General features: G+C 38.7%; 1 protein-coding gene across 1 annotated transcript; it reads left to right on the top strand.

The window, feature by feature from the left end:
* The first annotated feature begins 26,504 nt into the window (after positions 1 to 26,504).
* On the top strand, positions 26,505 to 27,068 carry LOC149214442 (uncharacterized). Its single transcript, XM_089389395.1, has one exon. The coding sequence runs from the start codon at positions 26,505 to 26,507 to the stop codon at positions 27,066 to 27,068; it is 564 nt and encodes a 187-aa protein (XP_089245521.1).
* The last annotated feature ends 45,021 nt before the right edge of the window (positions 27,069 to 72,089 follow it).

Genomic DNA, 72,089 nt, shown 5'->3' with positions numbered 1-72,089 from the left:
GAGTCATATGTTGTACTATAAATGTATATCTCATGTTAATAAAAAAATGAATTGCATGTTTTATCTTTCATATCTCTCTTGCTGTCCATGTGAGTTTAACATGGTATCAAAGCCATGATGTGTGGCCTGTGTAGTTTTCTTCCTCAGGGTTTATCCTTTAGTTAAAAAAAATGAGATGTTGTTATTCCCTGAGCTGCCTTGAATAGTGTTGACCTAGTCTTCATTACCTGTAACGCTCCATTAATTCTGCCTGCCTGTTCTTCTGAATACAAAAATCGCTCTCTGACTGTCATAAACGTTTAAAAAAAGGAGCGTCATTACACCTGCGCCTCTACTGCCTGACAACTCACCTGATTATTCTCACCTGCGTTACTGAATGTGTTTGAACGCCTCTGTCCTGCGTCTCTGCCACGCCTGTGCTGCCCTAACGCTCTCTCACCTAACGTTCTCTCACCTAACGCTCTCACCGTTCTGAGAGACTCCATACGCAGCTGGATTGTTGAACGCTGCCTGACAAAGAATTGTGGAGGACGCAGCTGGTATCATCGTTCTGAATGTGCAGTGCATTAAAACTGGTAACGGGTTTGTATATGCATTGTTTACACGCTGTTTGTATATGCCTTGGACACTGTCGGTTCAGTTATTGGATATACAATGTATACAACGCTGCTTATATTGAATTCATAATGTATACAATGCTGAGAATTGTTGCGGTGTTTTATGTCTGCCACCCGTTGCCATGAAAACAAAAATTTAATCCATTCTGCTGAGAATTGTTGTGCCACCCGTTGCCATGAAAACAAAAATTTTCTGTTGAGTATTGTTGCGGATTTCTAGTCTCCGGTTGGAACCGTCCGTGTGCTCAGCAAAAGGAATCTCATAATCTAGCAAGTTAAGGTCTGCGGCTACTGCTCTTGCCTGTGTAATTTGAGGGATCTTTTCTATCAAAGGGCCAAGAAAAATGGTGAAAATTGTACTGTTTGAGGTTCGAGCCTGCGGGATTGTGTAGAGGAATATTTTTGCCTCGAGTTTTTCTCGCGGTTTTGAGGTTGATGATAAGCATTGACATTGATTAAGCTAGCATAGAGCCCTACTGCACGCTCATACAGCGCAATCATGGCACCCACTGATCGAGGAGTTACTTCCTGCACTGTCACTGTCAGAGACTCTCGATTGTTTGAGTAAAGTGCAGACCTTGTCCCCTGCAGCATACCAAAAAGGTAGTCCCCACAAGTAACACCAGGTTCAAGTTTCCAGTCATGGCCTGGTGGTCTGTCGCGGAGCACCTCAATAAAGGTTACAAAGAAGTTGTGAACTCCTTCGCTCAGTTGTTGAATATAGGCATGTTGATCTGTGCTTCCTTTGTTCCCATATACAATTAGGCCTTGGTTGACCCGGTTCCCATCTGAATCAAACTCTTTTCCAAGAGATTCCATGACAAGCTGTTGCAGATAGCGGCTAAATAAAAGCAGGCTATCTTTATAAGGAAGAACAACCATATCCTTGAAACCTTTACCATCAGAGGCCCAATATCAGCATAGTGCCAACAAGGCTGTAGGATTGGTTTTAACCACAGGAATCCTTGTCGCTTCATCCATAATAGATGCACCGGTAAGCATTTCCCTGATATCAATACCCTGAAGAGCTGTTGGAAGCAGTCCAACGGCTGACATTTCAGATGTTACTTATGTCGCTTGTAAATACTTCAGCACAAGCTGCAAAGATTCATTCTCTTGAGCCTTGATGGAAGAAATGAGCTCCTTATAACTAGTACGCTCATATTCCAGAAAAACATCCTGAATTCCAAGATCCCTATATACAGCCTTAACGTCTGCATCACAAGAAGGATTTCTCTTCCCATAATTGGCATATAATCATTGAAGTTGGCTCTCGTTGGCCCGTTCAAGGGCTTGCACCACCAATGCCCATGGATTCTGGACCCAATACCGAGAAACTTGTTTCAAACTCATGACTTGAATGAAACCTTTTGGTAGCTAACCATGATTTGAACTATCTCTCCTGGTTATGTTCTTTTATGAATTCACTGGAACAGTATGGATATAACCATGAGTCTGAGTGCATGTTTGGGAGTTGGAAGACTTGGCATAATGCGATGTCGATTTTCTACATTGTGATGGTTCGCTAGAACAGTTTGACTCTAGGGTCTCGGTGGTTCATTATACAGTATTGAAGTTGGAAGTTTATTACAAAATTCTCGTTGGCATTTGATTTTTTGGGCATTCAAACATTGTTACCCTCATCACAACAGCCTGATTGTGGACCATTCATCTGTACTACTTATAGACTTGCTGCAAGGACTTCTCAAGTTTGAGCCTTCGGAACGTTTGAAAGCTTCAGAAGCTTTGAGTCGTCCATTCTTCTTAGAGGGCACCAAATTTCATAAATATGGTGCAAACAAATAATGAGAATTCTGATTCACTGCTCGGGACAATGTTGAATTGTTATCAACTTCGTTGGTATTACAATGGCTATTGAAGAGAATCGACCGCATTAGGGGATCTCGACATTAGATATATGTCATTGAGTGTCTTTATTACTCTTGGTGTCTTCGGGCCCGTGCATTGACAATTTTAGACATTGAGCTTATACATAAACGGGTTCAGGTTTTTGTGTGGAGACTTTGGAGAGGAGGAAGTCACGAGGTAATTTGTTTCTGGCTGAAGTTTTGGTATAGCCGCATATGGAAACATATATTTCTTTTGGATTTTCGTTATGCTGCTGGAAAACACCCTATGCATGAACAAAGTTGAATGTCTCAATTTTTCTTCCACTATTGATCAACACTTCTACAACATTTGCCATTTTATTATTCAAGTCCAAGGGAATGACAAAGTTCATGTTTCTATCTGCAACGGTACTGCGGACAGACTTTCAGATTTGATATTTTGAAAAGCTTCTCTGAGTAGTATAATATCGATGCTCTTCTTCTAAGTTACCACAAGTTCAGTAAGTATTGCAGAGAAAGAAATCAGTTTTGTATATCGCTCATTGATTTATTTGTGTGCTGACCTGGAGCTGTATTGAATGCATCGAAAACTGTGATTAAAGCTGCCTGAATACGTTATGATGCTGCCTGAAATACGTTGAAGCTGCTGTTTTAAATAAGTTTGCAGTTGTTGCTGCCCCAATTGTGGCATTGTATTTAAAACTCATTATAGTGCATTGATTCCTTGATTCCACTGCTGCATAAAGATTTTGACATTGAAGAAAAAATGGCCAGAACCAGTGAAGTATTACAGTTCCTTAAAACTCTGATATTATCTACTGTTGATGACACATTACAAATCAGCAAAGGATCTCTCTCAGAAATTCAGACATGTCTACAAAATGCACAGGAAAAGATCGATTTTTTGCAGCTTGAATCACAGCTACAGCAAGAAGAGCTACATCAAAATAGACACCATTCTGAACCTGTTTTTGTTCAAAACATTGAGACAACCACCCATCAGCAGCATGTTAATAATGGTACAGTTCATTCAAATAAAGCAGCAGTTGTATATGCAGATGCAGAAACTCAGTCTGCACTTCCCAAGCCCATCATCAGACCTTGGGAACAGCTTGTCCACAACAAGCACAAAACTGGTCTTGGATATGACAAGGACTTGTCCTTTCATATTCCAGACTATGCCAAGGCCATTCAGTTTCAGAGTGCTGGATTCATTCATGACAGTTCACTTGCTCCTCATGACAGTTCACCTCGAGCTGTTCCAGATTCTGCCCCTCTTCCACAGCAACAACAACAACAACAACAGATCGTGAAATGCCAACACTGTGACCGAGTTGGCCATCTGAAAGATCACTATTTTGATCTTCATCCATGTAAGCACTGTCATAAAACCAGCCATTCTTCACACAGATGCTTAAAAAAAAAACGTCCTGCAAGAACAAAGATTCATCTTGGATGGATCGCTTCTTGGCAATGGGCATCAACAGCCAAGAAGATATTCCAAACACATGTCAGAACTTGTTCCAGAGTATTGAACAGCCTTGCAGTTGAGTTTTCTCCATCTTCTCACCTTGTATCTGACAGGGGGGAAATTATGGTCATCTACAAGCTTCAAAGCCACATCAAGCAAGCCTGAGCCACAACCTGCCACACCAGTTTCAGAGTTGTAGCCAGAGACAAAGATGCCTGAACATGCCTTCAGTTGGCAATCTGGGACACTTCCTCTAGCAGAAGACTTCAGCTTCTTGCCAGTTTTGGAAGAATTCCAGGAACATAATTGAGAACACTTCCTCTAGAAGAATACTCCAGCTTCTTGCTAGTTTTGGAAGAGTTCCAGGAATTGCATTAAGCATTCCAGAGTTGTTGGTTATCCTTAAACCATCACAGGTTGAGACTTCCCTTTTCAGGTTGAAGTTTTACCTTTTATGCGGGGTGAGACCTCCCTTTTATGGTTGAAGGTTTCCCTCTTTAAAACATTAGGATCACTTCCTCTAGCAGAAAACTTCAGTTTCTTGCCAGTTTTGGAAGAGTTCCGGGAACTGCACTAAGCGTTCCAGTGTTGGTGGTCATCCTTAAACCACCGCCCTTTATACCAACATTTCATAGAGCACATTCAGCCTAGTGCTGCCATGCATTTTTTGCACATTTTGTATTACAGCTCTCTTCTTGGACTCATACATAACCCTTCAGATTAAGGGGGGGAATGTTGGACACCTAATCCTAAATGGGTTAGTGTGGAAGCCGAATAAACCAAAGCAGTCCAAGAGACCTTGGGATCTGAAACCCAAGAGTCATATGTTGTACTATAAATGTATATCTCATGTTAATAAAAAAAATGAATTGCATGTTTTATCTTTCATATCTCTCTTGCTGTCCATGTGAGTTTAACAATTTTCCTTATAGGAAAATTCTAGCAACTGATAATGCTTTTTCCCTGTCTTTAATCTCAACCGGGTCTTTCTCTGAATAGAAATGCATGAGTTATTTATGAGAGAATCTTCAGTTATATGGAGTACACTAGTTTCATGCATGCATGCATTAACTGAGTGAACTCACAATTAGTTCCTCAAACTGTTTGGAACTAATTTAACTGGACATAACTCAGTTAACTAAGCTAACTAATTACAACTCATCCTTATCTCCTTAATTAGGGGATAATCTCCTTAATTTAAGGAATAACTGTTGCATGACTTCATAAAGACTTCTAGCTTGAATTTATCCAACTAATTAATCCAAGATGAATTAATTAATTATTTTTCAAGCAACTGGTGAGACTAAATTCGAATTTTAATTCAAGGACAAGTTAAAATTGGAATATTCTTGTTGCCACATTTCAACACTCCCTCTCAACAAGAAAGGGATTATCTGCTACCCGATCCTGTCTCTATGGAACTCGAATTTACACTTTGACAATGCCTTAGTCAAAATGTCAGCATCTTTCTCCTCGGTCGAAATATACTGCAACAACATGATCCTCCTCGCTACACAGTCTCTAAGATGATGATACCGGATATCGATGTGCTTGAATCGATCGTGAAATACTGGATTCTCAGAGATTTTGATACATCTCTGATTATCACAATAGATCACATTTGGATCCATCCTTTGATCAAACAAACCAACTAAAATTTTCCACATCCAAATGGCCTCACATGCTACTTGGCTTGCAGCCATGTATTCAGCCTCTACCATGATGAGTGCAACCGACCTCTATTTCCTGTTGTACCAAGAAACTGTCGCCGACCAAAGGTTGAAAATTCCCCCTGATGTGCTCTTCCGATCTGATGGACTCCCTGCCAAATCTGCATCGATGAAGCCTTGTAGCTTCACTCCATATGTCCATCTATACCATAATCCATACTGAGATGTGCCTCTGAGGTATCTCAATACATGGTTTGCTGCCTTCCAAAACATCTTGGTAAGCTGAACAATAGCGTGACTCAGCTGGTTCACCGCATAGCACAAATCTGGTTGTGTGTTCACTAACTAAATCAGTAAACCCACAAGCTGTCGGTACATAATAGCCTCTACTACTTCTCCTGAAGTAGCATCCTCCTTCCTCTAGTTACCTACTAGAGTCTGCATGGGCTTGCACTTCTCGATGTGGAATCTCCTGAGTATCTCATTGGCATACTTGCCTTGAGACACAAACAACTCCCCATCCTTCTGCCACACTTCCATGCCAAGGAAGTAATGCATGAGACCCATGTCTTTCATCTTGAATTCTCTTGCAAGGTCCTCCTTGCAAGACATGATCAATTGATCATCACCTGTCAATATGAGATCATCAACATAAAGTAGGATGATGAAAGGCTTACCTTCTACCATGATGTGGTACAGGTTTGCATTCGCTTCACTCTTTGTGAAGCCCAACTCGGTGAAGTAGTTGTATATCCTGATGTACCAAGCATGATGTGCTTGCTTCAACCCGTACAAAGCTCTCTTGAGTCAACACACATGCGACTCATGATCGAAGGTCTCAAAACCTTCCCGCTGCTCTATGTACACCTCTTCCTCAATCTTGCCATTAAGGAATGTAGTCTTCACATCCATCTGATGGATCTTCCAACCCATCTGTGCTGATAATCCCAACATCGATCTGATAGATGAGTACCTTGCAACAAGTGCAGAAGTCTCATCATAGTCAATCCCCTCAATTTGAGAAAAGCCACGGGAAAAAAATCTTTCCTTATGCTTCTCCACACTACCATCAACAGCTTGCTTTACCTTGTAAAGCCAACGGTAACTCACAACTGACTTGTTCTTTGGCCTTGGAACCACATCCTAAACACTGTTTTGAACTGAGTCATACTCCTCCACCATAGCATAAACCCAAATCGGCTACTGCACTGCTTCCTCAAAGGAAGATGGCTCAGTCTCAACACATTCCCCAACAAGGGCCATGTATCCAGTGTACCTATCAAGTGACCTCCTTTGTCTGCGCTTAGTAGATGGTTCTCCCACATTCTCTCTCGCATCCGACAACAATCTGTCAGCTTCTCTTGTGCACTTCCATCCATCTCTAGAATACTCTGCTTGAGTGGATGTCTCCACTCCTGGAACCTCTGCATGTTGCTGCTCCGCATAAGTCTGAGACTCCTCCTCCTTAGGAACCAACAGTTCCTCCACAGCCTGTAGTTGGAGCTCCCTCTTAAGGGAAACTCGCATGGCTTTTTTCTCATCAAACTTAAGATCTATGCGAACCATTGTCCTCCGACTGGTAGGCATGTACATTCAATAATTATGGGGTGTATCAGTGTACCCCACAAGTATCCCCAACTCGGCCGTCAGCTCAAGGTTCTTTCATGCATCCTTGGTCACATGGCAATATACCGACACGCCAAAGATCCTGAAGTGACCCACATCTGGTCTCTTACCGAAGAAAGCTTCCTCTAGTGTTTTCATCCCAAGTATGCGATGCAGGCTTCTATTATGCAAATAGACTGTTGTGTTGCATGCCTTAGCCCACAAATGAAGTGGTAGGACTTGGTCAGGCTTCTATTCTTCCTCTCGGCCACCCCATTCTACTGTGGGTTATGAGGTGTCGTCAATTCTCATTTAATTCCTTCCACTGCACAAAAGTCCTTAAACTCTTGAGAGACGTATTCTCCACCATTGTCGCTTCTCAAGGCCTTGATCTTCTTCCCTAATTCTTTCTCAACCAAAGCTTTAAACTCACAAAACTTTGAGAAGGTTTGATCCTTCTTCTGCATGAAATAAATCCATTATTTACGAGAATAATCATAAATGAAAATCACATAATACCTTTGCTTCGTGGTGGATGCCGTCGAGAATGGTCCACACACATCAGTATGAACTCACTCTAAGATCGCCTCTGCTTGACTGTCTCAATCATGAAAGGAAGACTTGGCATACTTTCCCAAGGTACAACATTTGCATGTGTCAACTTGCTCAAGTTTACCTTTGGGAAGTCTTGTAGATATCTGTTGCATTATCTTCAAGGCCCCGTGATGCAAATGGCCCAATCGCTTGTGCCATAACTCGCCAATGTCTTGGCTTTGCACCAATTCTACTTTCGAACTTAATGCAGCACAATTATCTACCTCTAGTTTATAGAGATTCTTAACTCGGATCCCGATCCTCTTGGTCTGACCCTAACGCCTTTCCTTTACTAAAGACCACATTGTAGCCTTTGTCCTCCAACATCACGACCGATACCAAGTTCTTCTTCAGTCCAGGCACATCCTTCACATCAGTCAAGGTGATAGGAGCTCCATGCTCCCTGTTGGATAGGTAAATCCCCTCTGCGGACAGAGGCAATCCCACTAGCCTAAAACAGAACTAGCCACAATCGATTCACGCTGCCACGCAAGTTCCTAGTTGCACACTAAAAGTGAATTAAGAAGACCAACCTGGGATCCAACGCTATAGTCGAAGCAGAGTTGGAATTCCCGCTCCCTCGCTCCAGCAGGTCACAATCCTTGCGCTCCTTGATTACGAACACCTGCACATGCAAAGGAAGAAACAGATACAAGCATAAAATCCACCAAGGCACAACTATATTTCAATCAGAAAGGAAATAAATCAAACATCACTATAATAGACGATGAGATTGGAACTATAATAGCAGTCGTTCATTAATGAATAATAGACAGGAAAATTTACAACCAAGGTTCTGACGTTGAACCTCTCCTCTGGCTGGGCGAGCAACTATATGTGTCTTGCAATGTACCTCCTCTCTGGCAGCATAACCTCTCTATGCTTCACTATCACTCATGACAAGCATAATCACAACTAGCATTCCTCTAAGAACTCAAAAACTCAACAACTAGCTTGTCTAATGCATGAGGACAGATATTTATAGATGGACAGGGGAGAAAGATTCGATGAACCAGGACACCCATTGTGGATTGGCATTATCCCGGAAAAGCCACTGTGGATAGATGTCAAGGATAGATGATGACTCTCGACCTCTATCCGGTGGATTTTACCCTCAAAAGACTTCGTGATCTGAAGGGAAAAAGCAGAAGGGCGTGCTTTTGTCAAAAATCATTACTAAACTGGGTTGGCACAGGTGTTGTTCTGTGACAAAGCGCCAATGGTCGCGCCCTCTTTTGAGGATCTCAGTGATTGGCGCGGGTAAGATACTATCGACCTGCGCCAATGGAAAAAGAGTACTTTCCAGGGATAATTTGCAGAAGGTGTCTTCAGGGAACATGAAGTACATACTCAGGGGAACATAATGCAAGTGTTTTTGGGTTATGTCACTGCTCACAGGTCCCGGAATGCGTCCTCCAATGTACGGAAACGGGGCGATAGGGACGGTGACCAATGGTGACAGATTACTGTGTAACAGATGCCCCCTAAAGCATGAAGTCCGAGAGGTAGAGAGAGGGGTGAAATGATTTACAAGAACACACATATAGCTGCCGCCGAGGATCTGCATTAAGAGACACGACTGATAGTTCAATTACATGATGTACGTGGTATGGTCGCAGCCATCCATAAGAGAGTACATAAATAATCTAGATCCATAGTATGGACGCAGCCATCTGGTTAGGATCAATGAATTGACTCAGGTATGGTCGCAGCCATCCAGTGAATGAGTCATGTATCAAGAATCACACCTGGATTACAACAGACATAATCCAGGTTCTTGCACTCCATCTCGACCGGAACAAGAGTACAAGTTCAAGCATGCGAATATATGAGCTGAAGTCGAACATGCATGAACATCATCTGATTACCAATCAATAGTGGAAATTGTTAACAGACGCGAGAGGTACCACCAATAATGACAATGGCCCTCAAGGTACTATAGGTACAATCTACGGCGTGCGATTTAATGATCTGAAGTCGAACACCCGTAGAATCATTCGATCGGAGGCCAATGATGAAAACCTCACGTCGAACACGAAGAACCTTCCATTGAGGCATGCAGGCTCCAAGGCACCGGAAGGGAGTCTCTAGATCAACTTCCTGGATAATGAGCTGAAGTCGACAGGAAGTGACCTTGATCGAAGGTGGGCCATAATGTTTCCCACATCATCGACACGAGACAGAGAGATAATGTTGTGAATCAAGATTGTACGAACTATCAAAGGGAGGTTGTTTCTTTGCAGAGGTCAACTTCTCTTGAAAATATCGGCGGCACATTAATAGAATTGGCAGTATTTGACATCAATGTATCAAAGGTCATGATGACAAGGCTATGAGTGGATGAGAGGTCAAATAGGGTACCCATGTCCATGGAAGCAAGTGAAAAATATGGGATGAGATATCCCCACCCTGGACACGAAAGCAGAAAAGTGCCATGTTCAAGAGCGATATACTGCCGACACGATAATAATTATGGTTCAAAAATTTTCTTTTCCCCCCCGCCATTTCTGGCGAGTACCCCAGTTATTTTTAACAAGCTTGACGGGGATAGCATATGCTTGTGGTGTGTCATTTCGACAAAATCCGATGTCATCAGGTTCTAACGAGTCTGACAAAGGAAGAACTCGACGTCTTTTCATGTTTAGAGAGTTTGAAAAGACAACAGAAAAGGAAACTCTAGGGGTGTCCTTTTTCGTAAAGTTGTGTCTCTCGGGCCCGAAAAAGTATAAAATAATGCCCGAAAGAACCGCCCGACCATTACGATTGAGGAGCACTTTTCATAATTAGTGATTTCGACCCGAAAAAGTAAAAAAGCGGTCAAAACCACGTCGTTTCGCAACCATTAACGAGTTTGAAACGACAAAAACCCTGTAATCTTTTTATGTTTTAACGGTCGACAAAAATAACTTAAAACGACCGCCCCTTATTAACGTTTAACGAGTCAAGAGGGAAAACTCGGCAATCTTTTCATTTTTAAATGGTCAGAAAAGAGCTGAAAGCAGACCTCCATTTTTATTCTCTTTAACGAGTCAAAAAGGAAAAATACTCGGCAATCTTTTCATATTTTACGAGTCAGAAAAGAGCGTAAAGGCGACTCGTCCTGAAGGAACGAGTGGTATAAGGGTAGCAACTGGTCCCGGTAATGGTGGAACTACTCGAAACATGTAATGTTGAAGAGGTTGGCTAATAAAACCACTCATCGCTGTGGTTCCTCAGGAAAGGATAAACAACCAAGTGAAAGCGTATGATCGGCCAAAGAGATGGTGGCGATGGAATGAAACAACCAAGGCTCATCTAGCAGAATTTAGCAGATAAAAGGCAATCACGGGATGTAAATCAGGTATGGGTTCATTTTTACACAAGCTTGAACCATGGAGAACTCTGCTTGGATTCGGTTTCATGTTTACACAAGCTTGAAACGAAAAAACTATGCTTGTTATAAATTTGCATGCCCCCAGCATGATAATGCAAATCGAGGTACATGCCCCCCAAGCTTCATGGCATTCACGGAGTGGATGGAATGAAGGTTTACTTGGAAAGACTCGATTTTGAAAAGGAGGATGCATGCCCCCCGGGCTTCAGTCACGCGCCCGGGTCAGCTGCCGTCATCAGAATGACGGACTGGATGTTGAGGCATTTCCTGTGGAAATAAGACCATTTAGGAATGGTAGATGACTATATGTGAAGTGTGAACCGGGGAACGAAAGTTGGTCTACGATCTTGATCGTCCTTCCTTCGTGCGGAAAACACATCACTCTGAAGAGTGAGGACACAATTGCACGTATGCGATAAATATAGTCTCGTCCAAGGAGTAAATTGTAATCTAACGGACCTTGGACTACCATGACGCCCATTTGAACGGTCTTCCCTTCTAATGTGATAGGTACATTGGGAAGAATTCCTAAAGGTTGAGTGGTTTCTCGATGAAAACCTGTAAGGTTTCTCATCTCAAGCAGAAGCAGTGGCGAACCAAGTTCTTCCCAAGTTGTTGAAGAAAGGATGCTCACAGGAGATCCCTCATCAATAATTGTACCGGCCATAACCATTCGGTAGACTTGGACTATAATTCGAAATGGTATTGAAGCTGGTAACCGAGGATTGCCTAGTTGATCCCAATTGAAGGAAACAACTAGGTTGCTTGGAGGTGGGACCGGATAAACGGCCGGATATGATTCTGATGGACTTCCTTCCTGCTGCGAAGGAATGAGAGGGATGCTCACTTGATCATTAGAGTCTATGTTGATGAATAGAATTTGGACGGTGGGGTCTTCATTCTTCACAGTGATAATATCATCTGAGGATGGAACTTCTGAAGGCAAAACCGGGTCAACTGTCATCTGGACCGTTTGAAAGACCGGGTCAACTATCATCTGGACCTTTGGACTTTCGTCTGGTTTAGATTCAGATGTAATATCATCTGAGGATGGAACTTCTGAAGGCAAAACCGGGTCAACTATCATCTGGACCTTTTGAAAGACCAAGTCAACTGTCATCTGGACCTTTGGACTTTCGTCTGGTTTGGATTCAGATGTAATATCATCTGAGGATGGAACTTCTGAAGGCAAAACCGGGTCAACTATCATCTGGACCGTTTGAAAGACCGGGTCAACTGTCATCTGGACCTTTGGACTTTCGTCTGGTTTGGATTCAGATGTAATATCATCTGAGGATGGAACTTCTGAAGGCAAAACCGGGTCAACTGTCATCTGGACCGTTTGAAAGACCGGGTCAACTGTCATCTGGACCTTTGGACTTTCGTCTGGTTTGGATTCAGATGTAATATCATCTGAGGATGGAACTTCTGAAGGCAAAACCGGGTCAACTGTCATCTGGACCTTTTGAAAGACCGCGTCAACTGTCATCTGGACCTTTGGACTTTCGTCTGGTTTGGATTCAGATGGTTCATCCTTGATGATAAAGTGGTGCATAGATGATGAATGTAAATCAACACTCTTTCCGACCAGGGACTGGTCTGGAACAGGCTGAGCACAGCCAGGTTCGGGAAGAGAAGGCTGGACCAAAGAGGAATCATGCTTGATCTCTTGATTAGCAGAGAGATGATCTGCAGTTGCAAAAAGACGTTGATATCCAGCGGGTAGTTGGGGTAAGGGAGCTGACAGACTTTCCAAAAGACGGGAGGCTTCATCCATAAGTGGACAAAGGCGAAGGAGATGATTACCTTCACAAAGTCGACAAGGGAAACGAACCTTCCCTTTTCCCTTACCAGCCGGTAAGGTATCGTTAATTTGCGACGACAAGGGGCGAGTCGGGTCACGGGACCATATATCTAGGACCTTGGGAATACCAGGACAATCAGTAAGAAAATGGTCCTCCTTGCATAATCGACAAGGAAACTTAGCCTTCCGCGGAGGAGCAGAAGGTGGTTCTACTTCAGGTGGATGTGACCTTTCCCTTAGGAGACTTCTTCTTTTTGGTCTTCTTCTTCTTCTTCTTAGCCACTTGGTTACTTAAATCCAGAGTTTCACCAGGCGAAGTAGAAGATGAGGACGCAGCAATAGGCGAAGAAGGGGAGGGGTCCACCTTAGAATCAACATGGTGTTGTTCGGGTGGAGGAGGTGGTGGCGGAACAGGAGTTATCACACTCGAGACCACCGAGTTTGAAAACAACCATACGGGCAAACCGATGGTTAACCCAGGCAAAGACAAAGTTGCGATATACTGAACACCGACATTTCCAACAGAAGGAAATGGATGAGGGTTTCCATCAGGAGGAACACCTTGGCCGGTGGGCTCAGGGAAGGATGCCATTGAACGAGAAATAATCCTACTCAAGCTAACGCAAACAAAATCTAATTGGGTAGATGTTATCGTGGCCAATAAATTTTAAGACACTGAACTTGACCTTTTCATATTTTAAGAGTCGAGAAAAGGACAAAAGATGACTCTAGTCTCCTTCGAATGTTTAATGAGCTCGAAGTGACAAGACGCTCACAGGCACCTTTTCTTTTAGGGAGTCCGAAAAGGATCAAAAGTGACTACTCTGGAGACTCTAGGTAAAAGGTTTACCAAACAATCCGTAAAACTGCTTATACACCTTGGAAATCAGATGAAAACCAAGGACTTCCCATACTGCAGGCAATCTTCCCGAATGTTGTGTTCAGTGCATTACGGCTTGTAAGGCGGCAGACTCGACTTCCTATGGATAAAGGATAATAACCTAGTGGGGTCTCCCGTATATACGCGACGGTACGTGGGAGCTTAGTCCGTATTGGCACCCATCGTTTCACCGTGGAGGAATCACCCAACCACTCAACGGTAAGCTACCAGGTTTAAAGATGCCGGAACACGTCTCTAACCTAGACCTCTAGAGTATTTGCGTTATGTTCCAATGCGTTGTTATGTTCATTGAGTTTATTTTAAAGTTTATCTTCAATTATGTTTCAGTTTTTTGGTCCTACCCTATGTGATATCTCAAAAACTTCTTAAATGCAAACTACATGCCAAAACTATACCATTTCATTTGATGAATTCTATCTACAAGAGGGTTGAGATCTTTACACAAACGAAATGATCACTTAGCAAACAACAAAGATCCTAATGCAGCTAATAACAAGAAATGAAATTTTTCTTTTTCTTTTTAATAGCAACAAATAACAATAAACGCTAACTAATATGATGCAAAAGATATTTTGTTTTTCTTTCCTTTAAGATGGCATGATGCATTTAAACAAATCTTAGGAGATATGCACAAGTATACACAATCCAAGTTCACTCAATGAAATAGAACCAATTCTGAAACACCAAAATGAACTATACAAGCAAGGAAAAACACAAAGACTTTCAATGAACCATGTAATCTAAGTTCAAATGAAGTCGAGCAAAATCCAAAGAGGCTAGAAGTGAATCACTCAGAGCATAGAAGACCAAGCTTTAACAAACCACTGGATAGGTGCGGAACACAACCAACAGGTTGACTGGAAAATCAAAAGACCGAAACTTCCCACAGAAGGCTAGACATGCAAAGCCACTAGATGTTCTAGGGCTGAGACGAAAATCAATAGAAATAAGCAAACAACTGAAGGATAAAGGTAAGACCAGTCAAACAGAGGTTCAACACACTTCCAGAGGCTGTAAGAGATATAAAAAGAGGCTGAAAGAGCTTCCCACCCACACACAGGCAAAATTTACAGGGCTGGCGCGACTGTCAGCCTGCAACTTGCGCTACCAAAGGATTGGCGCGAGTTGCTGTTGGGCAACATGCGCCAACTGGCGCGACTGTCAGAGTAAAAACCGTGCCAACTAAGCTTGTCGGCTAAAAAAATAAATAACATGACCCCAGGTCGGGCCGACAGTGTTCAGATGGATCAAACAGTAAAGAATAATCTCAAAATTGACCCAGAAAGCTCATTCACTCAAGCAAGCAAGAGAAAATTAACATGCAAGACAAACTCCAAATAGCTTCTCCCCAGTGGAGTCGCCAAATTGTTGGATAGGTAAATCCCCTCTGCGGACAGAGGCGATCCCACTAGCCTAAAACAGAACTAGCCACAATCGATTCACGCTGCCACGCAAGTTCCTAGTTGCACACTAAAAGTGAATTAAGAAGACCAACCTGGGATCCAACGCTATAGTCGAAGCTGAGTTGGAATTCCCGCTCCCTCGCTCCAGCAGGTCATAATCCTTGCACTCCCTGATTACGGACACCTGCACATGCAAAGGAAGAAACAGATACAAGCATAAAATCCACCAAGGCACAACTATATTTCAGTCATAAAGGAAATAAATCAAACATCACTATAATAGACGATGAGATTGGAACTATAATAGCAGTCGTTCATTAATGAATAATAGACAGGAAAAGTTACAACCAAGGTTCTGACGTTGAACCTCTCCTCTGGCTGGGCGAGCAACTATATGTGTCTTGCAATGTACCTCCTCTCTGGCAGCATAACCTCTATATGCTTCACTATCACTCACGACAAGCATAATCACAACTAGCATTCCTCTAAGAACTCAAAAACTCAACAACTAGCTTGTCTAATGCATGAGGACAAATATTTATAGATGGACAGGGGAGAAAGATTCGATGAACCAGGACACCCATTGTGGATTGGCATTATCCCGGAAAAGCCACTGTGGATAGATGTCAAGGATAGATGATGACTCTCGACCTCTATCCGGTGGATTTTACCCTCAAAATACTTCGTGATCTGAAGGGAAAAAGCAGAAGGGCGTGCTTTTGTCAAAAATCATTACTAAACTGGGCTGGCGCGGGTGTTGTTCTGTGACAGAGCGCCAATGGTCGCGCCCTCTTTTGAGGATCTCAGTGATTGGCGTGGGTAAGATACTATGGACCTGCGCCAATGGAAAAAGAGTACTTTCCAGGGATAATTTGCAGAAGGTGTCTTCAGGGAACATGAAGTACATACTCAGGGGAACATAATGCAAGTGTTTTTGGGTTATGTCACTGCGCACAGGTCCCGGAATGCGTCCTCCAATGTACGGAAACGGGGCGATAGGGACGGTGACCAACGGTGACAAATTACTGTGTAACACTCCCTCTGAAAAGCAACCATGCCCACTACTGAGACACTGTACTTTCTGTCGTCACCCATCTCTATGCGCATCTTGAGGTCTTTCTCTTCCAAGGTACTGAATAAAATTTTATCGCCGGTCATGTGGAATGAGGCTCCACTATCAAGATGCCAAACACAACCCACCATCGATGAAACCATGCATGTGATGAGGGTGAAATCCATTTCGAACTGAGAGGCTAATGCCTCACCTTTTGATCCTTTTGTGGATCCATTCTTGGACTTCTTTGATGGGCAATTAGTTGCATAATGTCCTATCTCATGACAATTAAAGCATCTCACTTTAGATTTGTCACCCTTCTTCCCTCCATGGGAAGACTTCGATTTGGAATGGGAAGCCCTCCCTTCCCCTTTCATTGCCTTACTTGCTAAGGCCATATTTTCTTCATCATCATTCTTTGATGAAGAACCATCTCGAGTGATCCTCCTGATCTCCTCCCGCATGAGATCTGATCACAGTCGTTCCCTATCCGGTAGTTTCTCTCCTCCATTCACAGAGTCCTGGTAGCTATTCCAGATCTTTGGAAGACCGAGGAGAGAAAGGCTCACCATATCATCATCTGTAGTAGTTATTCCCACACTACCAAGCTCATCTCTGCAGGTGGTGAGCTTGTTCAGATATGTGGAAATAGTATCTCCCTTCTCCATCTTGATTTTCTGAAGCTTATCCTTGAGTGCCAGTTTCCTCTGGTCACTGTTGTTCTGATAGAGGTCCTTCAATGTCTTCCACATTGAAAATGGAGTCTCCTTTCCATGGAGACTCGAGACAATGTGGTTTCGAACTCCCTCCAGAAGAATCTGTCTCGCCTTCGCTACACACTTCTTCCATTCAGCCAATTCTTGTGCATTAGTTGCAGCTGGCCTGGGATTTCTTGATCAATGAAATCCTTCAAACCATTGTCTTTTAATACCACTTCCATTTTATCCTTCCATACTATGTAATTCGAGCTACCTTCTAAGGCATACTCGAGTCTCAAGCCATAGAACGCCATTGACCAACCTGAACTATGAGATGAATTCGATTTGTACTTGAAATCCCGAACATCAAACTTCAATTTCTCCTCTCCGTATGTTGTTTACTACTTTGATAACCTTTGTTCTGATACCATGTAGAAATTCTCACCGTAGATTAATCGGATAATGCAATATAACTAAAGCAAAATACTTTAATCTACTTCTACAATCAAACTTGCGGAAGCTTAATAGATTTGAGCAAGATCAAACAGAACACATATAACTATAAGCATAATCAATGCACATGAAACATAGAAGAATACTTAGGGAAAAGCCTCAGCTAAAAACCCTACTATCTGTATTCTCATACAAGTGGAAATATCTTAGGATTACACACAACTTTAGCTCTCACAGCTATCTAGCTCTCAGTACAATCCCTCATTGTCGCTCATAGACAAAATAGATTGCTCATAAAGCCTTCTCTCTACCCTCCAAGATCCTATTTCCTTGCACAGTTTCCCTGGGTGCTCCAGCTGTAACCTTTTGTGACACTGATCTCACACACTGCTCCAACGCACTGTAAAACTACGCAAATCTCAAGGAATGAATTCCTTCTTCATGCAAGAGTTTTCCTTATAGGAAAATTCTAGCAACTGATAGTACACTATCCTTGTCTTTAATCTCAACTGGGTCTTTCTCTGAATAGACATGCATGTGTTATTTATGAGAGAATCTTCAGTTATCTGGAGTACACTAGTTGCATGCATGCATTAACTAACTAAACTCACAATTAGTTCCTCAAACTGTTTGGAACTAATTTAATTGGACATAACTCAGTTAACTAAGCTAACTAATTACAACTCATCCTTATCTCCTTAATTAAGGGTCAATCTCCTTAATTTAAGGAATAACTGTTGCATGACTTCAAAAAAACTTCTAGCTTGAATTCCTCCAACTAATTAATCCAAGATGAATTAATTAATTATTTTTTAAGCAGCTGGTGAGACTAAATTCGAATTTTAATTCAAGGACAAATTAAAATTGGAATATTCTTGTTGCCACATTTCAACAGAAACCTTATGTGCTAAACAACATTGTGTAGACTTGGCTCAATAGCTCGAGCATACAAGAGTTCAATCATCAAATTAGCGAAAATTCCCAAAATGAGCTCCTCTCTTCCTATTTATCTTTGGGTCCCTCCTCACTCGATGTAGGCCCCATAATTCGACCCCCATTGCTTTTCTCTTCCTCCACAAGTTCAAATTTCTCTAAGGGGTGCATATTTCCCTTTAGAGTGGCACCCACGTTCCACCTACTTTTGATTTGCCTCCCTTTTTTCCCAAGTCAAATCCCCCTTTTTCCACAAAAATCAAGTGGGGTCCTCTCAACACACTTTTTCTAAGTCAAATATGCCAAAATATCAAAAGTTTGCAAAATGTATTACTTAGAAGAATTTTGCTAAATAGGAATATCACAAAATGTGGGTAAGGGTTTTTTACTTTTCAAGTAGTTTGTTTGTTATGAAACTTGAATAATGTTGATTGTCTTAATATTTTAAATTTTCTATGCATCATACAAATTTTTGAACTTATCACAAAAGATACGCTAACATTTGAATTGGAAAAGCTAAAAGAGTCAATGGAAAAATAATTTGATGGTATAATTGATTTTAGGTTAGAAGAAATTAGAAAATGGCTAGTTGGATTTGTTAGTATTAATGACAAGAAGTTTTTCTTACCTACTCAATTATAACAAGGTGCCATCTGATTTTGAATTCCCATGTATTACTACATCGTCACTCCCAGTAAAATTTCTAGCAATAATTTTCATATACCTTTGCATTTCTTACTTTGCTAGTAGATAAAGGTTCATGATTTCCAAGAAATGGAAGGCGATAGTGGAAACTCCTTTCGAATTAGTATTATTATGTTTCCTTGTACAAAGCTTTTATTTCGAGGAGGATGGGTATTTTGCAAGACAACAAGGGTGTATAGGGAAAACTAATCTTAAACTATTTTCCATTTGAAACTTTTATAGATTTACCTATGTGTGACATGTGCGAGAAAATGAAAGTGCAAATGGAACTTTAAAAATTTAATTCATAATCTAATGATATTTCACATTTTCCTATTACATAAAAGTACAATGTTCATTATGAGAGCACAACCCTTAATCAATTAATTAGCAAAGCATTTAGCGCAGTGTGTGGAGGTCTCTTTGTAATTTTGAAATACTATTATTATGTTTCCTTATATGAAGCTTTCTTTTTGTAAAGATTTTACAGTGTGAAATACAGGGATTGGGGTGCACATGGAAAATTAATCTTAAACTATTTTCCATTTAAAAAATTTATAGATTTAGCTACGTGTGATATGTGTGAGAAAATGTAAGGCGTATAAGGAACTTTATAACTTTAATGCATAATATAATGATATTTCACATTTTCCTATTACATAAAAATACTTCTTTCATTATGAAAGAACAACCTTTAATCAATTAATTAGAAAAGCCTTTAGTGTGGAGTGTGGAAACCCGCACAATTAAAGATTGAAGGTTCCTTGACACAATGGACTTCCTCCAAACTCCCACACATATGCCTAATTTTACAAAAATAACCATAAAAAAAGCTTAAATGCTTATGCAAAGAGTTTTGTGCGAAAATATTTCATTGTACATAATTTTGTTCACACATTGCACAACCTTTAGTCAATTGACTATTGATATTTGGATTACAAAGATATGCATTATTTATACTTGAAATATTACCAATAACATTGTAAGGGTCCACCACTTCCCTCGGTGTTATTGTGAATAACGTATATGAATTATTTAATATTAAAATATTAACAATGAAATCCTTTAATGCAAAGTGCAACGATCTGCATAATGAAAGCTTGAAAGCTTCCTTCACACAATGGACATCCTTTGCAATTATGCACATGTGCCTAATTTCACAAAGATAAACATAAACAAAGTTATTGCTCAATGATGTGGGAATTGATACGGTTGCAAATTCTTTGCGGTGGGGGATCTGAACAAATCTCCAATTAATATTATTATGTTTCCTTCTGCAGCTATGTGCGGGAGAATGATCCGGGACTTTTAAAAAAATTCGGATTTGAGAGATAAGAAACCATACCGGCCAATTGACATTTTTCCTATGTTTCTCTAGTTGGAAAAAGAAAATCATGTTCTTGTATTATAATTACTTTAGTATAAAAGCAGATGAGACATGTATCAACATTCTATGAGCATGTAAATGCTTGCCCTTGGGACTTCTATCGTGCTTCGTCAAAGTGCGAAGGTTTAATGTTCCTTGCTCCACTCACCATCCTTCTGCACATATTTGAAAATGTTACAACCCACCTCAGACCCAATTGTAACAACGATTGTTTAATAATGATAAGTCTAATCACTATTATATATAGCATGGTTTTTATTAAAATAATAGATATACAAATATTTTTTTAATTATTATTTAGGAACTTATTTCGCAAGGAATGCTTCCTCCCCATGACATTTGGGACCCACATCAATTAATAACATCTTTGAATGTCAATGACTAACTGAAAGGCATTATTCAATATTGAGGTAGCTACGTAGGGGGAGCATGTGCAGAGGAAATTGTCCAAAAGTGGTGTGCTGAAAACAAATACATATGTGAAGCTCTACAAACGTTTCTCCTCAAAATAAGCATGTGTAGAGAACAAATGCACGCGCAGAGAACTTTCACAATTTTCATTATGCTGAAAAACTTTAGGCGAGAAGAGTCGATTAATTAATAGTAAAAACAAAAACTATATAACATCGCATCTATTAATCTTGTCCATAATGCAATTAAAAAACACCATAAAAATATAAGCCAAGACTACTCGATACTAATTTATTTTACATAAAATTAAATGATTAAAACAACATTATTAATTATTATAATACACATATAAATTGTCATATTTTAAAAGTGCTTATTTATTTTATATAACATTAAATAACTAAACAACTTTATTAACTATGGTAAACAAAATACTAATTTCTCTTGCTCTTCCTTAGTAAAATAAAATAAAGAAAACAAGAACTTTAGAATTCGATGGCGAAGATGGCGATGCGGCGGCTCTGTTGATCCCCTGCGCGCGGCCCTGATCGATCTCGCGCCTCTGTGCCTGGCAGCGTTGCTGCTAGGCCTGCGCCCTCCTTCTTCTGATCCCCCCTCCTTTCGCTCTTGGGCCTCCTGCGCTCCCTCAGCACCGGGGCCTCCCCCGGTTAGCCTGCTCTCCCATCGCCTGAAATGGATCCCCCACCTCAGGACCATGATGACCTAGAAAAATCCTTCGCCTCTCTCATCCCTGAGAACGCTGCCGGAAAAATCCGCCCTTCGGCCTCCAAGTTCATCAAGAAGCTAGATGAAATTCCGGAGGTTTCGCTACCTCCTACCCTTCCGAGAAGAGCAGCAGTCTCCTTAGCTGAAAGAGGCCTGGTCGGTCATTTCACGGGATTGTGGCCCTCCCCTCGATCAGTCCAGAGATGGGTCGAGAGAAACTGGAACTCGATAGTGCAAGGGAAAATAGCGATCAGGTTCTGTGGCAGAGGATTCTACACCTTCCTCTTCGAATCAACAGAGGATAGGAACCTCATCTTCAGGAACGGCCCTTATTTCATGGACTCTCGGGGACTTTATCTAAACAGATGGACTCCAGACTTCGAACCGAAGATGGATGTCCCCAACGCTGTCCCTGTCTGGGTTCGCCTGCCCCATTTGCCGCTTCATTGCTGGGGGGATGAGTTAGTCAAAGACATAGGGAACGTTGTTGGTAAATATATTGACAGATCCGAACCAAAGGAGAACATGCATGCATGCGCGCGGATCTGCGTTGAAGTAGATCTGGGGAAAGGACTGCCGGAGGCGATTAAACTCAAAGTTGATCAGTGGACGCACATCCAGCAAGTGGACTACGAGCAGCTACCCTTCAAGTGCAAGGTATGTCACGAATACGGGCACTTCGCCAATAGATGTAGCAAATCTAAAACAAATGTATCTGAAGGCAATGTTGAAACCCCCGAAGAAGTTTGGGAGCAAGTCAAAAAGAAAAAATCAAACCCCCCCTGGCCCAACCTCAAAGAATCCCCTTGAAAACCCCTCCCTCACCTCCCAACCTTCTGGATCTGCCCCTTCCTTCCCCTCCTCCTCCAATCCTTTTGAAACCTTGTCCGCAGAGGACCCCCCATCCCCTCCCCCCTCCCCCAGAGGTCCCATTGTAACTCCCTCCCCAGCCCTCCCCTCCTCCAACAGTGGAGAGAATCCTAACCAGGAACAAAACAAAGGAAAACAACACCTCCATTGATCCCCCAAGGAAAGTTGGAAGGAAGTCTAACAAAGAGATCAGGGATGAAAACGCTGCAAAAGAAATGGCCACCAAAACGCAACAACCTATGGACACATTCCTTGACAAATCCAAAGGAAGCGGAGAAAAAATGAAAGAGAAGAGCGGGGCACACAACAAACAAGGTAAATGATGATTTTGGTCTCCTGGAACTGTAGGGGGATGGGCTCCTCCCTAAAAGCAAACGCAGTCCGAGATCTTCTCAAATCTGAACATCCAGACCTTCTCCTCCTCCAGGAGACCAAAATCCCGGAACAAGAATTTCAAAACCACATAAAAAAAAAGCAGAAGCTATGCAGGCACAACAATTAGTGCAGCTGGTGCCTCAGGAGGCATAGGGACAATTTGGAACAAAAGCAAATGGGAACTTAAAGACCAAAAGCCTCACAGATGGTGGATAAGGACAGACATGCAGAACATAGCCTCGAAAGAGAACTACTCCATATACAACATATACGCCCCTAATCATTACAGAGACAAAGCTGCTTGTTGGGAATCAATCACTTCAGACCTCTCAACAACACAGGGAAGGAACATTTTCATTGGAGGGGACCTAAACCTCATAAGGAATGCTGATGAGAAACTGGGAGGAAGCTTCTATGCTGACCCCTCAAGAGACTCTTTAGAAGAAATAATTCAAAATCATAATCTAGTGGACATTCCTCCGCAGAATGGGAGATTCACATGGAGCAACAAAAGAACGGGCAGCAACAATATAAAAGAGAGACTAGACCGAATCCTCGTCCAAGAAAGAACAGTGGCAAGATTTGCCAATATCCAAAGCAAAATCATACAAGGATACATCTCAGATCATAAACCAGTGGCTCTGATATTAGATAAAGGGAAGAACATGGGACCTCTTCCCTTTAAATACAACAAGGCTTGGGACAACAATGAAGAATTCAGAAACATGATCAAGGAGTAATGGGCAAAAGAAGTAATTGGCTCACCTCACTATATCTGGGAAGCCAAGCTCAAATCTCTCAGGATTGTCATAAAGCAATGGGCAAAAAAACACGCAGCAGAGGAAAGCAAAAAAAGAATTGATCTCCAAGTTCAGCTGGAACAATGGAGCCAGGAAAAAGAGAAAACACAGTACACAGAGGAAGACCAGACCAAGGAAAATGAAATGTACAAAGAATTGTACAAACAGAACAGAAGGGAAGAAGAAGAGCAGAGACAAAAATCTCGCTGCCTTTGGCTCAAAGCCGGAGATAAAAACACTTCCTTTTTCCACAACAGCCTTAAGCTCAGGCAGGCAGGGAATCAGATTGAGAGAATAGTGATGGAAGGAAGCGAGCTCAGAGACCAAGAGGAAATAAAAGAGGCAGCATCTAGACACTTCGACAAACTCCTAAATGCGGACCCTCAACCCATCGATAATGCAGATTTTCTCAGCCTAATTGAAAGTAAAATAACAACAGCTCAAAACAACGAGCTGGATCAAGAGGTCATGGCAGAGGAAATCGAATGGTCAATCTTCAGTATGGCACAGGATAAGGCTCCGGGCCCAGATGGGTTCACTGTGGCATTTTATAGAAATCACTGGGGAGTCATAAAAAAGGACTTCATTCGAATGGTCAAGAATTTCTTTTCAAAATGCAAAATGGGAAATAGTATTAAATCCTCATACTTAGCCCTCATCCCTAAGGATCCCAACCCCCAATCCTTTGATCGATTTTGCCCAATCTCCTTATGAAACGTCTCCTATAAAATCATCACCAAAATCTTAGCTAACAGGTTGAAAAAGCTCCTCCCTCTCCTCATCTATGAGAATCAAGGAGGCTTCGTGCCCAGAAGGCAAATAACATACAATGTTATTCTCATTCAGGAGGCCATACACAGCAGTATAAATCGAAAGGAAAAGGGCATGATTATCAAGCTAGACATGGCGAACGCCTTCGATAGAGTCAACCATCAATTCCTTAAGGCAGTTCTTGAGAAATTTGGGATATCTGCCTCCTTCATCAGCAGGATCATGGAGTGTATTTCACTCCCCTGGACAGCCCCTCTGATAAATGGCCGACCAAGTAACTTCTTCAAAAGCTCAAGGGGACTGCAACAAGGCTGTCCGCTTTCCCCCTTCCTCTACATCATCATGGCCGAATCTCTCATTATTCACCTGGAAAATCTTCGCAGGCAAAAAGAAATCACAGGCATCAGCATTGTGAGTGGAACCAAGGGGATCAACCACTCTCTCTTTGCTGATGAGACCCTTCTAATCGGAGGAGCTTCCAGTCTCATGGCAAGAAGGTTCAAAAAAACGTTAGAGCTATTTCTTCAAGTGTCTGGAGGCAAGCTCAATAACAACAAGTGCATGATTTACACCTGGAACGTTCCCAGGCAGATTATATATAGAATCTCCACAATCCTGGACATCCCTGCCCAAAGGAACTGGAGCCACTTCATGTATCTGGTACTGCCCTTAGCTAAGGAGTCGGTCAAAACCGAAATTTGGGTCAAACTAATAGAGAAGTTGAGAGGGAAGCTCCAGAGCTGGGGGGTGTCCTGGCTAAACCTGGCTGGAAGAACAATTCTCATCAAAGCCATTCTCTCAGCCCTCCCAATCTATCAGTTTGCAACCACACTTGCCCCGGCCAGCATTCATAAGCATATGGAACTAATCATCAGGAGCATCTTGTGGCAGGGAGGAAGGCAGGAGTCCAAGAAGTTCAGTCTTGTAAAGTGGGATTAGGTCATATTACCCTTTGAAAAAGGAGGGCTTGGAATAAGAATACCAAGATTAGCTAACATGGCTATGGGTTTTAAGTTGACATGGAGGATTCTCAACGGAAAAGGAGCCTGGTGGACAGAAGTAATTAAAAGGAAATATTTAAATGGGGCCAACTCCAATATCCTTCTGGAACCCATTGTTGACAGGCAGTGCACCCCGATCTGGAAACTCATTAAAAGAACTCTCCCTCACTTCAAAACTTGTATCTCTAGAGCCCCGGGCAGCGGCAGAGACATCAACATCTGGACTGATCGTATAATGGGCTCAGAAGCAAGGGAAGCTCTCCCAAATCTCAGGCCCCTGCAACTGTGGATGGAAATGAAAAACATTAAAACTCTTTATGACATTTCCTCTTGGGATCAAAACAGATGGCTAGGCTGGAAGCACCTTCCCCTCCCGGAAAATCTAAGGGACCTGTGGAATGATCTCAAGATATCTCTCTCAGGCTCAGCTCCCCTCAACAGTTTGTCAGAGGACAAGTTTGTTTGGGACCCTAATGGAGGCAGCTAAACGGTCAAAGATGGATACAAAATCCTCCAAAATGCCTCTGCCACAAACAACTGGCACCTCCACAAAGTGGCTTGGAATTCGGAATGCATCCCAAAGGTCAAATTCTTCAATTGGACCCTCCTCAAGGGCAAACTCCTCACAACAGAAAATCTAAGGAAGAAAGGCATCCTCGGCCCCTCAATCTGCTGCCTGTGTAGAGCAGCAGAAGAAAGCAGTAACCATCTCTTCCTCGAATGCCCCTTCGCTCAAAATTGCTGGAAGCTCATCATCAGTCCGCTAATGATTGATGATCTTCCCAATCAGGTCTCTCTTCTTCAAAAAAATTGGGGAAACTCCTATCCTCACCCAAAAAAAACAAGACACTGGCTAAAAGATTGTGGAACAGTATCCCTGCAAACCTCTGTTGGCAAATTTGGAATACCAGAAATAAAAGCATTTTTAACAGCAAGAAGCCCAACATCTCCAGCACTCTTGCAAAAACAATCGCCCTCATCGCAGAGACCATTGGGGCGAATGGAACAACTCAATCAAATCAAGAATCTGGAGACCCAAGGGAAAAGGAATGGATGGGAAAATTCAGCCTTGAAACGAGGAACCACAAAACAACAAGCACAGGAAAGAATAAAACTGATTGGAAGCTGAGGGGTTCTAACGAGGAAGTCAGAGAATGGATCCAAAAACAAAAGAGGCCCTCCCTACAGTTCGATGGGGCATCAAAAAATAACCCGGGCCAGGCAGGTGCAGGAGGTGTCATCAAAGACCCTCAAGGGAATATCATCGTGACCTACGAGTGGGGATTAGGCACAATGTCTAATAACAGGGCTGAGGCGTATAGCCTTCTCCTGGGAACCTCCATAGCAAAAAATCTCGACCTTCAGAACCTGCTTATACTGGGCGACTCAGCTATCATTATAGCTGCCATGGTCTCTGGGAAGGATTACAATCAAACTGCCCTGAATAACATCAAATCCAGGATTACGGGCAATATCAGAGAAATGAACGGGGTCACCTTCAAACACGTTCTAAGGTGCAACAACACAGAAGCAGATGAGCAGGCCAACAAGGCGACCAGCAGACAGGTAGGCCAAGTCAGAGAAAATGATTGTATCTATGTCAAGGCAATTCCCTAAAGAATCCCATCCCATCCTCTCCCCTCATAAATTGAGTCACCTCAGGCATCATTCTTCTTGGAATCTGTCCGCACTCGAATCCCCTCGTCCTCTGTCAAATCTCCTCGACTGCACAAACTGGTCTCTTCCTTACCAAATCCCCCTCCCTGCATCTGATCGTATCACCTCCTTCAGTCACGACATGGCATCTCACACGCATTCAGCCACCATTCTCAGGCTTTATGCTTATGGCTATCACATCCTTATCCTCATCGATCGCTGCAAAATCCCTCCATGGGATCACAGTCGCTCCTGGAATCGATATGCTCAGATCCGGTTCATGAACCCGAGATGCCCCCTTCTCTCTATTTATAGCAGATCGGGCCTCTTCGCATACTCATCCTTCAGTGCTGCTAAGGTCCTGGATAGCGCCCCTCCTCTTCCCAGGAAATTCCAGAAAGCTGTGCTCAGTCATCCGGAGTCCGGACCTCGTATTTCGACTGCGGTAAACTCAGGCCCTCTTATTGCGCATTTAAATTTTTATCTAACCTGTGGTTGTATTGGTCGTGGCAGCACTTCCCCTCGCCCTTATTTGCTCCCCTGTAATTTCGATCCTTTCTCCCCTCCCGGTGCAGCTCCGCGCCCCTCCTCTCTGTCTGTTTCCCTCTATTATTCCGCTATCTCCCTGACATTCGCCTCCCTTCTCCCCTTCAGCAAGTCGACTCTCTCCACCAGCTAAGTGAAATGGCGGACCATCAGGACCAGCAAGGAGCTCAGGAGCACGCCATCAACCCTCTCCAAAACATCATCTCCCCTGAATGCACCCTCTGCAAAACTCATACGTTCATGATCAACAGATTCATTAAACACTTCAATGATCTCAAAGAGGATTACCAGGCAGATAGCAGATCAAAACGGAAGAAGCTTGAGAAACGAAAGGCAGAAATCGAGGCTCTGAAGGACCGGTGCACCCATCTTGAAGAAGCTCTTGAGCATATCAGGACTCTCACTCAAAGCATGCAAGCAGAAGCTTCAACGAGGGCTAGTGCAAAGAAGGAATCCCTCCCTGATGATTCTGTAACCCAGAAACTACCTTAGAAATCATGAATTGCAAATTTTGCTGGCTTGCAGGTTCCTTTATCCGGCAATATAGCCGTTATCTCTTCAATCATTTTCAGTTACCGTTGTAGTAGCAATGAGGAACAAAGGTCTGTGAACCCGGTTTTGATCCTCAAAGCATTGATCTATCACATCTATGTACTAGGACTCAGTCCATGAAGTTTTTATAATATACAAGTAACCGATTTTGTAAAAAAATAAAATAAAATAAATATTAAAAAACTATTATAATAAAAATTAATATTAAACAATTTTATTAAATATTATAAACAACTTTATTACCTATCATAAACAAAACAAAATATTTAGTGCTTTCTACTATCCATTAAAAGCTAAAATAAATCTCACAATAAAATTATATATTTTGCGGTGTTTACGGACGTGTAAGTTTAAATTTCTAGAAATTTAAGATATTTAGATAGTGTTATTTTAAATTAATTTATAATATCCCTGAGGTAAGTTGATAATTTAATATGTTAAAATTTTTGTGTTTTTATTAAGAGAATTTTAATAATGGATTTGTTTGTTAATTATTATTAATTTACTATAGATTAATACAATTTATAATATTTAATTTTGAAAAATAATATTTTTTTAATTAAAAATGTTATTTATTAATTAAATGATTGCATCATAACTTGAAATTTTTATTCCAATTTTGGTTTTTATTTTTTGCATAAAGAAAAATCAGTAATTTTCATTAAAATGTTTGTTTTTTTTGTTTTTTGTTTTGTTTTGTTTTTTTTTTAAGTAAATTGTGAAAAACATGATAGTAGGGCACATAGAGCACTCAAAAAATGATCATCAACCCAACGAATAAACAACCAATAATTACAATGTGGGTCAACAGACCTAACATAAATGTGAAAGGAATTAGGGTGCAAGACCTGTAAACAAAATAACAACTAGAAGATTCTCTGACCAGCTTGGACGTGCCTAGAGATGCTATGACAAGCCTCATGATCAACACTGAAAGATACTCTCACTGACTACAAAAAAGCGCCTGAAGATACTATGGCTAGCAAGAAAAAATAACGTCAAAATATACAATGACCAACTAGAATCCTTGGAAGATGCTCTAATCGACAAGTAACAATTGGGGATGCTCCGACATGCCTCTAGACTAGGCACAAACTGTCTAGGAAGTCCAAAACAACAAGCCCAGATACAGGGCAGTAGAAAATACAAGGCTAAGAGCCCAGAGGAAATGTGGCAAATGTAATGTGATTCTTAAAAAATTTGCACCAAAAACCACCCATGGCAGTGGTGAATGGTGAAAGCCCAAAACTGACCCCTCCATAAGAAATTTAGGGCAGAGAAGCTCCACGAAGTCCATGGAAAAACCCTAGTCGGACACGATGCCCACACCAACAAAGGGAGTCCATCGGGCAACAAATAAACAAGGTCATGGAGCCTCGAATATCCCATGTCTTCCCCAATGCTAATCAGTGTAGACACAACATGAGATCGACAAACAATGACAAAAAGGAATTTGCGGTTATGTATGCCCTGACAACAAGCCTCAGAGTAGATAACTTGTGACCCAAAAGAACTCTGGCAAAGACCATCGAGCACCGAACTCCATAGTAGGGCACCTACGAATAGTTGCGACACCCGAAAAGGGAAAAACATAGCGGAAACACGCAAAGGGAGGCATGAACTAGAGGTTAGGGTGACTTGGGTTTAACCGCCTCACCATGGCGATGCATTGAATAGAAATAAACGTTTATTGTTTAACAATGTCTTTTAGCCTTTGCACAATATAATACCATGTGGATAATTGTCTCACATAATTTATATAATAATTTATGGAAATCAATGCAATTTATAGATATGGTTATAGTATTCATGCATGATATTTAGATGATTGTGTAGTGATTTTTTTTCTTAAGATTCATAGGATAATCATCCAAAAATAAATTCCTTAAAAATAGCTCATACTTAAGTAAATAACACATTTACTATTAGTTATTTCCCACCATAATTTAAGCAAGTCATTGCATAAAAAATGGATAAGAATAAGATGCAAATAAATACACTTACTAAGAGTTACTCCCACCATTATTTATGTTTCAATGCTTAGCACTTATGTAGGAGTAAAACTGACATAGTAGTGATTACTGCCCACCAAAATTGATGCAAGTTCTTGTGCTTAACAAGCAAATAATGTATCTACTAATTTATGCAAATTCTTGTGCTTAACAAGCAAATAATGCATCTACTTCACATCCGGATTATTAGTTTTTGCTAAAAAAATACTATAGAATTCAATTTTCCTATTAATCACTATTAATTTAGCATTAACCAGTGTAAATTATAATTTTCTACAATTTTCCTAAAATACAATTTTTAACTTAAATAATACAAAATAAACTACCATATAACACTTATTCACTTATATCCCTTACACTATCCACAATATAATTAATAAGTAAAATATGATAACCACCGCAATATAATTAATAAGAAAAATTTGATAACCACAATATAATTGATAAATAAAATTTTATAAGATATTTAAACCTACAAAGTTATCTACGAACACACTTTTTTTTAATAAAATCAATTGAACATTACACATTAATAGGACGCACATGGAACTTGTCTTTGTATTATTTTTCAATTTAAATTTGATTAAAGGTTTATGGTGTAGTGTCATTGTTTCTTTAAGTGAATATTTTTTTATTAATAGAAAAAGTATAGGTTTATTATTCATGATAATATAAGTGTACGGATTTATTATTTATTAGTTTTATTATTTTTTAATTTTATATAAAATATTTGAAATAAAAATAATAATTTTACTTTTAATTTTAAAAAATATTTTTTGAAAAATTTATAAAGATGTTTGGAGGAGATGGTTTTAGTGGGAAAAAGTTATCAGTTTTTCACTATTGGACAAGGTTGAAATTTTTATGAGAGTTTTTGTTAAGGCGACAAGGTTATTATCAGGTAGTGATTGAATGTGTGGTTTCACTTATAAAGCTCATGATCCGTGAATGCATAAGCGGATCAAAGCCCACCTCTATGTCCTTAAAATAAATTTGCACGCTTAAGAATTTATGAAACCCTATGGATATGGCTTTGGGCCTATGAGGGTGGGGATGGGGGGGATTATGTCCCTGCCCTCCTCTCTTGAAGATTGATATGTTTTAGTAACTTGTATCCTCCCTAAGTAAACCAATAAAGAGTCCCCCCTCTCATTTGTTAAAATATTGGAAGCAATCTTGGAGGTCTTGGTCCCTCTGTTAAATGCTCAATGTATGTCTTTAAAACTCATGGATCATGTTCTTTCTCATTATTTTTGTAACAAAGGGTTTCATGCTTTCTCCTTTGAAACTAAAGAAGATAGAGATTTAATATTTCCAATTAAGACATATTTTTATGGCACTAAAGGGGTTTACCTAAACATATGGACATTTGATTTCAACCATGAAAATGGCATTCACTCTATTGTCCTAGTATGGATAAGATTGTCGCATCCTCCTCTTCATTGCTAGAATGATGAGGTATTGAGGATTCTAAGTACTTTGGGGACATATATTGACAAAGTTGAGCTAATATATTGAATAATGGCCTATGTGCATATTTATGTTGAAGTGAATCTAGAAAATGGACTACCAAAAGTAATACAACTAACATTGGATGACTACAAGCACATCCAACTTATTGAATATGATAAACTCCCCTTTTAAAGTGTAAATATTGCCATGAATATGAAAATTATACTAAAAATTGTCCAAAGAATGCAGTAACAAAGAAAGGGAACCAAGAAAGGAGGAACAATGGCTACAATTCAAAAAAAGGAGAGATAATAATAAGAAAACAAGTAATGTTTCATAATCTAAGCAAGCTTTGCAATCTGCAATAGTTGCTCAACCCCTTGACACAAAAAGAGTGTCTGGGAAATTATTTAAAGTGGGATGATACAAAGATTATGTGGAAAGCACTAAAGGAACCTCCTCAATGGGTTGAAAGGAACAACATGTAGTCTTAATAAATATAGGTATGAACTAGTTTCCCATGGTGAAAATATTCCCTTGGAAATATTTGAAGTCCCCTTGGTTAATTCTAGCTCTGTCACATTCAAACAAATTATGGGGGAAAACTTTGACGATATTCAATTGTCGATTCTGTAGAGAAATATTTTTTTATCATGAGGAACAATGGTTTCCTTCTCAAAATAAATACCATATTACAATAGACATTTCCCTAGTGACTAGACCTCCCATCGTGAAGAAGAGGAATGGTTTGATGATGAAAGGGAAGAGAAAGCAATAGAAGGAAAAATATTGTAAGAGTGTTGGTAGAAAACCACATAAGGAAAAGGGAAGAAAGGGTGAAAAAATAGATAAAGTTTCCCGCCAACAACATGCTATTATGAATCTAATATGAAAAAGAGTTATAAGGAACCAAGGTGGGTTGAATCCACTTGTTGATGGGAAAAACAAAAAAAAACAAAAAACAAAAAAACAAAAACAAAAATTCAAAAAAAAAAAAAAACTTAGGTAAATTATGATTGTAGTCTCGTATAATTGTAGGGGATTGAGTATCATGAAAAAATTGAATCAATAATTGACTTGGTCCAACAGGAAAAGCAAGCATTTCTCCTACTCCACGAGATTAAACTAGAGGCTACTGAATCCTTAAATAAGTGCAAAAACCTTTGAAAAAATAGTGAAGGATAGGTGGTAAACACCAAAAGGGCCTTTAGACTATTATGGATAGTGTGGAATAGTTCTTCTTGGTAATCAATTTACAATTAACATTGCTTGTACTGGTTACACACTAGTTTTAAGCATTTCCTCACAAGTGAAGTTTTTAATTTAGTTAATGTTTACATGCCAACTTCATACTCTAAAAATGTGGATTTTCGAGACATTTTATCAGCCTTGAGAGGGTTAGATTCCTAGTTTCATAGAATTGTGGTTGGTGATTTCAACACCACCCTTAATCACAAAGATAAAAGCGGGTGAAGCATTGTTAGAGACCCTCTTAGGGATCAAATGCAAGATTTGATATATTTATGGGATCTATATAAATTGAAATAGGGGAAGATACACTTGTTCCAATAAGTAACAAGAACCTAGACATACAAAAGCAAGATTAAGTAGAATCATGGTTCAACTGCTTTCTAGAGAGTGATTATTCAACAACTTCCAAAATTTTCCCTTATGCAACCTTTGATCACGTGCTTATTCTACTTCATCTCAACGATATCCTTGATTATGTCCCTATTCCTTTTCAATTTTAACATTTATGGCTTAAAAACAAGATTCCTTTTGATATCATACTAGCTACATGGAGCATTTGGATTTTTTATTTGCCTTTCTATATTTGGGAGAAAAAAAATTCCATCGAGAAGGTGTTCAATAAATGGGCCAAAATTTATTTCTCCCCTCTTGAGATAGAAGTGCAAGAAAACTAATAGAAATTAGAATGAATTCAAATAAAATGAGAACAAGAGCAGGTTACTCAAGAGCTATTATCAGAAGAGAGGATACCTTTCAACAATATGAAAAATCCTTTCAAGCTAAAAACATGAAATGGAGATCAAAGAAGCTAATGACTTGAGCCAATGAATAAGAACACACCTTATTTTCATAAACACGTTAGGTCTAGACTGAGAAAATTAATGTTAAGGAGATTCTTCCTATAGTGAGAAACTTCTTAATTTCTTTAACAAAATAAAAAATGTTTCCTTCAACCCATTAGAGGAAATTTCGGCCAAGTGGCCTCCTAAGGAAAATTAATTAAAAAATGGTTAAAATAATAAAATAAGAGTTATGGGTTTTTGAGGGAAAAGAAAAACTATTTTTTTAAAATGTATTTTTGGCTTATCACTTTATAGGTTTACTCAAATTTCAAGTGTAGACACTCGAGTACCCATTATGCATACTTTTGAGAAGACCCACATTGATAAAAATTGAAGATACATTAAAAAACATGTTCAACACGTTTTTTAAGGTATCTTCATTTTTTTAATCAATGTGGGTCTTCTAAAAAATATGCATAATGGGTACTTGTTGGATGTGGAATTTAATCATGAATCTAATGAGTGTCTGCACTTGAAATTTGAGTAAACCTATAAGGACATAGGCCAAAAATACAATTAAAAAAATAGTTTTTCGTTTTTTCCCTCCAAAATATTTACATATTCTGACATGGAAATTATGTGAAAATTTTATGGGCACTTTTAGGTTGAAATTTCCTCTAATGCACTTTGGTGATCTTTATGTAGAAAATGATGATCCTAAGCCTAAAGTTACAATGACTAAGCTAGAACTCTCTTGTGGAATATAATATTCTTTTGCAGAAGGTGTATGAAGTGGAAATTTCAGAGGATATTTGAGATATTTCCCCTAACAAGGCTCGTGGTCTATACCTATTCACTATTCATTTCTATAGGGAATGTTGGAAAATATTCAAGTTTGATCTTATTTGGGTGATTCAATATGTGAACAGATATATTTAAATAGGAGGGGCATCAAATTCTTCCTTCCTTGCTCTTATTTTAAAAAAAGACAACCCCTCCTCTTTCTCAAGATTCATTCCTAATTCATTGTGTAGTGTCTCATACACAATTATGTCCAAAATTATAGTAAATATACTTAATCATATACTTTTGTAAATCATTTCCTAAAACCAAGGGGGGTTTATACAAAAAAGATAAAATGTTGATAATACTATTTTGGTCTAGGAAGTGATCCACGAAAGCATGACTAAAGGAAACAAATATATGATTAGTAAAAATTTGATATGGAAAACTCTTTTGATTGGGTGCAACACTCCTTCCTCTTTGATGTTCTTCATAGGTTTGGTTTTCATGTTGATTTTATGCACTAGATTCCGTCGTATATCAATAACCCTTTGAGACGTTCACATGTCAATATGTGTCCCTCAGGTTTCTTCAAAGCAAGCATGGGGCTAAGGCAAGGTTTCACTCTATCCCCTTTGTTTTAAGTTATTATGGTAAAACCACCTAATCAATTATTAGAAGCGAAACACAACAATTGAAATATTCTAGGTATACAAATCATAAGAGTAGTTAAAAACATTAACCATCCCTAGTTTGTTGATGAAACCCTTCATTTAGGAGGGGATTCTACTACTATTGTAAGAAGGTTCAATAATATCTTGGATTTGTTCACTCAAAACATTTGGAGGTTTGATAAATCACAAAAAAATCTAGATTTACACTTCTAACGTGAGCCAAAATTTATTGGTTTTTTTCTCCAAAAAAAAATTAATTTCCTTATAAATATGTTTGGTCTTCTTTAAAATATATAATATGCCTATTTGTTTCCATTTTTCCTCTTGTAACTTGTAGGAACATGTTATAAAAAAAATCAAGACTAAAATTTTCCAGTGGGGTGTAGTGGTTGAACACTGCATGGCATCTAGTTCTCATAAAATTGTGCTATCAGCTCAACTAATTTTTCAATATTCAACACTCTTGTCCCTTGTACGTTTAGAACAATAGATAACATAAGAGATGCCAAATTTATAACGACAAGGACAAAAAAATAACAAGCGGTTTCATATAGTCAATTGGTCTATTGTCAAAGCACACAAGGCAAATGGTGGATTATGAATCAAGGATCTAGTTTTGATGAATCTTGCAATGGGAACTAAGCTTATGTGGTAGTTAGTTATAGGAATATATGATTGGTCGAAAAAAGTGCTAGTTAAAAAATATTTCACAGGTGCAAGGAAAAGATGCTTGGATTCATCCTTAACTTCTAGATATGCCTCTCATATTTGGAAATAGGTCAAAGCTACTATCCCAATAATTCAATCTCAATAGCCTTGGGTCCTCAAGAATGAGAAGCATATTGATCTTTGGAATAACAATTTTATGGGAAACCAACCACTAATCCAAGCTCTTGACCTCCATCCTTTGAAACACTAGTTATATTCTCATAAAGAAAATGTCCTCTTATGACATTTCATCATGGTATTTTGATTGTTGGTGGAATGGCCAAAATTTTGTCTTTATTCCACCTAAAATCCCCTCCCCCTTCCCCTAGTTAAGTAGCTAGTAACACATCTTAAAGGGTGTATTTCAAGAAGGCACTCCCCTCTATTGATCAGTGTGGTGGGAACATTGAAATTTTCAGTAAATAAGGGCTATAATACATAGCTGGAAAAAATTGATTTTCCTCCTAGTTCCTCCTCATGGAGTAAGATTTGGCATCAAATGGTATCCTTGAAATTAACAATTTTCACAAAGAGAGGGGTACATGGTGCTTCAAGATGTGCTTTATGTTTAGACAATGTAAAAATGATCTCCCATTAATTCTTAGGTGGTTACTTCACATCTCAAGTATGGTAGCATGCATTAAAAAGTGATTATGCAGCAGTTTTGTAGTTCAAATTCTTTGAGGTGTTTATTTAGCAAATGAGGATTTAAATAGCAAGGGATCCTTAACAATAAACCATTGTTGAAGTAGGTATGGACTACTCTCCTAGAACATATTTATTAAAAAGTATAGTTGGCAAGAATTTGGGTAACCCTCCAACAAGAGTAGGTTTCCAAGTCTAAATTCATAGAAACTAGAGTTATTACACTATTAACAGGATACACTAGCTCTAAAGGCTCCCATCTCTCCTCTCCATAATAGCTAAAACTTGATAAAAAGACTTGGTTGGCATAATTTAATCTTCACACTCATTATCCTAGATTAAAGGGGAGATCAATCTCGTTGAAATGAAGTTGGTAGCTTCGCATGAATCAAGAACAATTCCCATCTTGGAGAGCTAACTAGACTACTTATTTATCTTCCTTGACTGGGCTTCAAGACATAATCCAAGGGAGGTAGGGTGGGGGGATTATTTATAACGTAGAATAAACTCTATATCCACATATTGTTGGAGTCTCGAGTTTTCATTCAACAACTTGGTAGAAATATATGGACTATATTAGGGTTTGAAAGTCATTGAATCTCATGACATACAAACTTGGCAGTAAAGAGGAATTCATTAATAATCATTAGACATTTGATCAAAGGAACTAATTAATTTCAGGTAAGGTTTGCTTTAACATTAATGGACTAGGCACCTTTCTTCCTCTTTTTCTCAACTAAGTTCTTTTTATGTTTTGAGAAGCAACAACGTTGAAGCAAATAGAATGGCATCCCAAGCCACATCAAGAACAATTGGGACCTTAGTCATTAAGGGCCACATTAGAAATCATCCCCTAGAATTAAACCATGACACTTAGCAAATCATTTGAAATGCATGTCCCAAAGCAAGCTAGACAAGTTATAGTGAACAATCTAGTCAAACATCCTATTGTGAAAAAAAATTATTATGAACAAAAGTTTGGAGACAAAGACAAAAAGGAGGAAGCTTTTCTTTTTATTGAATATCATTTTTGATTATATATTTCAAAGTATTTAAGATACTAAGCTTATTTTGTAAACATTATACTTATCATCATGAATTAGACTTAGCATATTTAAAAAGCTTCCATATTTTAATTTCATTGTTGTAAAGTCTCTTATTTTTATCACATAATTTGTATATACTTTTATTGTGATTTTTTAATAGTAAAAATACATCAATTAATATTAATAAATTTATATTATTTTAATGTTGAAAATAATGTACATATAAAACTTATATATAAATAATATAAATTTTAATACACTAAAGTATGCCAAAACAAAGTTTTCCCTGCTAGAGGTAGGAAAATTACAAGGAAATTTAGGACATATAAAATATGATGATTATATCTCAACTATGATCTATTGATTTAATATTTTTGAATTTTCTTTGCTATTATTGAATTGTTAATTACACGTTTTGATTAATATAAATTTATATAATTATTGCAGGAAGAAATTTGTTTTTGAGTACGCCCTAAAAGTGTTTTTTGGCTCGTCTTTCTCGGCCCAAGACCCAAGGCTTCTAGCAAGAGAGAAAGCCTTTTTAGGGTGATGAGTAACCCTACATGAAGGGTTAATGAGTAACCCTACATTAAGAGTTAGCAACTAAAGATGGCTGTCCTCACTGCTGGTTTGACAACAAAAGTTATGATAAGTTTTCCCACCTGTCCAAAAACACTTACAAAATTTAAAAATAACCATACCAATTAGTAAAATGTATATGAATATATATACAATGTAATTTTTTGGTTAATAATAATACAAAATTTAAAAAATGAAAAATATAATTACTAAGATATGAATGACATAATTCCAGCGCCAGCACTTGAAAGTCCATTTCCATGATCCACAATTTTGGAATCTTACAAAAGTTGGCCCTGATATTGTTTGAACCATAAAACAGATAATTTAAAACCGCTTGGATTCATGAGAGTTTGTATACTGCCAATTTGTTACGAAAAACCTTGGCATCAAGAAAAGCAATGGGGAAAAAAAGATAAAAAGCAGATAAAGATGAATGTGACAAGTATTTGGAATTTGGAGCAGGCTTGTGACCGTTTGAAGTGGAGGTTATGTATACAATTTTGGGCAACGAACATCTTATCAGTCTGTAATCGCTTGGCCTGGCTTCTGGTTCTTCTCTGTTTGGTCCATTGCATCAGTTTCTCAGCTTTTTCTGTATTTTTCTGTATTGGCATTGCCTTGGCTTTTTGTTGATCTTTGTTAGGCCCATTGCATGGCCATGCACGCCGTTTTTTTCAGTCGATTTTATTTATTGAGTTTGTCTTTCTCTGTTTTCAGTTTTCCGTTTTGGTATGTGTGTATGTCTGCACCGTTTGTTCGGGCCATTTTATTTTTCTGCGAGATATAGACAAAAAGGTGAACAGCCAGTTTTATTTTGCTGCCAGATTTAGGGCTGAAGGTGGACAGTTGGAAATAGATCCATGATTTAGGATTCTTATGAGGTTGTAATCACTGGAACGGAGTAGCAGGTACGCTATCTTTATTTACTAATCTCTACAAAATAAGATATTATATATAGAAAGGAAATATGGGTATGCATACGGTCCGAGGCTGTTTCAGGTAGAGGTTTAACAGTTCTTATCATTTCGATTTCAGGGAAATGCAGGGTTTGAGAAAGCCCATTGGGGTAGTGTTTCTATAACAATTAATCAAGATATAGATCGCCATCAAGGTAAAGATCACTTTGTACTGATCCGTGCTGTTAATTTTATTTGGCGAAGATTTTTCTGTACTGGGCCGTGCAGTTTTGGCCAGCGGATTTTTGACCCCATGATTTTATTTTTTGAAACATTGAAATGAACCTTAACCAGGTATCTGAGTTTGTGTTTCTCTAAAATCGTTTTCAGCGTAATTGTGTGGTTCAGTTATAGGCTTTGTTGTGTTGTATGTACTAAAGCCCTCTTACTATATCGGGGTTCGGTTAATTTGAGTTTGAACGTTGTTTACACTACACCACTGTGTTTTGCAGTGGGAGAAGAAGAGGAGATGGAGGGTAGGTGATGAATCTTTTCTCAATTATTTGACGTGGTGATTGCGGGTCGCAGTCGGCCGTACTGCGTCAAGATCAGCCTACGCGTCGATGCAAGGTAGGGGGAGCTAGACCTTGTTATACTCTTTCTTGTCATTTTCTTTTTTAAATTTTTCCCTAAAAATTAGAATGCTCTCTTTTTTAAATGTTTTGCCACAAAATAAAATGATGTCGGGTTCTTTATGCATCTCACTGGAAATTGTGAGAATAGAATGATGTTCTATTTTTTAAATGTTTTTTGGGCCAAAATTAGAATGATGTCTCGCTCTTTATCAGTATAACTGGAATGAGAATATTGGCAGAGCTAGCTGTGTAGGTAATCGATACCCAGACATATTGATGAGTAGTTAATGGAGGTGGTGTGAGTGATAATGGGCAGGTAATCCATACTCGTCCGCATTAATGAGTAGGGAACAGAGGTCTGAGCCGTATCATTGTCACACCATTGATGTTATGGCTTTATGTGCTTCAGTTTCTGGTTTCTCAATCAGTTAGGTCAGTCAGGTCTCAATCGCTTAGGTCGCCTTGGCTGTTTTAGTGGTAGAAGGTTTGATTCGTCTTGGCTGTTTTAGTGGTAGAAGGTTTGATTCGTCTAGGGAGGCAATGGGAGGCGGAGAAATTGCTATGATGGTTAAAAGTGATTGGAGGCGGAGAAATTGCTATGATGGTTAAAAGTGATTGGAATTTGTTTAATTTTTAATTTTCTTTTCATAGATGTAGTGTTTGAACTATGTTTTTTGATAGTGAGATTGGGCAGGTAATCCATCCTGGTACATATTAATGAGTAGGGAATAGAGGTGTGCGCTGTATCATTGTCAAACCATTGATGTTATGGCTTTATGTACTTCAGTTTCTTGTTTCTCAATCACTTAGGTCAGTCAGGTCTCACTAGCTTAGGTCGCCTTGGCTGTTTTAGTGGTTGAAGGTTTGAGGTGGAGGAATTGTTGTGGTGGTTAAAGTGGTTGGAATTCAGATAATTTAAAAAAAAAATTGTAGTCTTTGAATCATGTTTTTGACAGTGGAAATGGATTCGGCACTATCAAAAACTTTTAAGGCACCTAAAATTACCAATTTTGACAGCTTTTACTTCAAAAAAATCTCACCAAATTTTTTTCAAAATATGACCAAAATTTAGACAACTTTCTAAAAAAACATAATTTTTAAACTATTGAATCATTAACACTAAACCAAACTTATAATATAAATATATAATAAATTTTAATAATTATAATAAAATTATATATCTATTTTAAATAAACAATTTTTCATGTATGATAAGTTTTAATATATAATAAAATTAAATATTTATTCTTTAAAGACAAAAGGGAGAGAACGATAATAGGACATCCAACACGTTGTATATGTATTCTATTCAGAGGAAGAAAACTGATTAGATTTGTGGGAGAATGAATATATATGAGTCTGAGCCAAGACTCACGGCAGGCTCATAGGTTTCACCCCCTTGTGGATCTATCTTTTACGGGAAGCTTGTTAAACACCGGTAACAAGGCAAAGGGCTCAGTAAAAGTCCGGAGGTTTATATATATATAATTAATTTTAATTTTAATTTTGATGTATAATAAAATTAAATATTATTTAGTATTAATTATAAATAATTTTTTTATATAATTTAATTAGATTTTGTTTTAAAATTAATTTTAATTTAAAATATAGATATTTATTCAATGGAGAGTAAGTGTTATAATATATAATTTCAATTAATATATTAAATATAAATAAAAAATCAAATTTATAATTTCACAAAAAATTAAAATTAAATATTATTTAGTATTAGTTATAAATAATTTTTATATAATTTAATTAGATTTTGTTTTTAAATTAATTTGAATTTAAAATATAGATATCTAATCAACTTAGAGTATATTTAATATATATATATATATATATAATAAAAATAAAATTAATAAAATTTTTATTTTTTTTAATAATAATATTTTTTATATAATTTAATTAAATTTTATTTTAAAATTAGTTTGATTTTAAAATGTAATTTAAAGATAATTTATAAATATTTGATCATATTTTAAGGATTTTAAGGTTTTTAGTATACAGATATGCAGGAGAATAAGAGTTATTTTTTCAAATATCATTTTTAATTTAAATATTAAACATAAATAAAATTTTAATATTAAAATAAAATTTGTGATTTTTTTAGTTGTTTTTTTAATTTATTTAAAATGAAATTAATTAAATTTATATTTTAAAAATATATAAATTTTTCAAATTTATAAAATAACAAATATTAAAATTTATAAGTAATTAAAGAAATAATATATTAAAGTGTTAAAATTTATAAGTAATTAAAGAAATAATATATTAAAGTGTTATAGAATTTTTTAAATTATAGGATGAATTTAGACTTGTAAAATTAGATTTATTATGAAACATATGATAGGTTGAAACTTATTATATGTTAATTTCAAGATGTTATTAATACATATATATGGCACAGTTAATATTAAATTTGTATAGACAATCCATATTCATAGATATTAATGAAGGTGTGAGTTGTATTAATGACATACTATTTATACTATTTATATGATGTAATTTTATTGTAGTGGTTTAATTTTTTATTTAGTTTTAAGTTGTGGAGTCTACACAAATTTAAATGTTCTAAAATTTTTCAAAATCCTAGATTTATCTATATATTTAAAATATAATTAAATAATGAAGCATTATAATCTTATCCAGAAATGAATAACCAAATTTTAATGAAAAAAATTGAAGTAAGAACTTATTAAATTGTTAGGATTTTATATATAATTTTAATGAAAAAAATTGAAGTAAGAACTTATTAAATTGTTAGGATTTTATATATCTAGCTTTCTGGATTTTCAAACAATTGAATAGTCATTGTTGTTTTGATGATGAAATAGCAAAATATTATGACTATTAACAAAATTGTATTTTTCATTCATTTTCCTTCTTATTTATAAGTTCTTAAATCTGGCTAAAATTACATAAATTAATTAACTTCATCTTGTTCTTTAATTAATTTTAGTCTATTCTCTTTTATCTCGTAATTCTCTTTTCATTTTCTTTTTTTTTGGAAGCTTGGTAAGACTCTTAAGCTACGGGGGAGGGTAGCACAAGATTTGAACCCAAGGGTAGCACAAGATTTGAACCCAAGACTTCCGGTTTGGTGAGAGGAGGGTAGCACAAGATTTGAACCCTCCACAACCACTGGCACTTACTTGAGACCAACCTTCTTATTTTATTTGTTATTGAACTAATCATTTATTTTATTTTATTTTTTATTGAACTACTTATCATTTATTTTATTTTATTTTTATTAAACTGCTTATCATTTTTTATTTTATTGAATTATTTCTCTTCTAATTTTATTTTTTATTGAACTATTTCTCTTCTTATTTTTTTTTTATTGAAGTACTTATAATTTATTTCCTTTTTGTTCTCTAGTTTTCTGTTATTTAATTATTTATATTTTACATTATCTATATGTATTCTTAATGTTGACCCTCCTCTCTTAACGATTAATTTATTACTTTAATATCATTTTTTTTAACTCTTAATGGACAAGTTTCTCCCTAAGGACATTCACTTGTGATCATTCATTTATTTGGTACATTCACTTGTGATCATTCATTTATTTGGTCCTTGATGATGGGTGGAGTGTCTACCCAAAAGTTTTTTTACAAGACAATATTAAAATAGTCCACATAGTTTTGTACAGTGATGTGTGGTTTGACGGTAAGTCTACTTGGGCAAAGCTTGGGAGACAGTAGTTCAAATCTCATTGAGTACACTGGCCTAATGTGGCTTTGCTAAAACCATAGGATCTTAGTATATCGACTTGGTAGTTGCATGTACTCTTGGTGTTATGGTAGTTGCATGTACTCTTGGTGTTATAGTGGCTCCTAGGAGGATCCATGAGATGGAAATGCACACATGATGGATTGATTCTGGGTCTCTCATAGTTGGATGTACTCTTGGTGTTATAGTGGCTCCTAGGTAAAAAAAAGAAAAAAAGTCCACATAGTTTTATCCAAAAAATTATCTTAATATAATTTTTTTTTTTAAAATCTACCTCTTTCATTATTATAAAATATACATAATATCACTTATTTTTTAATAACAATTCAAATTTCAACCTATAATGGAATAAATATTTAATTATTATCAATTTTTTCTTAATTATAATGGCTTCTCAAATATATTTAAATTTCAAAATTTAATATCTTCCGTTATTGAGTTGAAACTTATTTTAAAGAAACTCAGAGTTAGATAAATCTACGGCGGTAAAATTTTATTTAAATTTGTAATTAATTCGATTTTAAGATATAGCGTAACGATATTTCTAAGTTCGTAATTTTTCCCACGTGAATATAAGGTCCAGTCTATACATGTGTAAACTTCTCAGGGAGGAAAGAAATTCAGGTGCCCAGGAGTCCTTTTGGGTGGAGTAGCGCAGGTGACTTAGCAGCTCTCTCCGAAACTAGTCCGTAGATAATCACTCAGTCTTGTACGTAGATAATCACTCAGTCTTGTATATGATATATTATAACAGCTGGCTTGCTTATAAAGTGATATGGTGTTTAGCAGTGAGTTTCGTTGGGTGATACTTACGAGATGAGGGTTCAAATCCCATTGAGTATATATTGATCTATTGTGTCTTGGCTAGAAGAGTAGGCGACCCCATAGAGGATGTCTCGGCTCTTGTTGAGGCATAAGTTACCTGCTATTGTGCGGCTTGCAGGTTGTTGCACGTAGTCTAGGTTTATAGTGGCAGTCAGATTTGATCCTGGGTAGGATAACTTTCACCAGTTACCGATTATCCTAGATTAAAAAAAAACAACTGGCTTGCTTTGATAGAGGTAAATCTAGAAGGCACTCCATGTCGGTAGCACAACGGTAACAATCAACCCAGTAACTCTCCACCTTGAGAAACTCGTCTTTTGAAAGGTCCTGTATACGGTCCTTTCAAGGTGAATTCTTTGACAGTCAGTCAGCAATCCTGAAAGATCAATATTTTGGAATCAAGTCTTTGCTCTAATGGCAACCAATAAATCCCATGCTATTGGGATTTAAAATTCCATGCTATTGGGATTTAAATGAATGGCAGCTATATATGTCCACCTTTTGATTTTGCTAAGGCCGAAATCGAACGGTGGGCATATATAGCCGCCGTTCATTTAAAGCCCAATAGCATGGGAAATATGGCTCGCCTGCTCTAATGGAGTAGTTTAAGGGAGAAGTTTGCTAGAGAGTGGGGGGTTAGCTCCCTCGAGATGAAGGATAGGGGGAGGTGGTATAAAATTGCTGTTTGTTTAAATAGATCACAATTTCGCTTTAAAAATAATAGAAATTTTGATATGATTCTGAGAAAATCTAATAGAAATATTTGAACGTGAAAATTATAGTTGTAAAGTTTCAAGATTTTGAGTACTTAGAAATTATATTGATTGTGTGAATCTAGGGCAACGATCGAATTTTTAGATTATTTATATTTTTTGTTGGCAATGTCAACCTAGTATCAGCTGGCAGCCTGATGAGGCTCAAGATACTTTCGACACTAGATCAATGAAAACTCATCTTAGATCTTTGACTAGCAAACCTTGGTGATACACCCACCCAAGTAGAAATTCTGATTAAAAAAATCTAGTAGAAATATATATTTGAAAGTGTAAATTATAGCTGTAAAGTTTCAAAATTTTGACTGTCTAACAATTATATTATATTGATGACGTGAATCTATTTTTGGCCATTAAAAAAAACATAAACACAACAACAATCAAATTTCTCCCTCCTAAAATTATTTTTAATTGAATTTCTTCCTCTTAAGATTATTTTTATTCTTTACTTGCAAAGTCAACCTAGTATCAACTGGCAGCCGGATGAGGCCCAAGATATTTTTGACACTAGATCAATAAGACCACAAAACTCATGTTAGATCTTTGGCTAGCAAACCCTGGTGATACACCCACCCAAGTAGGCAAGTGAATGATGTAGACTTGGGGGCGTGACATGGAGTGTCACATATAGATTATAGTTTGATTTATATTGGTTTTTTTCAGCTAAATATTAAAGTGGATTTTTTTTTAATATTATTTCTTTATTAAGTTTGAAATATAAATAACATACTTAATATTAAAATATAATTAAAATTTTTAATATTATTTTTTTATAAAGTTTGAAATATAAATAGGATACTTAATATTAAAATAGAATTAAATAGAATTTGCAAATTATTTACAGTTTTTCAAAATTGTTTTTTTAATCAATTCGGAAGGAAATAAATTAACTTTAAAATTTTAAAAATATATCTATAATTTTTTTATTCTTATTTGCTAGAATAATCAGCATTAGAATTTGTAAATAATTAAAGGATAATACATTGTATTTCATAATTTTTTAAATTCTATAAATAATTAAAGGATAATACGTTGTATTCCATAATTTTTTAAATTCTAATTGAATTGGAGTTTAAATTTAGGCTTATGAAATTAGATTCATTATAAGGTATACATATATAAATTTAGATTTTTTTTTTTAAATTTTCGTCTGTATAAGGCTAATTCTATTAAAAGAAACAAAAAATATAATTACAAAGAGGCCTTAGCCTCAACTGTTATCAACGAAGTTCATGCCCCATATTTGGGGAAACCAGTTTTCCATAGCAAAAAACCATACATATGACCTGGACCCAACACCGAAGAAACTAGAAGAAGTTTTGACACAACACCACCTGATACACCTGATATTATGACATAACTGCCTATCGTTTAGACAATAATAAAAAACAAGTGACTGGACCAAACCCATTAGCGGCAGAAACTTGAGTTGGCGTGTGGGTGGCAGCGGATGCCACGTGGCTTCACTTGGGTTCATCCTGGTTAGGAGTCTCCTCGACAATGCGACAAGCATATCGATACCAATCCTCGTCCGCCTCTGCCACGCCACCTAGTGGCTCCCTTGTAGGAAGAGTGCCGCTCGAACTGCCGGCCATAGCCATCGAAATAGATGCTTCGACTGAGCTGCCACCTGGTTGCCGAATGTCTCCAGCGTGTCCTCCTTTTGCATGCCGTCTGCCATGTCGAATTCCCCTGCCTTCTTCCTTCGGGAGCTGCCCAGATTCACGACCAATTCCATGAGTGCATTCCTCCTGAAGCTGCGTTTCAGAGTTTCTCACAGGAGTGTTGTGTTGTTCACTTTCTTAAGAGAATACAATGGTAACATTGGCAGTTATGATAGGCCTGTTCAGGTTGCTCTGGAACCTGAATTGAGTCGAGTGAGGGACCGAACTGGGGTGCAAAGGAAAAGTGGCTGTATGAAGCCTGAAATCTCTGTGCTCGACAATTGAAGCCTGCACACGACCCCGACCACTGCGAGTTTGAGGATAATGTTTGTGAGGCGAGCTGGGAGGGGGAGAATTTTCATGGGGAGGAGGTGGTGAGGCAGGTTCAGAGCTCTGCGCTGCCTGTGGGCGAGCGCTGCCACCGTGGGTACCACCTCTGCGGCTCCTCATTCGGTGACAGACCATATCAATGTGGTGGGAATGGAATTCAGCAGGATAGAATGCCGGGAAGGATAGCAGAGTATGAACAGAGGGCGACTGGGCAGGATTCAGAGGGCAATGCCTGGAATGGGAGTAATGATGCCCATTTCCAAGGTCGATACAGCACAGAAGCCAGCAGCGGCTCCCGGTAACAGTTTTGCTGCAGGGATTTCCAGCTTGGGGCGGGCAAATGCTGAGGGAAGGAGGGCAGACTGAGGGGTTGAAAGGCTCCATGTTAAGGCAAACGACGTCCGGGTCTCGGCCTGAGCGGCCATTAAATGTAGCATGCAGGCGGGCCTGCGTTCGTTTCAGGTGAAATTGGGATGGTGCGTTGGCCACTATCTGGCTGGTCCGAACGCCGCTAATCCGTCGAGTCTCCATTAAATGTCTCGGTAGTCACCCGCATCCGGGTATAAATTTATAGATTCATTAAAGCTTATATAAGATATAATTAATAAAGTCTATGATCACTAAACTTAATTTAAATTTAAAAAGTCAAAACCTCAATTGATGCATTGATAAAATTTAATAATGATATCTTTGTTGACAGGTTTATCTTCATAAATAGTATAGCCATACTGAAATGTTGGTCTAACATTATAGTTACTCAATTGCTATCAACTCATGCTATTGGTTTTATTTTAGTGATTCTAGTCAATTTTTAGAACGACATAACTACACATCACCATATATACTACATAGTAAGATTATATTAAAGTAAACATCATGACTAGAAATGAACATTCCCTAGTGTAAAAAGTTGTGGTTGTATATAGGTAAAAGAAAGAATGGTCTTTTTTTATGGAAACATCCACAAAAAAGAGGAAAGTAATGATCAATCTTGAAGATAAAAGCACCAAATAGGTTTGGGAAAGGATGATAGCTATGGAATTAACAATTTGCTATAATTTATGCCTAAGTATTTCATTCTATAAGCTATTTTTATATGTATTTAAATGTTAATATCGTTGCATAAAAAAAATACCTTTTGTGGTAATCTTTGCTAAGATGGTTTTTGTGTAGTTGTTCCTTCTATGAAAAATCCAAAAGCCGATTCCTATTGCAGCAACTGGAAATAATTCTCCTAATTATTAAATTAATTCTTAACAATTTATTTATTGTGTGCTACAACAAACACTGAATCAATCACACTGCAACCTACACAAATAAACTATGGAAGAAATAAACACTAGAAGCAATACTAGCACACACACATAAATTTACACAGTTATTTTTGTATTAATGTCCCTGGAAAAACCCAACTCGGGAAAACCAGCGCAACAGCTGAGAGTTTTATTATTATGCAACAGTGAAATAATCTGAGTACAAATGGATGTCGAGAAATTCCTCACTCCATAGGCAAATCCCGACACTGACCTCAACTCAAATTGAGCCCTCCAAATTGTGTCTACGCAAACATTGCATCACCTTAGCGTAGTTGTTGCTTCTCTCAGCTTGGAACAACTTCTCAAGCCATTTGACCAACTGTTGTCTGGGAAAATGTCTCTCCTAGCCGTTGGAACCTCTACCCAGCTTCTGGCACTAAAATTCTGCTTCTCCCTAGCAATTCAACTTTGTCTCTAGAGGCTACTGCGCTACTCTGCTTCAACCTCACTGTAGTTTCTCTGCCTCTCTGCAAATGCACTCTCCAGAACTAGAATCCTTCCTCCGACTTCATTGTCCCTGCCCCTCTCTCACTGCTTCGATTTCTCTGGCTCTCTCTTCGGCAACTGAATGCTATTACTCAGGAAATTGATCTGCTCATGAAATCGAACTCTGCAAGTGATTTCTCCAAGCCCCATCGACTTCTTCTTATAATCCTCTGTTGAGACTTCAATGAACAACATTAGATCTTAATCGATGGCTAGGATTAACTTGAAGTCGATCTGTGTGAGTTTCTAGAACATTCACACCATAACTTAAATAATTTTGATTAATTAGTCATACTCCCTAAGTTTAGACTTAGGAAATATTTAAAAACTAACTAATCTAATTAAGTCATTTCTAGGTGGAATTTCCATAAACGATTTCTGGTTTTTGGAGATCTCATGCATTCTAGCCTCTTCACAAAATTTCAAGGCTAGAACACATCCGATGTTACAAAAATAACACTCCCTCTTAGCGAGGAATGTGTTCTAGTGTTGCTGCTCCCTGTAGCAATACCTTGTCTCTGCATCATATCTCCTGTCACGTTGCTGATGTCTAACTGCTATTGCCCACCAACTACTGGGCAACTCTAATATGTGCAACATTTGTGTTGTTGTTGACCTTGCTGAACTACTGCCAACACTACATCTGGACTGCAACTCCCTCTCATTTGTTGTTGTGGCAACTGCAACATCTGTAACTAAAAAACATCCAAAATATTTAATCAACTGTGATCAATATGATGCATCTGTCTCTCGAGTCTCTGACTACTGCTAGTAGCTACGTTGTCACTGAGGCATCTGTACTACTGTTGACTCTGCACTGTGCCATTTGCATTGCACTCCCCAGTATCTAACATGCAACTAGACTCTTCATCTGTCACTCTAGCCACTGATCCATCCTGCTACTGAAATATTGTGCCCCCCCCATAGCTAGGTACTGATTCAATAGAGGGATCCCTCATATCTGGCACACTAGAGTCTCATACTCCTCCTCCTCATGAATCTGGTACTCCATTATCTCCTTTTGAGCCTTGTCCCTTACTAGACAACCCGCACTTCATCTGGTACCTATCTCCGGCAACTGGAAGTCGATTTGCTGCCCAGATTTGCATTTTGGCTAACTCGCACAACCACCTCTGGCAATCTCGTATGGCCATCTCTAAAAAGCTGCAAAACTCAAAACTGGAGAAAATAAACTCGAAAATCTTTCTCTTTTGCACTGCTCGGCTGCTGGATCTGCTACTCGCAATCCCTTCCGGAGTGAGAAGATCTGCTCACAACTACTGCCAATTTGCAAGGAAAATCAAACATCTTGAGACTAGAAGTTCCCTGAGAGAAATTTTCCCTCTGTGTGTGCTCTTCTCTCTTCCACCCTAACGTTGGCTCTGCTCTAGCGAATTGTTGAAAACCTTATGTGTCCAATTGGAGATCTTCTTTGTGAAAAATATTGGCTGCTCCCTTTGCCTCTGGAAACTCTCGATCTGGAGAGATCGATTTTTTTTTCTTGTCCCTCTCTCATAAAAACTCGATTCTCCTTAAGAATTCGATCTGCTGCCCCTCAATGAACAACGAAACTCCCTTTTCCTTCAATACTGAGTACTCCCGCTGATCATTTGTGCTCTGATACCATGTCAAAAATTGGAAACCCAATTCCTATTGCAACAACTAGAAATAATTCTCTTAATTGTTAAATTAATTCTTAACAATTTATTTACTATGTGCTAGAACAAATACTGAGTCAATCACACTGAAATCTACACAAATAAACTGCAGAAGAAATAAACATTGGAAGATATACTAGCACACACATAAATTTACACAGTTATATTGGACTAATGTACCCGAAAAAACCCAACTCGGGAAAACTGGTGCAGTAGTTGAGGGTTTTATTATTTTGCAACAGTGAAATAATCCAAGTACAACTGGATGTCGAGACTGGAAATCCTACAGAGAAATACTAGCAAGAAAATCTAGTGAGGAGAAATTCCTCACTCCACAGGCAAATCCCGACACTGACCTCAACTCAAATTGAGCTGTCCAAACTGCCTCTACGCAGTCACTGCATCACCCTAACACAGTTGCTGCTGTTCTCAGCTTGGAACAACTTCTCCTCAAGCTGTTTGGCCAGCTGTTGTCTGAGAAAACGTCTCTCCTGGCCTTTGGAACCTCTGCCCAACTTCTGGCACTGAAATTCTACTTCTTCCCAGCAATTCAACTTTGCCTCTAAAGGCTAGTGCGCTGCTCTGCGACAACCTCACTATGGCTTCTCTGCCTCTTTGCAAATGCACTCTCTGGAACTAGAATCCTTCCTCCGGCTTCATTGTCCCTATCCCTCTCTCACTGCTTCGATTTCTCTGGCTCTCTCTGGCAACTGAACGCTGCTACTCAGGAAATCGATCTGCTCATGAAATTGAACTTTGCAAGTGATTTCTCCAAGCCCCATCGACTTTTTCTTATAATCCTCTATTGAGACTTCAACGACCAAGATTAGATCTTAATGGATGGCTAGGATAAATTTGAAGTCGATCTGTGTGAATTTCTAGAACATTCACACCATAACTTAATTAATTTTGATTAATTAGTCACATTCTCTAAGTTTTGACTTAGGAAATATTTAAAAATTGACTAATAATCTAATTAAGTCATTTATAGGTGGAATTTCCAGAAACGATTTCTGGGTTTTGGAGATCTTATGATTTCTAGCCTCTTCACAAAATTTCAAGGCTAGAACACATCCAATGCTACAAAAAAAACACCTTCTTCCTTTATCGTCTCTTTTACTAGTTTTTGTAGTTCAACTTAATTACTTGGGATCATCCCTATGAAAAAGCCTTCGCTAAACTTGCCTTCTCACATTATCTCAATGTGCATGCTAGTATCATTAGATCACTTGGTAATTGAGAAACCCACCAAATACAACCACGTGAGAGCTTTGAGTTTGATTATTCAATTTAATGTGTGAGTCACACTCATTTAATTAAATTAGTCTAGTGGAAGATCTCTTGCTTTGTTTTTCTCGTGGGGTATCATAGGCCATGGGCATGAAGTGGGACCAACAACCAGGCAAATAGATTGGTAAGGTCAATTATGCTTTGGAATTTTGAGTAAAGATATGGGTGAATATTATATGTAGCTAAAAACAAAGTTAGTTAGTCGCAATGATCTTTTATATGGAAACATCCACAAAAGCGAGGAAAGTAATGATCAATCTTGAAGACAAAAGCACAAAATAGGTTTGGGAAAGGATGATAGTTATGGAATTAATAATTTGCTATATTTATGCCTAAGTATTTCATTCTAAAAGCTATTTTAATATGTACTTAAATGTTAATATTGTTGCATAAAAAAATAACATTTTGTGGTAATCTTTGCTAGGATGGTTTTTAGAGGCGCTTTAACCTTGTGTCGTTGTTCCTTCATCCTTTATTGGCTCTTTTACTAGCTTTTGTAGTTCAATTTAATTACTTGGGATCATCCCTATGAAATAAGCCTTCGCCAAACTTGCCTTCTCACATTATCCCAAGGTGCATGTGAGTATCATTAGATCACTTGGTAATTGGCAAACCCACCAAATACAACCATGTGAGAGATTTGAGTTTGATTATTTGGTTTAATGTGTGAGTCACACTCATATAATCAAATTAGTCTAGTGGAAGATCTCTTGCTTTTCTTTTCTCGTGGTGTATGTTTATAAGCCCATTCCTTTTTGTGGTCCATGCCTTCTTTTGTTTCAATGTTCAAACTCCCATCCTTTTCCCTCTACCCTCACATTTTTCCATTGAGGACATTCTTTTCCCTTAATTCCTTTGAATTTTATGAATTTGTGGAACTCTCCACACAATTTTGATAATTCACGATTTTATATCTTGTTGTTTAGTAAGAGTTTACTAGTTTTAAATGGAACGAAGGGTTGTTTTTTCTTATTTCTTGTGGAACATAGAGTGGCCTTCACTAAACTTGTTGAGTTTCCCATTGGTATGTACTAATTTCTATTGTTCTCTAAATTGGGTGGAATTATCTAAGTATGGGGTTCCTTTCCTTGCTTGGAGCCTTGCTCCCCCTGGGAGAATCTTTTCTCTAGTTTGGTTTCTCTTAGATTACGATCTTTGTTCATGAAATTTTTGCTCCTTCCCTTTGCTTCCTTGGATTTTAAATTTTCCTTGAAAATCCATGGCTTCCATCACATGATTTGGCATCTATAGTTAGGGGTATTTTGCACATGAATCCACATTCTCCACTATTCCCTTACCCTTTTCCCATTTCCACATTCTCCTTGGCTTGGACCTTGGAGAAACATGGAAGGAGAAGACTAAAGTTGCACTTGAGATGGGAGGACTGCTGCTTTATAGATTGGAGGTTTCATACCCTTTGATTTTGAGGGAAATTTGGAGATTCCCATTTTTTATTTGGTTTCCTCTTAGATTTATGATTTTATTTTGTTATGCTTTTTATGCTACTACATAGCATTTCATTTTCCTTGTACTGTTTTATGAAGTTTAGGGAGATTTACCTTTGTTTTGTAGTGCTCCATCACAAATAAAGATTGACAATAAATCCCGACCCATTTATTTATTTTATTTTCCATGTGCTTATGTTTAGAGTATGCGAATCTTGCTAGTAGCAAGCCATCTTTCCTCTACTGTTTCACAACTTAATTATTTACATTTTGGAAAGGGAGATCAATCTTATAAGAACAATATAGCCATTAATATTATGAGATACAAAGGGTTAGGGAATCGAGTTTGTTTTAAGATTCTTTAGTGGATGTGAAAGAACCTCTCTCTTCAGGGAGGTCAATCTTATAAGAAATGATATAGCGATTAATATCTTGAGAGACAATTGGCTAGGAAATTGAGTTTGTTTTGAGATTTTTTTAGTGAATGCAATAGAACCTCTCTTAAGGGAGATGAATCTTATAAGAAATGATATAGCCATTAATTTCATGAGAGGCAAGAAGTGAGGGAATCAAGATTGTTTTGAGGTTTTTTAGTGAATACAAAATAACCTTTCTCTGCTATCATCCTTTGACTTTTATTACCTATCATATTGATCTCAATTTGTAGTAGCAAACTATAGTTCTATTTCCATTGTTTCTACCCATGTAGTTCTATAAAGTTTGATTCTTGTATACCTTGACACTCCAATATGTTCAGTTATGGTTATGCCTATGGGATAATCATATTCATGCTTGGAAGCGACTAATCTGGCATCATACACATGCAAAATGAGCTAGTTGATGGAGACAAGTTTTATTTTTCTTTGGAAGATATGATGATATATTTATCTCTTCTAACATTGGTGGTGATGAAGAATGGGATATAATTATCTTCACAACCTCTTATCCAAACTTCTCATTGAGGAATACATCAAACGGCTTGGAGAGAGGCACATTTGTGAAAGTTTCCCTAAAACATGGCTTTGATCTAGAAGTGAGGATATGGATAATTGGAATGATCAGCTGCAATAACTTCTTCCACAAAAAATGTGCTAAGAAAAGAATTGGATAAATGGACCATTTCCTTTTATTTTGCACTTAAATGAGCATAATCCCAAACAACCAAGATTATCAAACTCTTTGTTTTTTGCCTATATTTGCATTTTTCCAAGCTTAGCCTTGGATCTTATGTGGCTCAAGATAGTTTTCAAAGTCATCCATCTCCTTTGAGATGTGAGAATTAGTTTGCTTATTGAATTATCTGTTACGTTTTTTGTTACTCTATTATGGCCCTTTATAGATCCCTAAGCTAATGCATAGTTTTTGTGGTTTCTTGTGGGTTAAATGCACTACCTATGGATTGGATATACTTTTCCTTAATAAGACCCCCCTTTTCTTTATTTTTTGTGGGATATATCTTACCCACGTTTCTATCCCTTTTTTCCTTTCCTAGTTCCTTCACCCTTTCCTTGTAGTGTTTTTATTTTTGCAAGTAACCCCCATGCCACAACCTTTCGCTCCCTCCTTTTTACTTTTTAAATATTAGGGTTTTTTGGAAAATGGAGCACTTTCACAACCTCCTTTCAATTGTAGTGGTGTACCCTTCAATAATATATATTTAAGTGGTGGGACTACATCCTCCCGCCACTATCAAGATCCTATGACTTTATACAACTTTACTCATATATCCTCTATTAGGTCTACTTCACCATGCATCATCCAAGATCCACCATAAGCATTCATGAGAAGAAATCATATCACATCACAATTCTAGCCAAGAAAAGTAACTCAACTTATCCATCCATAGCCAAACTATAAGAGAGAAATCACAGAAATTTCAAACTTCCCAAGAGATTTTCCCCCAAAATATCCACCATGCCAAAATGAAAGGAAGTGCACCTCTATTTATAGAGAAGCTACTCAACTTTCCTTACAATAAAACATTAATTTTCCAAGCTAAAATGGCCTAAAGGAGTAAAAAACCCCATTCAACAATTAAATAATCCAAAACATTACAATGAAAGAGCATGAGTGTTCACAAAGCAAGGGCTGCAAAATACCCTACGATGTGAACACATCAGACCCAAAATAGTAGCATGGGACCTCATGGATAGGACATCGTCTAGTAGCATGGAACCTCATGGATAGGACATCGTCTTTGTGAATTTGATGAACCAATTATTGAAGCTCAGGCAGGTGTTGGCCTTAGTCAAATCTACCAAATAACTGGCACTTGAAGGGTCAGCTCCAATTCAGATTTGTAGGTAGTTCAGGTCAACCTATTTTGAAAGTTTGATGCTCTCGCGTGCACACACATATACTTTAATGCATTCAAGGCTGTGTGCATTAGTTTCCAAATTCCTGAAACAGTTGAGTGGTGACCTGCGTCCTGTGTGATGCTTGCTGCTTAGCAATGTCATTGGCATAACTGTTTTGATCCCTGCACTTTTGAAATTTTGAAGTAAGAGAATCTGCTGCTAATTTACTCCACTAGACTGCAATATTCCACCTATCATGGAAATACTTGCATGCTCATGTCTTCAAATCCATAGGACCAAGAAGAGTATGTCACAGTGTTTGGATGAGCCGAATAGAGGGAAGTCATATTCCTTTCCTCATCATAGACATCTTTAGCTACAATGTAAGATGCTGAACCAGGCTTTGGTTGATAAAACTCCTAAGGATCTTGATTTTAGACTGACCAAGAATGTCCTTGTGAATTTTGTCTCTTTGGAATCCTTTTTGACGCTTACTGATTGTTCATACCTTGTCTCTCATGTTGCCCAGCTCTAGCAGATGACTCTGAAGCTCTTTTTATGGTAGTACCCTGCTGTTTACAGATCTGGACAACAGTGGTTTGAGGATGTTTATGGCTGTCTTTTCTCCTTGTATTGCTTACACTGAAATTGGTCCCAGTTGTTTTTTCTGGCGAACGTTGATGTCAAGACTCAAAACCACCTCAGAAATAGCTTCCATTACCAGTGACAACAATAGCCTTCACATCATTTCTCCTCATTGCCTCGTCATATTTTCTTTTAGGCTTGCAAGAATTGTTACTGCTAGAGCATTGACTGAGCTCACCAACTCAACTATATGGTCGTGCCTTGAGATCATTGAAACCTGAGCTAAAAATTCGGAATTTGTCTCCCATTGGCTGTTGACTTCCATTTTCTTAATTGTTGTAGGTGGACCATCACTTAATATATTAAGTACTAAAGTCTTCCATAGGACCTTTCCTAAATAATGAAACGTATTATAGGTCTGCTTGAGCCTTTTCATAAAAAATTGATCAGACGTTCCAACTCTGTTCCCTTTACCTCATGCAATTTTTTTTAATTATGAGATCAACTACATGTCTTCCATTGTCTTAGGTTAGATGTTGCACATGACCATACCCTGAAGGGTGTCCTCAAAAATCTTCAACCAAAAATGTGTAACATCTGGCTCCTACTCGGGGACAAGTGCTCCCTTGAGCACTTGAGAGTCCTAGAATCTCACCAAGTAAAAACGGTAAGCCAATGAAGCCACTTCATCATCACAAATATGCAATGGCCCGTTTCTCAGTGTTTGATTGCCATAAAAAATAAAGGCAAATCGGAGCACAAATGTTTGTAACTCAAAACATCCTTTTGGCTCCTTAGCAGTTCAAATACCACCACTTCATTGCCATCCATCAGGCTTGTCTCAATCCAAATGCATAAGTCAATCAGACGATTCATAGATCCTACCTTTTTTTCAGACAGAAAAATCATCATAGATTTATATTAAGATAATATAAAGATCACAAGACATTGTTTGGAGACAGTGAGAACTGCCCAACTATAACAACATATAGAACAGATTTGACAAATCCCAAAGAAATCAGAATCAAAAAATCAAAGAAGATTCATAGATCCTGCCTTGCCAGACTGTTGGTGCAATTCTTTCTATGTTAGGCCTAAAATTTCAACATTGTTGATGAGTGTTTTATGGCAACTAATACTTAAAAAGTTATAGCCAACTTCTGGGCACCTGGTTGAGTGAGAGAGCATGTGTCATTTCTGGCACATACCACTGGGAAATTTAGAAAAATGATTCTTCTTTGTCTAGGCTCCTACATCCAACCTTTTCCCTCCATGCTGCTGCAATTTTTGGATTGTGGATTATTTAGAATTGTACGCATACTTTACAAACGGATCAGAAAAAAATGACATGAAGTTGATATCCGAAATTGATCCATGGAACCCAAAATGCATGAAGAGTTAATGAAATCTTCACCAAACTGATCCATGGAACCCAAAATGCATGTGTCATCGCAAATCTGTTCAGCAAGAGGGCCTTTTGCAGAATTTTCCGAGCTTTCACTTGATTTAGTAGATGTTGGAGATAGTACCAAACTTCCAAGTACTTCGTCAGGTAGTTACATCCTAACACTGCTCGTAGGAACAGAGAACAGGTCCATTCAGACATCATATGTTGAAGGGCCATCAAGAGTTATATCATATGCATTTTCTGCTTTTACTTTACCACAGAAATCTTTCCTTGGCATAAAATTGTCACTGACTTCATCCTGGTTGTCATCGTTAGATCGATCACGTACCAGCCAGGTTTTATCACTGTTTTTATCAGTCTATACATGTAAATAAGGTCTCTCAGCAGTACTAATAATTTTATCTTTATGGCTGCAATCAGATTGATCATCAATTCAAAGAAATTAATTAAAAATCCCCCCTTAACATGTGTCTCCCAAGCTCTGTTTTCTTTTTGTAACCATCTTTGTCAATATTGTAATAAGGGTCAACATTCATCTCAGCTCTAGAGTCCAAGGTTTGAGTGCCAAAATCACATACATCATAGACAAGGGTTTCATCATTGTCCTGTCCCAGACACACAGGAAAAATTGGTCTGGTCTGTACCTCATCATATTTCCCATCGAGCTGTTAGGGTTCAAGAGTATCAGATTTTGGAGCGTCATCTTTAGAGCCCTGAAGGTTCTCCTTCAGATCTGGAACATGAGTGCTGTTATCTTCATTTAACTGAGCAGGTTCATGGTCAGGTCACTGATTTGCAGTATTCGCCTCAACAATATCACTGTCATCTTTGAAAAAATCCAAGACACCTTCATCCCATAGGGCTGCCAATAACATCTGATATGTGTCTTTACAATTCTGCAATCTTGGGCCATAATGCCTGAGAAAGCTTTTAGTGAGAACTGCCATAGAGGACCGCAAGAGTGCCTAAGCCAAATTCTATGCTTGTACTCCAAAGAAGAAGAAATAATTTTATCATGGCATCTTCACGTCCTTCTTTATAAATGCCAAAAAAGGGATGCTTGCTTGTGTATCCCAGGATATTTTCAACATCTGATGAAAAAAACAATTCATGTAAATCCCAATGAGCCATCTTTCACCCATACAATTTTCCACCATGAAATATTAAATTTGACGATAAATGCAATTTCATTCTTTTTTCACAATTAGTCGACAAGGTGAGATGTCAACGCCTTCACAATGATGCTTATCTCACCTATAATGTTCACAATGATGCTTATCTCACCTATAATGTTCCCACTAGGGACTGATCCAAAATGCCAGTGAGTTTTTCAGAATGCGAGCGAGTTTTCTAGTGAATGTTTTCTTCAAACAATTTGTGAATGAACCGCTCGAGGTGTTTATCTTAAATTTTGTTTGATTGAACTATTGATTTGGGGTAGCATCGGATGTGCTCTAGGCCTCAAATTTTGCAAGGAGGCTTGGTCACATACATTCCAAAGAACCTAGAAACCGTTTTGAGAAATTCCACCCAAAGACAATTATATTAAAATAATTAATATTTTTAATGAGGTTCCTAAGTCTAAACTTAGGAAAATTAAAATATTAATGGGTATTAAACTAATTGTGGGTGAATCTTATAGATAAAGACGGAGATCAAGTCAAAATGATCTGAGTCTTTGATTATGAGTAAATCTAGGTCGTTGGTTGTCCAATAGGAAGATATAAAAAGGGGCTTGAGGGTCATTTGGAAAATACATCGAGAGATCAAGAGATCGAATTTCTGAAGTGAGAAGTTCTCAAGAGGAAATTATGATCGAGAAGATGTTTTGGAGTAGAGGGGCAGGGATAGTGATCTGGAGGAAGATTTCTAGATCCAGAGAGGCAAGAGGCTGAGTTATTTCCAGTGCAGGAACGCGCGAGTGCAGGAACGCGAGTGCAGGAACACGCGAGTGCAAGAACGTGAGTGCAGGAACGCGCAAGTACAAGAACATTTGAGTGCAGGAATGCAAGTGCAGGCAACACGAGTGTAGGAAGCGCGAGTGTCGGGGTTGCTTAGGGAATATCTTTGCTAGATTTTCTCACTAATTGGATTGCCAATTGGGCATCCATAGATGTACTAAGATTTCACTGCTGCATACTAAAATAAAACCCTCACTGCTGCACCAGTTTTCCCAAGTTGGGTTTTTCCAGGGACATTTTTCCAAAAATAATGGTGTCCTATGTGTTTGTATTTCCTTGTTCATTTTCTATGTTTTAGAATCACATTTAATTTGGTGTAGGCTGCTTCAATAATTTACTTCAATGTTTCAAGAAGAAATCCGAAATAAGTTTGTAATGTAATTTACGATCTAGGTGAAGTAGATTCAGTGGGTTGCAGTAGGATTCTTGAGATTGTTAGATCTAGGAATTTTCACAGGGTATCAGAGTTGTTGATGTGAAACAGGAAGCGCAGATCTAGCACTGAAGCAAGGGACAACTTGCTGCAACAAGCAGCAGTTCGAATCCCCTGAGGGATTGCGCAGTTCTAGCCAGGAGGGCTATATTTTCGAGGTTGTCTCTCTCTGAGTGAGCTGACAGAGAGTTAAGATTGCCGGATTGAGACTTTTCCAAGGCAGAGGGAACCATGCAGAGCATCAACGCAAAGCTAGAGAGATGCAGTTTTCTGCAAGCCGAGAGCTGGGCAAAAAAGTTGTCGGAAGAAGAAAGCAGATCACATAGTGAGGGAATACTTCCTCAGTGATTTCTTGTCGAGGAAATCAGTATTTCTCATTTGTTGAGCAATAGAGGAGCAGCAGACTTACCAGCTCCATCAGGGAGTGCGTAAGCCAGCCTAGAAGCTATGTAGTAAGGAGAAAGAGGGAGTTGTTCGACAATTTTCGGAGGATATGGAAACTAGTGGCTTGAGGGATCATGACAGGTTGGATGGAGCTTCCAACTACGTCATCTGGAAGGCTAGAATGTCCTTCCTTCTAGATGAGCATGCCCTCAAGACATATGTTAATAGTGTGGTAGTTATCCCTGTGGATGCAAATCCGCTGAAGATGTACAGAGGTGAAATGGCAAAGGCCAAGAGGATGATCCTAGATGGAGTCAAGGATCACGTGGTGTGCCACGCTTCTAGTAGAGCAACTGCTAAGGAGATGTGGGATGCTTTGGCCACATTGTATTAGGGATCTTCTGAGAAACATAAGATGTACTTGGAACAAAAGTTGAGATCTGCGCAGATGCATAAGGGAGAATGTGTGGATCCCTTCCTCACGAAGCTGAAGGAGACCGGTGATGAGTTGTCGGTTGTGGGGCATAAACCTCAAGATTCAAAATTAGTGAGACTGGCCCTAAATTCTGTCTCGGATGAGTTACAAGTCTTTGTCCAGAGTATCTTGGGCAGAGCAGGATTGCCTAATTGGGATGAGATGTGGGTAGCTCTAAAACAAGAAGAGCTGAGGAGAGACCTGGTCAAGGTCAAACTTGACGAAAGCAACTGCAGTAGTGGGTCGAAGCCCAAGGAGGAGGAGGAGAATGAGACTCCTTGCATCGAAGGGTCAACAGGGGCAACATAGACGAAAGAAGGGTGTCTCCAAGGTGAAGTGTTTCAGACGTGGCGAGATGGGCCACCATGCATCCTAGTGTCCCTTGAAGAAAAAGGAAAAGGATGAGAAGCACGATCCTAAGGTTGTAGCCGCAAAGATTGAATAGTTCGCCATGACAACCCAGATACCTCTAGGAGGGAGGAAGGGTGATATAGAAATATAGTTCGATAGAGCTACAGATGGGCAGGATCCTTGAGGCGCCCACTCTTGGATCATCACCTTGCTACAGGAGCCCATGATCAGTAGTACCAGGATGGAGGAGTTTTCAGTTGGTGCCATAGAGTGTTGGAGCGACAAATACAGTAGTTAGCAGTGCCAAAACTTGAGCAATGCAGAGCAAAGAGGCAATAGTGCATGGAGGCACAATGTGGAGCTTCAACAGCGTAGTGGCTTCAAAAGATAGCGTGGGACTAGCAGCAGTGAGGCTTTCAACATCGAGGTGTATCCACGGGATACTTATCTAGTTTTGGGTGTTTTCAGTTGCTTCTCTCAGTTGCAGTATGGATGTAGTGTTAGCAGTGGCAGTGCTAGTAGCATAACAGATGCAACATTTGAGAGGGAGCTATAGTACAGATGTAGCATTAGCAATGGCAGTGTCAAAGGTAGCAGTACAGTTGCAACAACGCAGTAATTGGTGGACATCATGTCAGACATCAGCAACGCAGAGGAAGATGCTTCAGAGTCAGAGCAGTATGCAACAACAGTGTATTGCTAGAGCACATTCCTTTCTAAGAGGGAGTGTTGATTTGGGGTAGCATCAGATGTGCTCTAACCCTCAAATTTTGCAGGGAGGCTTGGGCACATGCATTCCAAAGAACCCATAAACCGTTTTGGGAAATTCCACCCAGAGACAATTATATTAAAATTAATTGGTATTAAAAAATTAAACTTAGGAAAATTGAAAAATTAATGGGTATTAATCTAATTGTGGGTGAATTTTCTAGATAAAGACGGAGATCAAGTCAAAATGATCTGAGCCTATGAGTAGGAGTTAATCTAGGCCATTGGTTGTCCAACAGGAAGATATAAGAAGGGGCTTGAGGGTCATTTGGAAAATACATCGAGAGATCAAGAGATCGAATTTTTGAAGTGAAAAGTTCTCAGGAGGAAATTATGATCGAAGAGATATTTTACAGTTGAGGGGCAGGGACAATGATCTGGAGGAAGATTTCGAGATCGAGAGAGGCAATAGCAAGATGCTGAGTTATTCCCAGTGTAGGAAATCGTGAGTGTAGGAACCCGCGAGTGCAGGAACGCACAAATGCAGGAACGTGAGTGCAGGAATGCGAGTACAGGAACATGAGTGTAGAAACACGAGTGCAGGAACGCGCGGGTGCAGGAACGTGAGTGCAGGAACGCCCAAGTACAGGAACATGTGAGTGCAGGAATGAGAGTGAAGGCAACATAAGTGCAGGAAGCGCGAGTGTCGGGGTTGCTTAGGGAATATCTTTGCCATATTTTCTTACTGTTTGGATTGCCAGTTGGGCATCCATAGATGTACCCTCACTGCTGCACCGATTTTCCCAAGTTGGGTTTTTTCGGGGACATTTGTCCAAAAATAACGGTGTCCTATGTGTTTTTATTTCCTTGCTCAGTTTCTATGTTTCATAATCATATTTAATTTGGTGTAGGTTGCTTCAATAAATTACTTCAATGTTTCAAGAAGAAATTTGAAATAAGTTTATAATGTAATTTACGATCTAGGTGAAGTAGATTCAGTTGGTTGCAGTAGGATTCTTGAGATTGTTAGATCTAGGAGTTTTCACATGAACAACATCCCATTGCTTAATGGCCATGGAAGTGCATTCAATCCAACATATATTCTTTTATTAAAACTCATAATTTATACAAGTCACATCGGAAATAATAACACAAACATACCCTAAATCTGGAAATCGGCATACGTATATAAATAAAATGATAACAACAAAATAAGAGGAACTTGGTTTATAATTAAAGGCTCCTTCATAGGTATAGGTGTCAAATGAGTTCACGCTTTTACTAAGTGTTAAGTTCAACCACCATATGACAAGAGTACTATCCCCCCTTCGAAGAGAACTATCCCCTTTTCCATCCACTACAATCACCATGCAGAGAAGGTAGCTCGTCTCCTTGCTAATGGAAATACAACCCTAAATATCTTATGACTCAACCACCTTTTTGTGCATTTTCCAGTGACTAACCTCGGTTGTTTAACCTAGAAAATTGACCCAAAATAACAGTAAACTTGGCAATGAGGAGCAGACAAACATTGGCAATGGACCACAGTGAAATTGACCCTTTGGCATAGGTATACGCAACCCCTATCTAGAAAATATCTTCAACAAAGATAGTGATAACAACCCTTTCACTCTTCAACCCAGAAAATCAGTGCATTACCATGACAACCCAACAATGGACACTCAACTCCCTTCACACTTGATTACTCATCAGTGATATATGGCAGATTTCGACCCACTTTAGGAAATTACATTCAACCCACGTTGGTGTAAAAACTCAGTCGTTGAAGCACAGTGAACACTTCCAGTTTCAGCAGGAGAAATAAAGCTCAGAGTTGTGAGGGAACTTGGCACAATAGAGACCTAAGGACAATGCTCTCTTCAACACATAATGGCTCAATTTTAGTGCAGGTGTACCCAACCCTTGGCGCACTATAGAGAACTCGTCTTGAACGTACAATCAAACTCGTCTTGAATGTATTGGCATAGGTGTACCCAACCCAACAATGAGTCAATAGAGAGAACTCGTCTTGAATGTATAGTCAAACTCGTCTTGAATTTACAGACAAACTCATCCTTATATCAGCCTTGAGATTTGACCCAACAAGGAGAGGAACTTTAGTTATTAACAATGGGTAACTCGACCTCCAAGGAAAATCTCGGTCCTCTTAAAAGATAAATTGTTCCTCCCGCAAGTTGAAAAAATACTCTTGGGATGTTGAAGCTTCTCTGCCACAGACATTGTCAGTTCTTCAAAAATAATACCTGGAACAATGATCCTATTGAATTTCCACGATGCTCAAGAGTTTGGTTTGGGTCCTAAAATCTCAAACACAAACACACTCAAATGCCTTAGCACTTCTAGTCTGCATAGTTGAATAACAAACATTAGTGAATCAACTAGTGCACATGACAATTTGCAACTTTTTAAACCCACTACTTGTTATATTACAATCTAGAATACAACATTTTAGGGCTCCCGTATCAGGGATCATGCCCCTTACATATAGCCCTGATACAAGGACACAACTAGGGCTTTGTGTCAGTCACTTTGACCACCAATCTACCCCACACAAGGTACACTTGACCTACATGTTGATGATGGCCACACACAACCCTTTTATTCCACGTACCTTGAACACATTTAGCAGGTCCTTTCCTTCCCATCTGCAGATCACTACAACTACATCTTTAGTTGCTTAGCCTGCCACTATCGATGATCACAACTCCTTTTGTATCATTGAAATTTGGCTCATCAATTTGCCCACTAGTAGCCCTCCTACTCCATTAGGATGACTGCTCATTGGGTCTTCTGGAACTGCCCACTTTTCATTGAAGTCTGCTCATCTACAACTCTTGAACTAGGGCTCCAACAATCTACCTCCTAACAATTCATGGCTCCTTTCTTGCACACTGTAATTGAGGTCTTGAAGTTGCTGCATACTGTATACAAAAATCATTGTTCAAGATCTACCCACTTGACAACTTTCTTTCCTATTTAGAGGGATGATCCTAGGGCCTCCAAATCTTCCCTAACTTTGTGAGAAATCAATTGCTTTTGTCACTCTTCTTAGGGCGTCCAAATCTTCCTACACATAATCACTCCTTGACTGATCTATGGCTCCAAATACACTGCCCTCTATTATGTAATTTGTTCCTCAAACTGCACATATCTAGGGAACCATGTACAATCACTAACAATCTTTAAATCCTCAAGGATCTCTATACTTTGACTGCTTCAAATATCTGTCCAAAACCCTATGGATAGTCTTCAGAATCCTGCTCCTCTTCATAAAATTCCAACCTCACGTGGCACCCTACTTCTTTTCATCTTTCTGCTCAGGAAGCGGCCTCCTTTTGGAACTGATATCCCCACATTCACCCACACAAATCAGATATGGATTTGTGTTCTTAATTGTAGAGACACAACCCACCATTTAAAGGTCGCGGCCTTATCTTTTCTACCTAGTCTTGGAGCGATACAATCTTCCTCATCTAGGGCACACAAACTTTGTCCTAAACCTTTAGGATCAACTCCTTCGCCTCCTTGCATTCAATCAATGTGAGGAACCATATTAGCACACCTTATTTCTAACATCTTGTTGCATGTTTTATGGCCACCGTTCTTGTGCATATACCTTGAGTTTTTCAGCTTCTTTTAGGGTCACTGTTCCATCTATAGGTGTGCCCTAAACTTGGTCTCCAATACTCCATGTACCTGTGCAAAACCCAACTCACAAACCCTCTGTGTCGGGACTTTAACTTGTGTGGCTCTAATCCTGCAATAGGCCATCGATCTCGGCCTTCTAAGACCAATCTTAGGCCTCTCCTATGTGAAAATTTCACTACTGAGATTCTATTGCAGCAACTGGAATTAATTCTTCTTATTGTTAATTAATTTAGCGATTTATTGCTACAACAATAATGAATTAATCATACTGCAAGCTTCACAAAATTAAATACTGCGGAAGACAAACTGGAAACTAAGAAATTATTGGCACACATACAAAATTATGACACAGTTATTTTGGACTAAAGCCCCTGGAAAAACCCAACTTGGGAAAATTGGTGTAGCAGTTGAGGGTTTTTATTATTAAGCAGTAGTGAGAAATTATGAGTACAATAAATATCGCCAAACTAGTGAATCTATCCAAGAGAAATACTAGCAAAAATTTTCTAAGGGATTTTACCCTCTCTCCGAGCAATCCCAACATTGTTTGACCTTTGAAAGGCTAGCCGTCCAAGTGATTTGTGTAGGCCTTGCGTCAACCTAGCGTTTCCTGCCAAACACACTGCTTGAATTGACTGCCAATCTAGTCATCTTGCCTGGTTTTGACTGGGAAAATGCTTGTCCGACCCTCTTGAAAACTTTCTCGGCCTCGGGAATTGAAAACGTCTTCCTCTTCAGCTGGATTGAATTGCTCTTCTGAGGTTCTGCGCTGCCTTTGTGCAACCTCTTGGAGAAAATTTTCGGCCTTCTCTTTTTGACTCTCTGGGACTGGAAAACTTCCCTCGGACTCACTGTCTCTGCTTCCCTTCTGTGGCTCGAACTCTTCCGACAATTGCTGTTTCTCTCTGGAGAAATCGAACTGCCCAAGGAAATCGATCTCAAGTATGTTCCTCCATCTACCCATCAACTTCGTATAATCTCTAGTTGGGGCTCCAACGGCCAAGACTAAATCTTAATAAATGGCTGAGATTATTTCCTAGTCGATCTGTGTGAGTTCTAGAGAAATCTCACCTTCCTCAATTAATTCCTGTTAATTAATAATTTTTCCTAGGTTAGACTTACGAAAAATTTAATTACTGATTAATTAACTTAATTAAGGCATCTCTAGGTGGATTTCCCTGAAACCTCGTATGGGTTATGTTAGCGCTTGGAATTCACCTAGGCTGAGATAGACAAACTCTCAAGGCTACATCAAACCATTTCACCTCGTAGCTAGCCCTACGAGGTATGAGAAGGCTCTCTCAGGTCAGATTCGATAGATCTTTCAATATGATTAGGCTGACCAATTAATAATAAAGATTTTAGGCTAGTAAATTGATAAGGGATTTGATTTAATGATTTTTTGGGGTTTTTGGTGGCAATTGGTGGAAGTGCAATTCAAGGTGCGGGGATTGAGCACAGTTTTCACAGGGGGATCTAAGGGGCAAGGTAGGAATGAGTGCTGATGCCTTAATTTGAGATGGATGATCAGAGATGATAGAGGAGAAGCTAAAGAGGGCAAACACACAATTCGAATCCTCTCTAGACAGTAGAAAACATTAAAATTGAACAAACTAAAAAGCTGAGCATGTCAAAACATGAGTTCAAACTTTACCACTTCATCTGTCCAATTTAGAAGCATAAGAGAGATGTGAAACACATAAACAAACTTACAAGAACATGTAGAGAACACACCATCAACAATCAGATCCACAAGAATCCTCAAAGATGTCTGTAAAACCCTGGCTTTCCTTGCCTTCAATTGCAGAAATAGATGCACAATATACAATAAAGCTTCCTTACACAAGAGTCCAACCATGAAAATGAGAAGGAGAGAGCATAATATAGACCATCTAAACCATCTAACTCCTTTCCCACCATCTAGGGGTCGAGCTCAGCTTCCTAGGGGCAGTTTGAACTAATTCTAAACTAAGAACTAGAAAATAGGCAGCCAAACAATTTGCCTCTATTACTTAGCTAACTCATCCATGCATTAATTTTTCACTTTTTACATCATGGAAGCTTCTAGAAGGGTAAAGAAAGATAAAATCTACCAAAGTGCCATGAAAATATTACATTTATCCATCATCTACAAGTAATAATAGTCAACCATAGTCAAAACAGTGTTTTTTGACCGAAAATGTGAATTCTGGCAAATCTGGAAGTTCTGGTCGCGCCCCTTTACAGCTGTTTTTGAGTGGGTTCCACTGATCCAAATCAGGTGCAAAATGGCTCATTGGAAAGCTTGGCCTGTCTACTTTCCATCCCAAGTGGAATTTCTGAATTTGGTGTTGATTTGACCCCTCAAAAACCATTTCTCCCAAGGTCACTTTCTGCAACTCAAAAAGTGGGCAAAAAGTCATTTTTTAGGTGTATTTTGAGCTTTTGGAGGCTCAAAACTCAAAATCAGGCTTCTCCCAAGTATTGGTAATTTTTCTTTTTGAATGCCCTTTCCAAAAATGCCAAGTTTGCAAAATTCCGAGCAGCCCTTCAAACTGGTCTCACCCGGGGTGAGACCAGTTCTTGGGAAAAACCTGTAAATTGCACAAAAAATTCACAAATGACAAAATTTTCTCCAAATTTCTTGAAATTTGGGCTGGGAGTCCCCAATCAAGTACCATGCTCAGTCAAAGAGGCTTTGGCCAAAATTTGGAGTGGATCGGGCGTTTTCCTTCGTTTTTGTGCTTTGGCCAACCGTCCTTGGAGCACCTTCGTTCTCGCCGGTATTTTTGACATTTCTCTCAAACCATGACACCTGTGTAAAAAGTGAAAGAGGTTTTTCTTTCTTGGCATGTTGTGGACAAAAACCTCTCTCAGTTTTGCAAAATTCATCTTTGATTGCTCAGAAACATCTTTTGAGTGAAACTTGTCCCGATGTGTGAAACAAGGGATTTTGTCGAAATGGAGCGAAATGAAGGGGATAGAGGGCTTCTAAATTCTTGGGGAAATTTTTGGGAGTGGGGAGGGATGTTAGGAAGCAGGGGAAAGTGGAATCTCAGAGATTGAGTGAGGGGAAAGGGTCGAAAAGGACAAAACACAGGCCAAACCTAGAAAATTGCCAGGTTGTAGCTAGAAACTAGGGTTTGCACAAAAATGAGGAATTTGGCGGATCTAAGGGATGGGAAGCATTGGATAAGGTATTTTAAGGATAGGGGAAGGTGTATGAACATCAGGAAACAAGTTTTGCCGGTGATTTGACCATCCAAGAGAAATTGCCTTCAAAACCCTAGGAGAGGGAAATGACCTTGCCTTCTCCTCTATCATCTCTGATCATCCATCTCAAATTAAGGCATCAGCACTCATTCCTACCTTGCCCCTTAGATCCCCCTGTGAAAACTGTGCTCAATCCCCGCACCTTGAATTGCACTTCCACCAATTGCCACCAAAAACCCCAAAAAATCATTAAATCAAATCCCTTATCAATTTACTAGCCTAAAATCTTTATTATTAATTGGTCAGCCTAATCATATTGAAAGATCTATCGAATCTGACCCGAGAGAGCCTTCTCATACCTCGTAGGGCTAGCTACGAGGTGAAATGGTTTGATGTAGCCTTGAGAGTTTGTCTATCTCAGCCTAGGTGAATTCCAAGCGCTAACAGGTTATAGAGTCCTAGTGTTCTTAGCCTCTCTAACAACTGTCGAGACTAGAACACCATCCGATGTTACAAAAATTAACACTCCCTCTTAGCGAGGAAGGTGTTCTAGTGCTGAACTGCTCCAACACCCTGTCTCTGCATCATCCTCCCATACATGTCGTTGATGTTTGGCCATTGTGACTGTTTGACACTGCCTACCAACCATTGCGCAAATTTGATGCTGCATGATGCATCTGTGTTGCTGTTGGCACCATTGTTCTGCAACCAACTCTGCATCTGCATCGCAACGCCCTCTCATCTGTTGTTGCTACTACTACAACTACTGCAACTAAGAAGCATCTGAAATATTGAATCAATTGTCTCTGTGTTGCATCAGTCTCCTGAGCATTTGACTGCTATTAGCAACTGCATTGTCCAGTGAATAATTTGCGTTGGTGCTGACTCTACCTCTGAGCATCTGATTGCTATTAGTTTGCAACTATCACTCTGGAATCTAAATGCATCACTAGCACTGATCCATCCTACAAATGTATATTGTGGGCCCCCTTAGCAAGGTAATGATCCATGAGGAAGACACCTCAATGGACCCTACCTAATCCTCTGCACTATTGTGGGACTATAACTCCATATCACCCCACCTCATTCCTGGAGGTATAGCTGCAAACATGATGGAGACTTCCTCCAACCTGGAGGACAACTTGTCTATCTTTGTGGATGTTGTCGCCTGGTCCTGCTTCTCCTACATGTCCTTCTTCCTGAGAGGACACTGAGTACTGTAGTGGCCAAACTCACCACACCTGAAGCACTTGACCTTAGATCAATATTTTAAAAACCGGAACCGGTGATTGGACCGGTCCACCTAATGAACCGGGTTTCGAACCGAGACTGGTTAGGTCTAAATGAACCGGTTTTAGAAAAATACATTAAATAATTAATTTTTAATGAAACAAAACTATTTTTAAGATTTAAAACCATGATTCCAAGCCAATAGAGACAAAATATGCAAAGTTTGCTGATATATATACCATGTAAAGGTGAACGTATCAAAATGGCACCGAGTGCAATACATATCATCGACAAAATAGTAAAATCAGTGTTTTTAAAACCGGCCGGTCTGAACTGGTAACCGGTCAAACTGGTTGGTTAGCAAGGCCACTGGGTCAAACCGGTTAAAAACCCGGTCAACCTCCCCACCTCACCGTTTTTTGGCCCTAACTGGCTGGTTTGTGGTCAAACCGCTGGTTCCGTCCTAAATCGGACGGTTAGCTGCCACGACAGTGGAGTACCCACGCAGCGATTTCTCCAAGATGCTTAGGGTATTTTTGAGGGAAAGTAAGGGTCCTTTCCCTCCAAAAACACCCTCTCCAAGCCTTTAAGAGGCCCTTCTCCCTCTCATTTGTCTCACACATCTCATTTGGAGTATTTGTGAGCTTGCTTGGGAGCTTGGAGAGTTGAGTTTTCGTTGGAGTAGTCATCTTGGAGGCTTGGAGTTGGAGCTATTTTGGAGATAGTTTGTAGTTGTCAGTGGAGTTGGCATCTTCAAGAGGAGGCTAAGGAAGCTAGTTTGCATTTCCAGGTAAGGATTTTCACTTGAAAATTCCTCATTTGACTGCTGTACATGTATTAATTTTTTTTGTGTTATAAACTTCTAACTTCTATTATCTATTCTATCAAATCTCTAGTTCTATGCTATCAAATTCTGTAGGCTACATGTGCATTTGTTTTCTTAAATTTATCTTTGGTTTTCCATGTTTCTTAGCTGCATTTTTTTTTTTTTAAATGGCAGATTTCTTTGCAAATTGTAATTATTTCAAGCAAACATAGCTCCAAAAGGAAATGACAGTGCATGGGCTCATTGTGATGAATTGATGGAAAAATGATATGCATATTATGCCATAAATCTACTGGAGGTGGGGGTATTCTTAGATTGAAACAACACTTGGCTGGGGTAAGAGGCCAAGTAAAGGCATGTGATGCACCAAATGCAGCGTTAGGTCCTATTAGGGTAGAATACCTTCCCAAGCTTGAAAAGTTTTATGAGGATTAAGGCTAGGGAGAAGGCCATCCAAGATGACATTGCAAAGAAGAGAGAATTATTAGAAGCCATGAAAGAGAGTGGGTATGATGATTATGAGATTCAAGACTCCTCTTCTATCCCTTCCACCAATGACCCCTTTCACTATGTTCATCCTTCTTTTGGCAAACTATCAAAATGAACAAAGAGAACAAACATCCAAAGTTATTTCTCATCTTTTGCCAACATTGCCTCTTCTAATCCCACTTTCTCCCAGCCAGGTCGTCAACCCACTTTGGATCAACATTGGAAAAAACAATACAAAGAAACTTCTCATCAATACATTGCTAGATGGTGGTATGATTCAGGTATCCCATTTAATGTTGCTCGCTCACCTTATTACCAAGCTATGTGGGACTCTGTTATAGCTGCAACATGCAGAAAAGGGCTTCAAAGGCCCTAGTATGCATGACTTGAGGGGAGCTCTTTTGCAAAAAGAGATATCTTCCATTGATGATTATTTGGTTGAGTATAAAGATTCATGGCTCAAAACAGGTTGTTCCATCATGTCAGATGGATGGACCGATGGAAAGAACCGCACTATCATTAATTTCCTTATTTCTTGCCCTCAAGGAACCATGTTTTTGAGATTAGTTGATGCATCTGATAAGGTGAAGGATGCAACTCTTCTATTTGAGCTTTTTGATGACATTATTCAGGAATTTGGGGAGTAGAATGTTGTGTAGGTCATCACCGATAATGCCTCAAACTATGTTCTTGTTGGAAAGATGCTTGAGTCCAAATATATGACCATATTTTGGACTCCATGTGTTGCACATTGCATAGACCTCATGCTTGAGGACATAGGCAAAGTGGAGTGGGTAAAAACACTATAGAGCATGCCAAGTGCATTACAAAATACATTTATAACCACTCATGGGTATTGAACCTAATGAGGAAAAACACTAGGGGCAA

The sequence above is a fragment of the Pinus tabuliformis genome, chromosome 1_1, assembly GCF_031772625.1.
Source record: "Pinus tabuliformis cultivar Carrire ecotype Pingquan chromosome 1_1, CPIR1, whole genome shotgun sequence".
NCBI lineage: Eukaryota > Viridiplantae > Streptophyta > Pinopsida > Pinales > Pinaceae > Pinus > Pinus tabuliformis.
This window is presented reverse-complemented; position numbering and strand designations above follow the sequence as displayed.

Excerpts from the sequence above, each read along its gene's own strand:
- LOC149214442 (XM_089389395.1), top strand. The coding sequence starts at position 26,505 with ATGGGAAAATTCAGCCTTGAAACGAGGAACCACAAAACAACAAGCACA.